The sequence below is a fragment of the Gossypium arboreum genome, chromosome 8, assembly GCF_025698485.1.
Source record: "Gossypium arboreum isolate Shixiya-1 chromosome 8, ASM2569848v2, whole genome shotgun sequence".
Classification (NCBI taxonomy): domain Eukaryota; kingdom Viridiplantae; phylum Streptophyta; class Magnoliopsida; order Malvales; family Malvaceae; genus Gossypium; species Gossypium arboreum.
Window position 1 is genome coordinate 2,484,800 of NC_069077.1, and position 70,701 is coordinate 2,555,500.

The 70,701-nt window shown below is 29.3% G+C and overlaps 10 protein-coding genes across 13 annotated transcripts in view; 6 read left to right on the forward strand and 4 right to left on the reverse strand.

Annotated features, from left to right (window-relative positions):
* Positions 1-15,671: 15,671 nt before the first annotated feature.
* Positions 15,672-19,808, forward strand: LOC108468024 (AP2-like ethylene-responsive transcription factor BBM). The gene is made up of 9 exons (XM_017768876.2): positions 15,672-16,234; positions 16,318-16,888; positions 16,971-17,053; positions 17,256-17,264; positions 17,350-17,438; positions 17,673-17,746; positions 17,890-17,940; positions 18,038-18,114; positions 18,653-19,808. The coding sequence occupies exons 1-9, from the start codon at positions 15,997-15,999 to the stop codon at positions 19,486-19,488; spliced, it is 2,028 nt and encodes a 675-aa protein (XP_017624365.1). The 5' UTR covers positions 15,672-15,996; the 3' UTR covers positions 19,489-19,808.
* Positions 19,809-21,147: 1,339 nt separating this feature from the next.
* LOC108467428 (iron-sulfur cluster assembly protein 1-like) lies at positions 21,148-23,881 on the reverse strand. Its single transcript, XM_017768032.2, has 3 exons — positions 23,493-23,881; positions 22,980-23,034; positions 21,148-21,486 (listed from the first exon to the last, which is right to left on the reverse strand). Exons 1-3 carry the CDS (start codon positions 23,788-23,790, stop codon positions 21,315-21,317), a joined length of 525 nt encoding a protein of 174 aa, XP_017623521.1. The 5' UTR covers positions 23,791-23,881; the 3' UTR covers positions 21,148-21,314.
* A 154-nt stretch (positions 23,882-24,035) lies between these two features.
* LOC108470074 (uncharacterized) lies at positions 24,036-28,575 on the forward strand. 2 transcript variants are annotated; one of them, XM_017771276.2, is made up of 3 exons: positions 24,036-24,499; positions 24,997-26,798; positions 27,287-28,575. In XM_017771276.2, the coding sequence occupies exons 1-2, from the start codon at positions 24,239-24,241 to the stop codon at positions 26,770-26,772; spliced, it is 2,037 nt and encodes a 678-aa protein (XP_017626765.1). In that variant the 5' UTR covers positions 24,036-24,238; the 3' UTR covers positions 26,773-26,798; positions 27,287-28,575. The 2 variants fall into 2 exon arrangements, with proteins under 2 accessions (XP_017626765.1, XP_017626764.1); XM_017771275.2 differs by lacking the exon at positions 27,287-28,575 and having other exon boundaries at positions 24,997-27,196.
* A 390-nt stretch (positions 28,576-28,965) lies between these two features.
* LOC108468487 (aspartic proteinase 36-like) lies at positions 28,966-36,120 on the forward strand. The gene is made up of 10 exons (XM_017769368.2): positions 28,966-29,513; positions 30,735-30,864; positions 30,956-31,203; positions 32,613-32,837; positions 33,323-33,485; positions 33,574-33,644; positions 34,193-34,283; positions 34,656-34,731; positions 34,896-34,967; positions 35,869-36,120. Exons 1-10 carry the CDS (start codon positions 29,278-29,280, stop codon positions 36,015-36,017), a joined length of 1,461 nt encoding a protein of 486 aa, XP_017624857.1. The 5' UTR covers positions 28,966-29,277; the 3' UTR covers positions 36,018-36,120.
* A 924-nt stretch (positions 36,121-37,044) lies between these two features.
* LOC108467413 (uncharacterized) lies at positions 37,045-39,920 on the forward strand. The gene is made up of 5 exons (XM_017768013.2): positions 37,045-37,474; positions 38,015-38,244; positions 38,329-38,409; positions 38,485-38,835; positions 39,667-39,920. The coding sequence occupies exons 1-5, from the start codon at positions 37,330-37,332 to the stop codon at positions 39,766-39,768; spliced, it is 909 nt and encodes a 302-aa protein (XP_017623502.1). The 5' UTR covers positions 37,045-37,329; the 3' UTR covers positions 39,769-39,920.
* Positions 39,921-43,451: 3,531 nt separating this feature from the next.
* Positions 43,452-48,651, forward strand: LOC108467412 (serine carboxypeptidase 1-like). The gene is made up of 14 exons (XM_017768012.2): positions 43,452-43,775; positions 43,883-44,019; positions 45,765-45,841; positions 45,937-46,059; positions 46,154-46,256; positions 46,670-46,707; positions 46,800-46,901; positions 47,060-47,137; positions 47,239-47,487; positions 47,559-47,624; positions 47,701-47,822; positions 47,993-48,106; positions 48,254-48,299; positions 48,454-48,651. Exons 1-14 carry the CDS (start codon positions 43,636-43,638, stop codon positions 48,535-48,537), a joined length of 1,479 nt encoding a protein of 492 aa, XP_017623501.1. The 5' UTR covers positions 43,452-43,635; the 3' UTR covers positions 48,538-48,651.
* A 949-nt stretch (positions 48,652-49,600) lies between these two features.
* Positions 49,601-53,612, reverse strand: LOC108469971 (probable protein phosphatase 2C 33). The gene is made up of 5 exons (XM_017771112.2): positions 52,399-53,612; positions 51,049-51,429; positions 50,838-50,955; positions 50,386-50,609; positions 49,601-50,303 (listed from the first exon to the last, which is right to left on the reverse strand). Exons 1-5 carry the CDS (start codon positions 52,651-52,653, stop codon positions 49,830-49,832), a joined length of 1,452 nt encoding a protein of 483 aa, XP_017626601.1. The 5' UTR covers positions 52,654-53,612; the 3' UTR covers positions 49,601-49,829.
* Positions 53,613-62,822: 9,210 nt separating this feature from the next.
* LOC108468488 (uncharacterized) overlaps positions 62,823-70,701 on the forward strand; it is a 10,500-nt gene continuing 2,621 nt past the window's right edge. The window contains exons 1-7 of one of the 2 annotated variants that reach the window (XM_017769369.2): positions 62,823-63,098; positions 63,205-63,314; positions 63,996-64,061; positions 65,248-65,330; positions 65,972-66,018; positions 66,556-66,634; positions 66,728-66,813. In XM_017769369.2, the coding sequence (XP_017624858.1) occupies positions 62,878-63,098; positions 63,205-63,314; positions 63,996-64,061; positions 65,248-65,330; positions 65,972-66,018; positions 66,556-66,634; positions 66,728-66,813 (692 nt within the window). In that variant the 5' untranslated portion in view covers positions 62,823-62,877. Of the gene's footprint in view, positions 63,099-63,204; positions 63,315-63,995; positions 64,062-65,247; positions 65,331-65,971; positions 66,019-66,555; positions 66,635-66,727; positions 66,911-70,701 lie in introns of those variants that run through there. The other variant, XM_053031830.1, reaches the window with a different exon arrangement.
* On the reverse strand, positions 67,599-68,293 carry LOC108468956 (60S ribosomal protein L26-1-like). The gene has a single exon (XM_017769826.2). It carries the CDS (start codon positions 68,212-68,214, stop codon positions 67,774-67,776), a length of 441 nt encoding a protein of 146 aa, XP_017625315.1. The 5' UTR covers positions 68,215-68,293; the 3' UTR covers positions 67,599-67,773.
* Positions 69,066-70,701, reverse strand: part of LOC108467850 (riboflavin biosynthesis protein PYRR, chloroplastic) — a 5,911-nt gene continuing 4,275 nt past the window's right edge. For both annotated transcript variants that reach the window (XM_017768660.2, XM_017768661.2), the window contains exons 7-9: positions 70,666-70,701; positions 70,466-70,591; positions 69,066-69,514 (exon numbers count right to left, since the gene is read on the reverse strand). The exon at positions 70,666-70,701 is cut by the window's right edge and continues 210 nt beyond it. In XM_017768660.2, the coding sequence (XP_017624149.1) occupies positions 69,251-69,514; positions 70,466-70,591; positions 70,666-70,701 (426 nt within the window). In that variant the 3' untranslated portion in view covers positions 69,066-69,250. The remainder of the gene's footprint in view (positions 69,515-70,465; positions 70,592-70,665) is intronic.

Below are 70,701 nucleotides of genomic sequence, written 5' to 3' on the forward strand. Positions count from 1 at the left end.
GTGTAAAAACCCTATTTTCTTTTTCCTCCTTTTTTTTTTTTTTTTTATATTTTGATTTGTTCTCTTATCCTTGTTTTCTCTATTCACGATATTGAACTTCTTAACACTTGATTCAATACATATTAGTTAAAACCATCATTACAACTAAATTAGATAGCTTTATAATGTTTGACTCTTATTGTAGTTTATATATGTACAAAAATAATAGATTTATAAGTTCAATACAAAATATAAATATATACCCGCTTAGTTATAATATAAAATCAAGTATAAAGCACAACCAATAAAAAATTCAGTCAAATCGAAAAAATTGAGCAAAATTCATACATAATATACACATAGGATAAAACTGAAGATACACATTTACAATTACAAATAACAACTCTATTTATAGTTTATTTAGATATATTAATTATAATTATAATTAGGTTTTAATTAAAAAAAGGTATATTGTGTATAATATTATTATTAAAAGAATATATTCACACAACCTATAAAACACAAACTTAGCCTTACATATACATATATATATTATATTAATGTGCATCTCCTCATTTAGATTTTCTTTTGACATCAATCTCATTATCGTTCTTATTATATCTCTTTTTTTTTATATATATATATATATAACATCTAATACTGTCCATAATCTCTTCTCAACACTTAAATAAGAGGACAATGCGCTTTAGCGCACTCGAACCCATGTCCTCCTACACTTATAACAATATAATATTAATCGAGTCTTGACTCAATCGTTCTCATTTAGAGTTTGTTAATTAGACAATTAATATATAATTTTCTTTTCCTTTTTCTAAGTTATAATAAATTACCTATAACACTACACAAGAGACAAAAAAAAGAAAAGGGTAAAAGATAAAATTTGATTATTAAAAGTTAAGAAACGAGAAAAGCATAGTCAAATCTGTCATCCCTTGGAAAGAAGAGACAATTAAAACGGCAATTTAAGATCTTATCCCTCTTTTAAACAGGAAATTAATTAATAGGTCAAATAAGGGTTCACCTAAAAAACTTAAACATGTTCCAAGAGAATTAAAGTATTAAACAATTTGTAGTTTAATTCATATATATATATATATGCACACTACATTCTTAATTGAAGGTCTCATGCAAATTTTACAACAATTATTTTATTCAACGTGAAGATTATAAATATACAATATTACTGATATTAAAACCCAAACTGTTTAATGAATTTTGAATTGATATTATTTAAATGAAATGATTTTTATTGAAATGTGGATGTAAGATAGAGTGGATGGTGAGCATGAAATGGTTATAATAATTGTTTATTTCGCCTCATCTATTTTATTATATGAAATTACTATGTTACTCTTGTATATAACTATTAGACAAGTAAAGATATAAAATGTATTCGAAAACCTATAGATTTCGTGTTTGTAAAAATTAAATTGAAGTAAAGTGAGTTGGTAGTGATTTTCAAGATTATAGGACAAATCATAAAAACTATGGAGCAGTAATGGTTTTGACAACATCCATTTCATCTCGCTCCATTGTAGGATTGAATTTGAATTTAAAATAACATAAAACCTAAACATGACATTTATGAATGATAAAACTCAATTTTGAGCACTCGACTATTTTTCTCAAAATTAACTTAATTCATATATATATATATATATATATATATATATATAAGTAAAACTTAAGAAAAGAGGATTAAAATGGTGATAAATGTCGTATTTTTTATTTTTAAAATTTTTACTCTAATTTTAGTTGTAGAATTTTAATTTCCATATATTAAATAATTTTCCAAATAATAATAATAATCTATTATTTTAATATTCTTAAAAATAGTAACATGAAACTTTGATTTGTATGAGTGGAGCCTCGATAAATAAAAAAAGAAATTTAGAAATTCAAACCCATTGGGTCTGACTATCACTGTATGTGTGGAAATTTGAACTTAGAAGACCATCTAATTTCAACAACAATTATCAACTAATTGTGCTTTCATTATTTATTTATTTTATAATATTAGTGTATATGGTCGGTCATTTTATAACGACAACAAGAGTAGAATGTCTAACCAATTTTTTCGCACTTATATCAGCCACATTAATGGTATACTTTGACCTTACTCAGCAATTATTCATGACTTATTATTTAGATATAATCTATAATCTTATCAGGGTAAAATCATGTTATGTAACCAGTTCATTAGTAATGACAACTCAGTCAAAAGATAGATATTGTTGTCACTTGTATACTATATCGATTGGTCGTTATGCAAATTAAGAAAGTCTTTAATTAGAGACATGTCTCATTTGCGGACTAAGAACTTGACACACTAGCAAAACTTGGAAGAAAACCTTTTTGGCTCTCGGAAAAAATTCTTGTGTGAACCATCAACAGTTTTCAACTCTAAATTAACCCTAAACCCTAAAATCCATACATTATGAAATTTAAATTTAAACATGATTTACATAGAATGAAGCAATGATGAATATTACATATAACCTTATTATAACATACCCACGAACCTAAAAAATACATAAGTTTGAGTATGAATTTTGAGCCTATTGCATAAACAATTTTAGTATTATTATCAAATTTAGATTTTAGCATTTATATTTTTGTCAAATTATTTTTTATTTTTTGAGTTAAATTGGTTCGATTTCAACATTTCAAAAAAATCAAATCTTTTTTTTAAATAGAAATGTTGACTAAAACATTAATATTTTAACGATGTTGACATGGCAACACGTGTAGAGTTCCATGTATGCTTCATGTTGATATAACACTATTTATTTTACATGTCACGCTAGCATATAATCTAAAAATAATAAAAACATAATATTCAAAAAATTAAAAGAAAAAAAATAGCATGAAGTATGCAATGTGGATTGTTATGCACGTCGCCATGTTTAAAAATATAACATATTAGTTAATATATTTTGGTTAAAAATAATAACAATTCAACTCTTATTTGAAAGATTAATAGTTAATTTTGTCTTTTTTTAAAGATTAAATTAAATCCAAAAAATATTAATAAAATATGTAAATATTAAACGCTAAATTTAATTTTTCTTTTTCAACTAAGCAGCTTGTATCTAACATATATGTTGAAAAACAGACTGTGTTACTAAAATAAATTTAGAATTTAATCCAATCGATTAACCCTATTTTAAATATATTATGAGGCAGTGGTTCCCAAGAGGCAAGGTCGTCCTAGGGAGGCACCATGGTTGGCCACTACCAGTGTTTCTCACCATAATTTACGTTACCGCATGCCACGTGGCTATTTTACAAGTGGGCGGCGGCTCCTCCATTTTCCCGGTCTTGTTGTCACCACGACCGGAACCCCTAATAAACCCCTATATTATAACATTATTAACCTTATAAGCTACTCTTTTTACAGCAAAATTACCTTGTTTTCTGCCTTTGATTGATATAGTTTGGATTTTTAGGAAAAAGTGTTTCGCTTTCATATTTAAATTAATTTGTAAATAAAATCATGCAAATATTAGTTTCATAGTCACTTGTTAAATTACATTATATTTAACTAAGATTTATCACTATAAAATAAATATTTTTATTCAATTTCTAAAATGAAAGATATTAAGTACCTTGAAACAAAGAAATAGAAAAATATTATCTAGAAATAAGATAGAAGAGTCGATTGAGTCTTAATTTAATTAGTATTGGTATTATTATCAATACAGAAAAAGTAAGTTTAAATACGTTAAAATACTTCATCTTTTTATTTATAGATTGAGAAGAAATTATAAATAATTTTAAGTATTATATAAAATATATATATATAATTAAAATTTATAACGAGGCTGTTAAAAAAGAAGAAGAGATAGAATAGGATAAAAGCATGTGTGTGTGGGAATAGGGGTAGGAGTAGGTAGATGGGTTAGAAAGGAAATTGCAGTGGCAGTGGCAGTGGCACTGCCATTCACTGACCGACTTTTCCTTAACAAAAATTGTTGTTTGTAGATAAATGATAATAATTGATTGATTTGTAATGTAAAAAGCATGGAGTGGTTGCGTACACTGCATGGGCTGCATGCACATTACTACATTGCCTTCACGTTCCACCATTATTCATGGGCCGCCCATCATCTATGGCCCCAACCTACAACAATAGAAAATTAAAATAATTTATTTAATTTCTAAAATTTAAAAAATTAAAATATATAATTGAAATAAATTAGTTAAAATTTAGAAAATTATAAAAGAATGTAAAAATTCATTGTATATATATAAACTATTGATAAGTTGTAATGTTTTTTTTTAAAGGGACATAAAAATATAAATTTTGAAAATTAAAATATGTAAATATATATAAATTATATTTTTTGCAAAAATAAGAATATATAATTTCTAAAAATTAAAATTATTAAAATAATAAAATCAAATCAAATAAAATTCAGTTAGCACTGGTGGGGGAGTGAGATTGATTCGATTTTTTTTAATGTTTTCATATTACTTTTGAATTTTGAATTTTGGACTTATTTTGATAAAATGAACTTAGTTTTATGGTTTTGAGACATTATTTGTTAAAATTTCAATTTTTTTCTCATAAGCATTTTTAAATTATGTTAATCAAATAAAAATAATTAATAACTCTCGCATAGTATTTTTCAAGAAATTTTCACTATTTAAAATATTTTTACGTCATAAAAATAAAACTAATTATAAATCAAATAAATATAGAAATTGATCCAGTTTTAGTAACTGTGGTTTTTAACTTGTATTTCATAAATTTAATGTTAGTCACTGGTCAATCAACATCGATCAATGATCATGTGATGTCGCATGCTAATTGTTTGGAAGTGTCACATACTGTGTTCTAGTAAGTGCCACATCTCACTTACTTTTTTTTTTAATGTTGTTGACCTAAATGGAATATAACTTTAGGTACAAATCTAAGACCCTAAAAAATTAGGTATCAATATAAAAAATAATATAAAATAAGGGCAAAATCATACTTTAAGCCAAAACTTTAAATACACATCCAAATTCAATCCACTATTTATATATTAAAAATATTTTCATATTAATATTTATATTTATGAATAAATTCGTTTATATATGTTTAAAGTTTATTTAATAAGTAATTTAAAATAAAACTAGTTTCTTGTTAGATATATAACTAGTAATATTCTTTTTATTTGTGTGATTTTAGTTATTTATTTATAATTTAAATATTAATATTTTATTTTATCATTTCATATCTAAAAATAGTATATATTTATTATTTTTTATGTTCACGAACATGTATATATGCATATTCATTTATTGTTTACGAACAACTTTATTTAACTTAAATGGATGAAAATAAACATATAATTTAAAATAACTAAAATAAAATAAATTTTTTTACCAAAACCCAAACCAACTTAAAAATAAAAAAATCAACTTATTCCATCATGAAAATGATTTTTAAATAAAATGTTAAAATATTTATTTTAAGATACTTAGAAAAATCATGGATTATTTAGACTCAAAAGATGAATAAGCTTGGCCCAATCCACATTCTAGTACATAGGTATGTCTCTAACAATGATGATGAATTTTAATAATGTAATAGGTAGTATATATTTATATAATCCTCCGTGATTCATGGTTGTTTCTTTTAATAATATTATTTTCAGGATTTAAACGTGATTTCTTTCCTTAGAAGTACAATGTGTTTACGATTATACCTAATACTTATTGATTATCTATAATCTATTTTATCTAAAATACTGATAACTCTTTTTCAATCCTTAAATTCAGTGTGTTTAAATTCACGTCATCCCGTAATAATAACAATGTCGATATTAATTGGATTATATAAACACCTTCAAACTTATCTTTTAAAATATTGTAACAATACCAATCGACTCATAACTTTTGTAAATTTTTTAAATTAGAAAAAAAGGTTAAAGTGCACGAAAGGTATATGTGTGAACTTATAAAGGAAGGTGATAATTTTGGTAACCCTAAGAAGACGGTGGTGATCCTCAGTCAAAACTAGCATCCTTCTCTCTGTCTCTTTAACCCTAGAATTTAAGGTTATAATTTTATTTAAAAATATATAAAAGGGGGGGGGGGTGAAAATTGAAGAGTCCAAAGAGAGAAAAAAATATATAAAAAAGAGAGAGGCATGCATGATTATGATGAGATTACCAAGAACATTTATGTAATAGAGTGCCGGTAGCAGAGGGCAGGGGTTTTATTTTTAAATAATAAATTTAAAAAAAGGGAAGAAGAGGCCATGTGTGTTTACCATATCTTTGATTCCTTTATTGACGGTCAAACTTGTTCTGTTTTTTTTTTGCACCCTTCGAGATCAATCTCTCTCTCCTCCTTTATGTAAATATTATCTATCTCCCCCACTTTTTAACTATTTATGTATTTATTATTACCTTCACTTCCCCATATAATAGAGGGATCAGTTTGATTTAGTCTTAATAATACAGGGACTTCCCATACATTTTAACCATTACAAATATGTAGGTATCGGGATTCAACATTCATATTTCACAATTAGACCCGAATTTGAATATTTAAAACCCAAAATTATTAGTTGAAATGATAAATCAATGATATTTAATACTATATTATTTTAGGTTCAAAATACTCATTAATAATATAATTTAATTTGTAAAATAATAATATTTTAATCATTATTTAATTAAGTTGATGTCACGTATGTTTGGTTAACTATTATCTCAATTAAGTATTTAATATAGATATATAAATATTTATAATTGATAAAAAATAAATTCAAATTTAAAATAATTAGAAAACCTCTATTATGCATTATCCGCGTTAAGATATGTGGCAAGCCAAAAAGGCACCTGAGCAGTAAGCTTGCCAACAACAATTTGGGAGGCCACCTAAATACTCACCTTTTTAGAGTGACCACTTGGGCAACAAGTGACTTACTCTTCATTAAAAACATGAAGTTGTTGGTCACTAAACATTACGTGGGTTTAATTGTTTTTTCCCATTAAGTCAGAATAAATGAAACAATCTATCTTGTCAAAGGCATCCTCATCCCATCGAAGGCATCCCTCTCACGCGCTCCGTAATGATACCTAAATGGCAAGTCCAATACGTTAACACTATCTTATATGAAACACCTGCCTATAAATACCTCCAAAAGCAATGAATAATTGATCAATCCTTCAAAAATACTAAGTCTATACTTTGCCAACACTCTTTTAGCCCTTAGCCTTTACATTCTTTTCTCCACCATTCAATAATACTAACTTTATGCTCTATCAGCACTCTTTTAACCCTTAGCTTTTACGTTCTTTTCTCCACCATTATCCATAATCTTTAACTCTTCATCTCAATTGAATGAACCGACCTCTATAGCAATTACTACTACTTTTTCTTTATTCTTTCATTATTATATCAACAACAACGAACCCTAAATAACTTTAATCACAATAGCCACCTCCTCAATGATACTAGGAATAAAATTGGGGACTTTTTAACATGTTTCTATGAATATAGGGGGAGATAAAAACTAAAAAGGGTAAACACTAAAGAGGGGGACATTAGCAATTAGGTCAAAGGTAGCCCATGCATGCCTTGGTCAAGCAAAGCCATGCAGGTTCACAAAAGAAAATTAAGTTAACCAAGTTTTGAATATATATTTACGTGATTGCAATGTATTTTGTTCTTACATTTATTCACGAATCAAGTAAATATATATTTATAAAATTTACATAAAACCCAATTAGGTTTAGTTGCAAGGGGTAAGTTGAAACTTCGGAAGATATAATATTTTAGGTTTAAATTTCTGTAATAATATTTTATAAAACTATGTTTATATTAATATTTATTTATTTTGTAACAAAAATGGGTTTTTAGTCATTCTATAATTGAATTAGTGTCCCGTCCACTTAGTACTAATTGAGTCGAAAACCTTTTTCTTTGGTACTGTACAATTAGAGGGTTTAATACTGACATTACTTTTAAAGGAAACTGTCCAAATAAAGGCCTACTACTTATTTCCTCGAAGCTTGAACTTGAGTGAATTCTATAGGTGAACTTCCTTCAACCACCATACCAATTATGAGTATTGAGTCAGAAACTTAAATAATAGTTCATAGGCTTAATATAACCTTTGGTATTTGCACATGGCACTTTTTCCTAATTTGGTATTAGACTTTTTTAATACAATTTGGTACTTGAACTTATACTTTTTTTCTGATTTGATACCGGAACTTGACACTTTTTTCTTAATTCGGTACTTAAATTTTTTTTTGTTCCAATATGGTTAATGGGTTTAACACTTTTTCCTAATATTGATACCTATTTTTTTTTATCCGATTTGGCACTTGAACTTGTCAAATGTTATATAAATTACTCAAACACGCTAACAATGTTATTTTTATGAGGTAGCAAAAATAATCAATGTATAATTGACATGTGACCAATGACATGGTATTTCTTTTTGTATTTTAGATGTTCAATTACTTTTAGTTTCATTTATTTATTACATTTTATTAATTTAAAATAATGAATTTCTTTTATTTGGTTTCATAGAAATATTATTTTTATTCAATATTAATTAGTTAAGCATAACTCAAAGTATAATTTTGTAATCTGGATTTTCTTTAATATTGATGATATTTCGTGATATAATACGAGTTTTTAGCATCATTAATGTTTTAGGATAATTTATATATCATTGAATAAGTCTAGGTACCAAATTAAACCTAAAAAAAAATTAAGTACGAAATTAAAAATATCAAATTGAGTAAAAAACAAATACTAAATTAAAGAAAAGGTTATATTAAACTTATGGGGAATGGAAATGGAGAGGAGAGAGAAGAAAGAACACAAAATAATTGGCAAAGAGTGTAAAGGGGTTTATGTGAGAGAGTTACATTTGGATCCTTCAAACATTAGATTTTCTTCTTCCAATTTGTCCCTAAAAAATAAAATAAAATAAAAAAAGAAATTTTTTTAGAATGAAATAAACTCAAAAAAAGACCCGGAAGCCTAGGGTTAATGTCCTCGGACAAGGGTGCAAACACCAAAACCCTTCTCCATCTTTTTTATTTAATAAATAAAACACTAGATTCTACAATCTCCTTTTTGTGCTTTGCTTTCTATAATTTTTGAAATTTTAATATAATAATTTAATTTCTTTTTATTGCTTAATTTTTCCACCAACAATGAATCATCTAATAATTATGAGAGTAGAGTTTTTATGTTTGGATTTTGTCTTTCTTTCTTCTTCTTTTTATTTATTATTTTTCATTCGCAAGAATCAATTTTATTGAATAATTTCATTATAAGTTCGACCATATTTTTCTTTTTTATATAATGCTTAGAATTATCTATAACTCCTCTTTAACTCATAAATAGAAGAATAATGCATTTTAGCGCTCTCAAATTCATGTCAATCACATAAAATTTAAATTTAAAAACTAACAATAAAATAAAATCAGAAAAAAAGTACACAACAAAACTTTCGTAAAAGATCCGAAAATCTCAAAAGTCAATATTTTGACAACATTCATTTTTATAATATTCATCTGTTTTCAAAATTTTCATTTTAAACCATCACACATAAAATGTTTAAGGGTCTGTTTGTTTATATATAAAATGTTTTACGGAAAATATTTTCTGCATTTTTCTGTGTTTGTTCCACAGAAAACAACTTGGTCAAAGGAAAATGACTTACAAGCCAACGGAAAATAAACCTTTTTTATATAAAAATTAACTTAAATCAAGCTTAACACTATTATAATGATAATAAATTTTATTTTATTTTTAAAATATTTAAAATATTAATATAAAATATTATATTTTTAATATTATTAAATATACATATTTAATAATTTATATTTAATCATATAATAATTTATTAATATAATTAATTATTTTAATACATTATTTAATATTTCAATTTTATTTTAATAATAAATTTTAAAATAATAATTTTTAATAATATTCTTCACTTGAAAATATTCAATACTATTATTTTAATATTAAATATTTATTACAATTATAAAATAATAAATATTTTGTAGTATAAATGTTAAAATATGTCACAAGTGTATATATTCTTCACGAATTTGCAATATAGTCTCTTTACTTTTATTTTCAAGAATTTAGTCCCTCTACTTTTTAAATTTGAAAATCAAGTCCAATTGTTAAATAAAGAAATAGTTAATATATTCAAGATAATTACGTATTTACAAAATACCGTCTCAATTCATCCTTGACATTATTAAATTTTTTGTCAATTTTGTTGATGTCACATTTTAAATAAAAAAATACTCATTTGGTAATCATGTAACTAAAACATGACGTTTAATGAACTTGAATTTAACAAAATATTTTTAATATATGCAAAAACAATGTAAAATATAAATTTATAGATATAAAATAAATTTAATTAAACAATAAAAGATAAGAAAATCTCAAATGTACGTTTGTTTCACTTTGAAAACAGCTTTTATGAAATATTTTTAAGAAATCATCAAGCAAACAAAAATATTTTATATAAATTCATCTAAACACTAGAAGATATTAACTTTTCCAGGAAAATAAGTGATTTTTGGAAGTTATTTTCAGTGAAACAAACAGACTATAAATTAACAGTTTTAATAATTGAAAAACCTTATTGATATAACCTTGATACTTTAGAATATAATTAGAATGTTTTAAAATATAATTTGTATATGTATGGTGTAATTATCTTTTCTTTTATTTTTCTATTAAAAGTAAAGAAAATAATTGTTTAAATTTAAACCCCAAACTCGATATTAACATAAACTTAAATAAGGTAAGTTATTTATTAACCATATTTTATTTAATTTTACAATTAAATTTACTGTTTTTTAAGTTGAAAAAAGCGAGAAATAGATGAATTATTGGAAAGTGAAAAGCATGCAGAGAGAGCCGTTTGATGCGGGGGGAACAGCAGTTTGATGATTAGGAGTTTGGGATAATACTAAACTAATAGTGATTGATGGATGCAATGTGAAAAAGTTATGGGATATGATTTTCAAGGGTCTACTACTCTGTTACTTATTATACTATAAATATAATTACAAATAAATAGTTACAAAAATAAAATCAAATAAATATGAAAAATAAATGGATGAAATTGTTGATTCAATCTTAGTTTAATTAGCGTAAGTATTGTTATAAATGTAGAAGGATGTAGATTGAATGTATTGAAGTGTATTATTTTTTATTTATAAATTGAGAAGATGTTATAAATAATTTTAAGCATTATCTAAAAAATTATAATTAAATTATTCAAAAAATAAAATTCACATAAGATAATTGTGCATGAGATGTATGTATTTCTTTTATGAATAATATATTAAATAATTTTAATAAATAATTCTTAACATGGAATAATAATGTTGAATAAATATTTTATAAAAAATGATAACATGGAATAAATGAATCCTATAAATGAAAAAAAAGAGGATAGGGAGCAATGGAAAGGGGGGTAGAGGAGACTGACAATGAAAAGACTAGCAGTGTGAGTGTACAACTCAGCATTGAATTAATGGGTGTGGGTTTCTTCTCCCCAGTTTGTCTCTTTTTTATTTTATACCTATTTCTATACCTACAATATATATGGTGTTGAATGTTGAAATGTAAATTTAGATGGGCGGTAAGTGCGGTACATTTAGTTTATTTTTTTATTTTATGTTATAATATTATTATAGTAAATAATTTTATTGTTGTTGTTATTTTTATTCTAATCGTAACTAAACGTATTATCTATTCAAATTTATTTTGAGTCAATTCTGACCGTAATTCGATTCTATAAAAACTTCAAATTTAAGGGTTCCTTTGAGTGTGGCGATATATTTATTTGAGATTAGTGTAAAAACATCGATGATAGTAAAATTAGACAATATAAAGATATTGTAGTGTGAGATAAAAAAAAAGAACTAAATACACCGCATTGAAAATAAATGCTCATCCAAAGAAACCCAAAATTTCTTTTCAAGATGATCTAACTTGACTCATTGATCTGTTTTAGTGTTCAAAATTTAAGTTTAAGTCTATTTTACTTGATTTATATATTTATTTTGTTATTCTAAAGCAATCTTCATACATCATTATAATGTTAATTTAGTTTTACAAAACTTTTAATAACAATTTATATTATTTATATTTGTTAATTTCAACATAATTATTTCATGTTTTATTCATGAAAAATATCATATAAGTAATATATATATATATATATATATATATATGATGTATTGTCCGTCCGTGTATAATTTCATATACTATTAATGAATGATAACACTCACATTATTATTGAATAAAACAAAAAATAATAGAGTAGTTATAAATAAGGACCAAGCTAAAGGGGTAGACCTGGCCTCTCCAAAATAAAAAAAATTGTCCCTTTGATCCTTTTAGAAACTGAAAAATTTTAAATTAACTTAATGGTAAGTTGTATTTCGACCCTTCCTAAAATTTAAAATTCAATTATGACCTCTTCAAAAATGAAAAGGTTATAGTTTAAATCTTTGAAAATTGTAAAGGACCAAGGATCAACTTGCTCTTCTTTGAAACCCTACACAACAACCCTATAGACTCCTTTTCCTTCTCCTTCCCTGACTTATCCTTCTACCTAATGTCGACTCTTCATCTATCACAAATAAACTGACACTCTCCTCCTTGTTGATTACTTGTATAACACCTATAGTAATAAGTGTAATTATATTACTAAATTGTAAGTGACACTCCTCTAGCAATTTATACACACGTGAGAATATATATATAACTCTTGATATTTCCTTATAGAGCTGGTGTGAATGTTATTATATATATATATAGATGTTTGAATATATAAAGGATGGCTAGCAGCTACAAGTTTTGTTTGAAGATTACGAAACCACATGGGTTTTCCCATAGTTTAAGACCCATGTGTTACCACTTGGAAGCCTTGCTTTATATATAAAATAACTTCAACTATCTACCAAATTCAAAGCTATCAAGATAAGCTCTTGACTTACCCTATTCTATAAATATATTCTTATTTTGCAACCTAACTTTTACTTTACCCTTTTTATTATTTTTTTGTCCCTTTGGTAAAAAATATTATTTTTTAGTACGGTATAATTAGAAGGTTAATATTTACACATGCAGTAGGAATGTACCTACATCACACTCGCATACACTACGTACATTTAAAAAGAGTTACTCAAATAAAGGTTTAACACGTACTCTCTTCAAAAACTTAAATCCGAATAAGTTTTATGAGTAAACATCCTTTGACCATCAAATTAAACACGAGAATTTCAAAACATCATTTTTATTTCTAAAGAAACATGTCAAGTGAGAAAAAAGCTACTATGTTCATACTAATGTGTGCTTAGTGTTAGTATTTGAAAGCTATTATGTTTATACTAATGTGTGTTTATAAGGTTAGTATTTGATACATAAAAAAAAATACTAATAGTATTTAATATAATATTATTATTTAAAAAACTTAAAATTTTAATTGTTTTACTATTTCCTAAAAGGCAAGTGTTACCTATTTAACTCATTTATACATGTATGAAATAATTAGATATATATTTGTTATACATCAATGATCACCAATCCGAATCTCAGGTAGGATTCAGGTCGCCTACCCGTGACCCAAATAGGTCCTACCAGACAATTGAGTGTGAGGTAAACTATGAGAGGATAGTGAGGGGAGCTCGTGGACCCAACTTTCAAAGAGAGTTCGCACGAACTAAGGGAAGGTTGCAGTCTCAGTTCACGTATACTCAAGGAGCTCGCAGAAGGGAGACCGCGTGGTTTGGCAGGTAACTCAGAGCGAAACACGTGTCCAACATACCTGAAGTCCGTTCAGAATGTTAGTCCTAAGAGTAGGTGGGTCAAGTCATGAACAGTGAGGTCATGTCGTGAACAGAAACAATATGTAAAAATACCTAAATGTTTCCATCAATAAGATCTGAGATAAAATTACTCAATAATATTTACTAACTTTTAGTATCAATGTGATTACATTGTATAGATATAAAATTATAAAAATAATTAAAACATAATACAAAATAATGTATGATATTATTAAAAAAAATATTTTGATTTTATATAAAGATTCAACACAAACCAAATAAAAAAGAGAGAGAGGATTGTTAAAAGATCATATGAAATCTCCCTTTTATAAATGATTTGGCCACCTCCTTACTTTCTTCAATTATGGTTTCTCTACATACCTCTTAAAATATATGTCTACTCCTTTCTCAACCAAAAGTAGGTCAAATGATTCATATATTCTTGTAATTTTTTATATATTATAATTGTATTTATAAAAGAATAATTTGTATTTAATACTCTGACTCAGAAATTTTATAACTTCAAAAAATAAGATGAGTTGATTTTAGTGGATTTTTAAAATTTTTAAATGATTTATGATAATTTAGTTTGTTTTGATTTGATTTTCTTTTATATTGATCGAGTATTTAATTTCTTTTAACTTATTTTGATAAAATGAGCAAGGGCGTAGTTCGAGGTTGGTAGGAGCCTGACCCCTTAAAATGAAAAATTTTCATTTAGACTTTTTAAAATTTTAAAATTTTAAATTAATAAAGGTAAAATTGCACTTTTCCCTAAAAATGATAAAGATTTGATTTAATCCTTTAAAAATTATAAAAATATAAACTATTAAAATGATAAAATTATATTTCTACTATCGTAAAATTATAATTTAATTTCAATCCTCCTAAAAAAAATTTTGACTTCACTCCTAAAAATGAGTTCTGTTTTATGACATTATTTGGTGAAGTTTTAATGTCTTTTATAAATACTTCTAAAAATTATTCTTTCAAGATGAAAAATTCAATAACTCTTATATAGTATTTAAAAATAATTATTTATATAGTATTTTAAAGTTATTTTCACTACTTCAAATACAAAATATTTACAATTTAATCATAAAAGTTAAAATAATTAAATAAAAATAGAACTCATTTTGAATTTAATAACCATATTTTTAACTTATCTTCCGTAAATAATTTAAACACCTTGAGTTCATATCGATTTTCGATTTCTTGATTTTTTTCTCAACCCTAATTAAAAGTAGTATGGACCATTGATTGAACTTTGTTAGTGAAATTTAAACACCACTTATTTGCATACATTTTTCTTATAAATATTATATTATATAAAATTTAATATATCTATGTATTCACACTTTTATAATTTTATTATTGAGAAATTATCACTTTCAAATAAAATAAAAAATCCATAAATAAATTAATTATTCTACCCTCTAAAAACACAAGTTAATTAACATAATTCTAAACTCGTTAGTGAAACTTTTTTCCTATACAATAATAATCATTTATCGTCGTTTGATTACTAGTATAATAACATTAAAAAACTTAATTATTATAAATGTATTGCTCTATTTGATTATAAAAACACCTATAAAGAAAAATGAATAAAAATATGTACAAATAATTTCTCTCTCTTTACAAAAAATAAATCACGTAAATGACTAAAATTGTCAATTAAATTAATTTATTGGTAACTCGTATAATAAAATATGTATAAAAATAATGTAATATATATTTTTAATATTTTCATACCCATTTTAATGTTTGGAGTTCGTGAATGTGAAAATAATGTATTATATTAATGTAAGTGATGAGTGAAATCAACAATCCTATGACTGCCCTCTTACATTTATGATATTATTGTTGATGAGAGAGAAGTTTAAAAGAAAAGTGCAAGTGGAGAGAGAGAGAAGGGTGTGGGTTTATATAAATCTTTCATTTTCTTTTTTTGAAAGAGATGATTTTTCTCTCCATTTTCTTGGCCTTTTCCTCTTCCTTTCTTCCTTATTTACACCTTCAAAGTTTTGCTCTCTTATAATCTTCTTTACAGTTTCAACTTTCATGCATGACCTAGTTCCACATCTCCCTTTGTTCATCATTTCACTATAAAAAGAAATCACTAAAAAATCTTTCATTTTTTGTTTTCGTTATAACTTTTGTTATGGCTTCCATGAACAACTGGTTAGCCTTTTCTTTATCACCACAAGAACCTGTTGATCATCATCATCAATCTCAAACCACAGTTTCCCGTCTCGGTTTCAACTCTGATGGTATCTCCGGTACCGATGTCTCAGGCGAATGCTTCGATCTCTCTGGAGACTCATCGGTTCCTTCTCTTAATCTACCTCCACCTTTTGGCATACTTGAAGCTTTCAATAGAAACAGCAATCAACCCCAAGGTTTGCTTTGGTGGTACTAACTAGCTTCATATAAAAAACCCTAATATTTTCCCATTTTCATTTTCATTTTATTTTTGTTGCAGATTGGAATATGAAAGGCTCAGAGCTTTCAATGGTGATGGGTGGTAGTTCATGCAATACCCAAGAACCAAAGCTTGAAAACTTCCTTGGAAACCATGGCTGTCACACCATGTACGATACAACCACCGGCCAATACCCTCTTTACACCACCACCACCGCAAGGACAACCAATGGAGGAGGTGATGAGGATAACAGTACAAACAACAACACTAACCTTACTCACGGAGCCAGTAATAGTAATACCAATAGCGGCAACTCCATAGGTTTATCCATGATCAAAACTTGGTTAAGAAACCAACCTGCACCACCACCGACACAAGTCGAGACTAAAAACAACGGTGGTGGAGGCAGCGGCGGAGGTGGTGCACCGCAGTCTTTGTCTCTTTCGATGAGCACTGGTGGCGGCGGCGGTGGAAGCGGTGGAGAGAGTTCTTCCTCTGACAACAAGAAAACACCACCACAACCACCGTCAACAGGTGTAGAAATCACCCAAACCGGCACCAATGAAGCGGTGGCAAGGAAATCTATCGACACTTTTGGCCAAAGAACTTCCATATACCGTGGTGTAACCAGGTTTTATTATCATCATTTTCCTTTTAACTTTTTCCTTGTAAAAACTTTAGGGTTCTTATTTTAAATTTCTGGGTATTTGTAGACATAGATGGACAGGTAGATATGAAGCTCATTTATGGGATAATAGTTGCAGAAGAGAAGGACAAAGTCGTAAAGGACGACAAGGTATATCGTCTTTCCATTCACTAATAATACATATTTCTTTAATTCTATCACTATATATACGCACAAAGGGCATTGGAATTTGTTTCTTCATCCATTTTCCAATAAACTAATATTATTATTACTTACTAACTCATTGATTCCATTTTTCTGCAAAATTTCACATGAAACTGATTGTTGGGGCTATCAACAACATGGTTTGCAGTTTATTTGGGTAGGTAACAAAATGGATATATAAATAAATGCTTTATATATTCCCTTTCTTGGCCTAATATTTTTTTTCATTTTTTTATTTATAGGAGGGTATGACAAAGAAGAAAAAGCAGCTAGGGCTTATGATTTAGCAGCTTTGAAGTATTGGGGTACTACTACAACAACTAATTTTCCGGTAAGTGTATATATATTACAAGCACTGTCTTGTTCTTGCTTCTTCTTCCATGCAACTGTGTCTCCAGTGCGTGCTTCAATGGTTTTCAAAATTTGATATAATATACAATGTTGTTGTGTGTTCCTAAAAGGGCATGCCCAATTCCCCATTAATAGGAAATTATGTGCCTATATTTAAGGGTCTTTGTTTACTATTAATTATTTATTATGTTCTTTTTTTCAATTTTTTTTTTAGATTAGCAACTATGAAAAAGAGTTGGAAGAGATGAAGCACATGACAAGGCAGGAGTATGTTGCTTCACTGCGAAGGTATAGCATTATATAAACAATGGCATTTGTATATATATTTGATGGAACAAAACTTATATATACAAATATTACAAATGCTATATACAAATATTACAAATGCATGAAATAATGGTACAACTTTATGTGTTTCAAATTTGTTGTAGAAAGAGTAGTGGATTTTCTCGAGGAGCTTCCATGTATAGAGGTGTTACAAGGTATATTTTTTCTTTAAGTTTCGAATTTTGGGCTTATGTTTTTATGTGATGTTAATGAATCAGATGATGAAATATCGTGTAAAACTCTTGAAAACAGGCACCATCAACATGGAAGATGGCAAGCAAGGATTGGAAGAGTCGCAGGAAATAAAGATCTTTACTTGGGAACTTTCAGTAAGTTTACTTCAAATTTCTGCATTGTTGGAGGGTTAGTCGGTTTTAGGTGGACGGCACTTTGAAAAATTTTTTTCTGATGGTATCCGGCCTTGGCTAACTGGTAGCGTACATGGCCTTCACTTGCGATTTAAGGGGCACGGGCTCAAACGTTATTAGTAGGAGGCCGTGCGTCACTACTCGATTGAACAAGGCATTTTTGCTTTGTGTACCCTACCTTTAACTGGGGCTCTCGAAAGAGTCAGAAGACACAATATTGGCCCGTTGAACGGTACTCTATTGACTTCGGATGGATGAAATCTCGAAAACCTTTCTAAAATGAGTCCCTACCCACAACTTGCTTTTTTTTAATAAGGGGAAGGGGTAGAGATTGTCTAAGAATCGAGCTCGGACTTGATGTTAACGAGACTTGATACATGTCCTTTTGCCACTCTACCTATGATTCACTTGAAATTTATGCATTTTTAATCATTCGTATCATGTGTTAAACTATTGTAGGACCGATATTTGATGATGCGTTATGTATATATGAATGTAGGTACACAAGAAGAGGCAGCAGAAGCCTATGACATTGCAGCCATAAAATTCCGAGGACTGAATGCGGTAACCAACTTCGATATGAGTCGATATGACGTCAAGAGCATACTAGAAAGCAGTCAATTACCGATCGGTGGCGCCGCCAAACGATTGAAAGACGTTGAGCAAGCGGAAATGGCTATGGATATGGTACATAGGTCGGACGGTGACAACATTAATACGCATTTACCCGACGGAATCAACACTTACGGTACATCAGGATGGCCTACCATTGCATATCAACAAGCTCAACCTTTCAGCATGCATTACCCTTACGGACAACGAATTTGGTGCAAACAAGAACAAGATTCCGACCCCGATCACGCCTTCCACGATCTCCATCAACTCCAACTAGGAAGCACCCACAATTTCTTCCAACCATCCGTGTTACACAACCTAATGGCCATGGAATCTTCCTCAATGGAACATAGCTCCGGCTCTAATACCAACTCGGTCATTTACAACAACACCGTAAGCGACGGTGCCGGGTACGGAGGATACGCTATCCCTTTAGGAACAGTCATTCCTACTGATACCAACCAAAACCAAAGCAACGATTTCGGAGACAACAGCAACAACGAAGTGAAAGCACTCGGGTACGAAAACGTGTACACATCATCGGATCCATATCATTCGAGGAACATGTACTACCTTTCACAACAATCATCATCATCAACAAGTCAAGCCTCACCATGCAACAATTGGGTGCCCACAGCAGTTCCCACCATTGCACAAAGGTCAAGCAATATGGCTGTATGCCATGGTACCCCAACATTCACAGTATGGAATGATACATAAAGTGGGATATTATATATGTATGGGCCATTTTTTTTTTGTTCTTAACTAATTGACCCTTTTTGGTTCATAGCTATTGGTTTGTTTTTAATCTAACCTTTTGCAGCATATGATAAATTTAGACTTAAATTATAGGGGTCCAAAATCTGATGTTTTTAGCAATAGCATTAATTTGCTATTGAATTTTGGGGGAAAAAAATATCAGCTTAGGTTATGATGGGGATCCTCGGATAGTTTATATAAATACCAGGCTTTGTAATTTTGAATAACATTTGTTTATCAGTTTATCTAATTATGATACCAAGAATGGCATTTTGTTCCATTTTTGTCTTCTTTTTTTCCCATTGAATCTGGTTTTGAGTTTATGATGTTTCCATTAGAGATGATATAATTTTCTATATCTCAACTTAGAAAATTTAGTTTATTTGGTAGTTGTACCAATTCGATTTATGAACTTGATAATCACATTTGTTTTTGTTTATAAACTTAAATTTTATCAAGATTTGATGACATAGCTAAATATTATTGGAACAAGATTGAATCAGGTGATAAAAAAACTTGCTTCGATTAACTTGGAAATTATTTCAAATTGATAAAAATAAAATGGACAAAATTGACAATTGAACAAGTTAAATTGGCTTTCTAAATTTTTATTTGTAATTATTAATTTGATTATTATTGATTTAACAATTAAATATGAAATTGGTTGAATTGAAAACCTATAATTTAACCCGTTCAATCAACAGTTTAATTATTAAATCAATAATCGTTACACTTTAAGATGTACTATTTCATCAATTGAAAATTTGTATAATTTTAAAATATTCAAGTGATGATATGACAGTATGATATTATGTTACACAATCAATTTTTTTTTTTATATTTTTTAAGTTCAAAAAATGAACTGAAAATATGTACAAGTGGCAAGGGCAAAAAATTATACCACTCTTTTCCATTAATTTGTTGTTATGGATCTTTACAGGCAAATAAATTAAACCATATAGAATTGAGCTTCAATTTTAGCACCCAAATTCAAGCATGAATTAATGAAATTGCCCTAATCCCTTTAAGCCCCATTTCCAAAATCTAAATGTATTTGCAAACCTGCCAGTCAGATGGATTAAATTGAAAAACCGGACACCGACTATGGTAATGGTACGAAGAAAAATGATAAAACCAGTTCATTTTAATATGAATTAATTTGACTTCATCGAATCACAATGCGTTTAGCATATTGCCCTTTTCCCTTGCTTAACTACATGCATTTTAAATTCTATCACCAAATTAGCATCTAATAAATACATTAATTTGATAATCATTTCATATTATGTTCACTGCACTCTTCTTTTGCAAATTTAAAAAAAATATATTTTAGACATCCTAACAGGTTTTGTTCAACTCAATAATCACATTGAGTATATCCAACTGAAACACTAACTTAATAAATTAAAGAATAAATCTGGACCAAACTCAACTTATAAATAAAAAGGAAAAAAGCAAAGAAAATTGGTCCAAAATATCTCAAATGCAAACTATTTCTTATCACAAAATTCTCGACTTTTTGAACAAATATGGTACACTGCCTAAACCACAAACAAGGAAAGAAGAGAAGACTAGGAACATTGAACATTACAAATTATAGTATACGCATTGGGCCAATGATTTATTCACTTACATAATTTTTCCATTGAACAAAAACATACGTTCCAAACAAGTAACATTACATGTGTCCTCATAATGTCCCCCCTGGTTTCATTTTAGTCTTACCTTACATGCTCTCTGTAAGCAAACCGTCCAGACTTTTTTACAATCGGGCATATAAACAGACATCAGGCATCAGCAGCCTTCTCGATGGGTGCATTAGCAGCATCAGCACTTGAATTGCCCTTCAACTTGGCACGTTTAAGTTCCACGTCTTTTACGGCTGCCTTTATAGCATCTTCTGCAAGCATACTGCAATGCAGCTTAACCGGTGGAAGTGATAGATGTTTCGCAATCTCCCTGGCAATGTTTATGTTAGTGAAAGAATAAAAAAAAATATATAGAATGCTCACCTTTGTAGTCCAGCTCGAGTAAATTTGATTGAAAGAAACATTTAAAAGGGAAATCTGTTTTCAATTTATGGTATTAACAGCAAACAAAGCCTCAGTTGCATACCCTACAATCTATACATGCCCGGGTACACAAAACAAGCATTCTTGGACATCACTCTTAAATTTCCTTACCTCTTTTCTTCTACAATATGTTATATTTCCTATTAATTTAATAAAATATATAGCCTTAAAACCTAGAAGGGTACAGACAGATCAGCTGGTTAACCCACGAAGCTATAAATTAGCTTATGCTCTGTTTTGGGTAATTCTATGGACTACGCTCAATTTTTTCTGGTCTTATACATAAGAAAGATCATACTTTTATACCCGTACCTAAATATGTTTCGAACAAAAGTGTTAAGACAAGGGAACGCTTAGAGAAAATAAAAAATCTAGGCAACAATAACCCATATATCTATATAATCACCTTAGAACTACTATTTGATGTTTTGAAGTTACCTATGTAAGGAATCAAAAAACAATTTACACCGTATATATTGCAATGAAAGACTAGCAATCACATCAAATATCTTCTTCTTTCCCTATAGTTAACTTGGTCAAAGTCTAGGTAAATGTCTTTTTACGTTGTTATTAAATCAAAATCTGGAAATTAATCAAAAATGCTCAGTACATCAAGTTATAGCATGGTTTGATCCTCAGAGAAACCTTATTTGAGTAAAACATCCATCTTCTATGATTTGATTACCACTATCAGACCATAATATATCATGCAACAGTATTTAAACTAAAACTTCAAACATTTGTAAATAGAGAATAAAGAACATTCTATAGTACTAAATCAACAAAGAGTTAACAAGCATAACCCAGAATTGTGTCTACAGCATCAAGTAATTATGACCATACCTTTCTAACCACAAAAAGTTCAAATTAAACGAGATCTAAGAAGAGAAAGCAGGAACAAATTAATCATGTGAGGGATTTCGATTTCATTTGCTATATATATGTTTAAATTAATTTAGGAACATGGATTTAAAATTCCTATCTATCTATTAAGGATTTCAAATTCACTTTCTTGAAACCCAAATCTATCATTCTAAGTTCCCAAACACTGCGTTAACCAGTTTCAATATCAGATAACCAAATTTCACCTATCTAATTCCAAAGATAAAATATACAAACCACATATAAACATGGAACCCGATAAGCAAATAAAGAGAAGAGAAAGGGGAAAATGGGAAAACTACAAAACATCCTTAGAAGAAACTATGTTATCCAAGCTCTTTGTTGTTTCATAAAGTAACCATGTCCCACGCATATTCAAACATGAACATGTAGGTAAGATGTTTTGGATCAATATCCAAATCTGAGTCCAAGTAAATATGAAGATATGAGTCGAATTCATAAAAATAGACTAATTCGAGACAGGGTACTCGTACTTACGTGTTTTTAATGGTAAGAACCTCGTCCATGCTTTTCCCTTTCACCCATTCAGTAGCTGCAACATGGAGAAAAAAAAAACTACATATATTAAAAACCAAGGTACTCATAGCTCCTTTCACAAAATTTGAAGGCCATTGTCATGATGTCGGAGCTACAAAATATTGCATATGATTCATAGAATAGTTTAGGCCCTTTCAATAACATTGACACACAAACACTTGGTTTTAGATTATTGCTTTCTTCATCCCTAAAATTAACTAAATGGAACAGTAATTTAACATAATCATTCTATTCAATATTATGGATAAATCGTGCATTCTCTTTATAAAAAAAGTTTTAGTTTAAGTTTTTAAAGTAATTATTTACTTCCAGTGCAAAAACGGAATTTTAGTCAATCAGTGCTTTTTTCCATGGATTTTGCACCGGAATCAAACAAAATTTCATTACCTAGCAATCGAAAATTGAAATTAGAAAAAGAAAAAGAGAAAGAAAAAGAAAAAGAAAGTGGCATACCAACAGAAGAAGACGCAATCGCCGATCCACAACCGAATGTTTTAAAGCAAGCATCAACAATCTTCCCCGATTCCTCGTCGATTTTGATTTGAAGCTTCATAACATCGCCACAAGCAGGAGCTCCGACCAAACCGGTGCCGACGTTCGGATCGTTCTTATCGAAGGAACCGACGTTACGGGGATTGTTGTAGTGGTCGATGACCTTTTCGTGGTAAAGACGTGGCAGAATCTGAACGGGCCGTGACGGGATCTCCCTTGACGTTAGCCCAAGCAACCGTTTCGACGCCAGCCTCAACATTTTCGCCGTCGATTTTCAATTTTCACTGCCAAAGAAAGAGCTTTTCTAGGTTCCGTTAGGGTTTGTGTTTTGCTTGCTTTGGATTTTGTACATGTAAAATATAGCATGTATAGGACACGTGGAGGGTATTGAGTTGGACACGTGAGATGTATCTCTCCCCCCATATTGCTGGATTGGATTGAACTTTATCATGCAACGTCATCAAAATCAAACGGATTATATTTTTTTGGTCATAAAATCTAACGGATTATAAAAATTATTCAAAAAACTATTCCACTGTAACCCTAATTTCCTCTTTTTAGTTCTCATCCCTAGCCCTAGACAGCCGCCCATCTACTCTCTAACACCGACTCAATTCAATTTAACTCAACTCAAAAATTTCTTCCCCAAATCAATAATATTCCCAATTTTTTTTAGTTAGAGGGGGGAAGGCAAAGCTCCAAAAACAATGGGTATGAAACTATTCAACGACGATGTTGGTCCCGAAAACGACGACATATCGAAGATTGAAATCAACAAAGAGTATGCTCGAAGATTCGAGCACAACAAGAAGCGGGAGGATCTACAGAGGTACGAGGAGCTCAAGAAGAAAGGTCACGTTGAAGAATCTGATGAAGAATCTTCTGATGATGATGACGACGACGACGATGAAGTAGACTTTACTGACCAAATTGCGAAAGATGAAGATTTCTTTAAAGCTCTACTTCGGGTAAGGAATTTCTTTTTGAATTTTTTTGAAGTAAGTTATTTTGAGGCTAATTAGTGTCGTTTTTTAGGGTTGTTTTTCTATTTTTGTTATGATATTGCTTTTTTATTATCATCTAGATTCGTTTTTAGGGAATAAAAGAAGCGATAACCTAACTGTACTAAAGTTTCATGCATTCGGCAGTTAGAATGTTTGTAATTTTGATAAGTCTGTGAGTTTAATCACTTAATCTGATTTGGTTTTGAATTAAATACTTGTTTTAGTAATCTGAGATCATTGTTGTTGTTGTTCTGCTAACTGTGTGAAAATTGAAATTTTTGTTAATTTATTAGTGATATTTTTATCTTGAGATTTCAATGTTTTCATGTAGGCGAGAAGCAGTGATCCAAAATTGAAGGAAAAAAGTGTTTTTTTTTTTTTTTGCTAATTGGTGTGAAAATTGAAATTTTTGTCAATTTATTAGTGATTTTTTGTCATGAAATTTCAATGTTTTCATGTAGGTGAGAAGCCGGGACCCAAAATTGAAGGAAAAAGATGTGAAGCTTTTTGAGTCTGATGATGATGATGAAAGTGGCAAATCGGACCAAGAAGAAAGCGAGCAGGGAAAAAAGAAAGATAAGAAGTCAATGTATTTAAAAGATGTGGTTGCAAAGCAGTTGATTGAAGAAGGGCCTGATTTCGATGAACAGGATGCTTCTGTTAAGACGAAGAAGAAGGTAAAGACTTATGATGAAGAACAAGAAGAGATAAAGAAGGCTCTTTTGGATGCAACTGAAGAAATTGAAAACGAAGATGATGGAGATTTCTTAAGAGTAAAGGAAAAAAAGGGTAAGGATGATGAGGGAAAAGAAGGCTTAAACCATGGTGAATTTTCTAAGAAGTTGGAAGAATATTTCGGGGAAGATGCTGAAATCGATGAGAACTCGAAGTTCTTGAAGGAGTTTTTTAAGAACAAGATGTGGATCGATAAGGAGAGGAAAGGCGGGGATCCTGAGATTGATAACGACATAGTGGATGAGGTGTTGAGGGATGAAGAGGAGATTGAGAGACAGGAGGGGTATGAGATGGAGTATAACTTTAGGCACGAGGAGAATGCGGAGGATAGAGTGATAGGGTATTCTCGGAAAGTAGAGGGGACAGTGAGGAAGAAGGAGAGCAAGAGGAAGGCGCAAAGAGAAAGGAAGGAGGAGAGAATGAGGGTTGCGGAAATGGAAAGGAAGGAGGAGTTGAAGCATTTGAAGAATCTGAAGAAAGAAGAAATTAAGGAGAGAATGAAGAAGGTTATGGAGATTGCAGGGATTAACAAAGACGATTGTCCGTTTAGTGCAAAGGATTTGGAGGAGGAGTTTGATCCTGATGAGTATGATAAGATGATGGAGGCTGTATTTGATGAGAAGTATTATGATGACGAAGATGCTGAGTTAAATAGTGATAGTGAAAGAATCGAAAAACCAGACTTCGATAAGGAGGATGAGTTGCTTGGACTTCCTAAAGGATGGGATGTGCTAGAGTCTCATGATGGTTTCTTGGCTGCAAGGGAGAGGAATAAGAACAAGTTACAGAGTAGTGGCGATAATGATTCAGGAGAGGAAGAAGAAAAAGGAGAGGATGATGTTGAAGATGAAGATGAAGATGAAGATGGAGATGAAGATGAAAATGAAAAAGAAGATGATGGTGATGGTGATGGTGATGACGAGGGCAAAGAACACGAAAGTGATGATAATGAAGAAGATGACGAGGAAAGTAAGGAAGAGGAGACTGAGGAAGGTAAGCGGAAGAGGAAGCGTAAAATGTCTGTCGTTCAGAAAGCTTTAAACGAAATGTGGGAGGAATTCTATAATTTGGACTATGAGGATACAATTGGAGACTTGAAAACAAGATTTAAATATGTCAAGATCAAACCTAATAGATTCGGGTTGAAGCCTAGTGAGCTACTAGCTTTGGATGAGAAAGAATTGAATCAATACGTTTCTTTAAAGAAGCTTGCACCATATACAGATAAGGAATGGAAGGTACCCAATAGTAAGAGGTACCAGCAGAAATTGAGGATTAAGGAACTTCTCAAGGAGAAGCAAAGACATCAAAAGGTCAGTAAGAAAAGGTCAAGAGAAACTGCCGAGCAATCAAAGGAAGATGAGAGCACAAAATTGGAGGATTCAGAGTCATCAAAACATGGCAAGAAAAAGCGTCGTCAAGCAACCAACATATCAGAGTCGAGACGCAAAGCATACGGAATGATTTCTTCTAATCCAAAAAAGAACAAACATAAGCATTGATCAAATCGATACACTTCCATGGAAAGGTAGTTTTCTTGTTAGCCGGTCATTTTCTTACACTTCCATTGAATCTGCTTATTTAGTCTTGATATTAATGAATGCATCGTGCGGTGGGCATTTGGGGATGCACGGACTGGCAAAGTGAAGGTTAGAGGTGCCTTACAGTTTTGAACTATGTAGTGCTTATTCATGAAAGTGTTATTGACCTTTTGTGATATATTTTGATCTCTCGAGTCAATTGAATCAGTTTTGGTATTTAGAATGGTTATAATGTAGCATTCTTTTTTTTGGGGGGTGGTAGCTTATTATTTTATAAAGGTTTTATGGTTCAGAAGGTTGCATGAGTTTATAAATGTAATTGCATTTAGTGACAGATCATTTTGCTGTTGTCTTTCTTGATTTATAAATGGCTTTTAACAAGCAATACATGTGACAGGATGTTGATTCAGACTTCCATACCATTAACCATGCCTTTTTTTTTTTTTCATTCAACTTTTCCCGGTAATATCGACAGCTTATTTATGGGAATCAGAAATACCATAGGGCGTGGGAGTCCTTTGTCAAATCCTTGCTTGCCCTGCGCAGGAATCATCACAGAAAGGAGCCTGACAGTCAAATGGTGCATCACTAGTCCATATAATAGCACATGACATTAGGACGAAATCACCATTTGTATCCTATAGGGAGTAGCCAGCCTTGCACAACAAAATAACATGGCAGCGTCAATACTGCCCACCCCAATGGCGGTTTTTGGGGTTACCAGCCTAAAACCGAATATGACATCGTGGTCGCGACCTAAAACAACCATGTAGGGGCCATGACTAGGGGTGAGCAATCCGTTTAGTCTGTTGGTTTAGTTGGTTTTTTTTTGGAACAAATTTAATCGAATTTAACACATTAAGACCGAACCAGCTGACTTTTCTTGATAAAACTAATTAAATTGAATTGCCGTTAATTCGGTTGGCTTTTGCAGTTAACTAACTCCAATTTTAAAAATTAAAAATTAAATATATTTGTTATTTATTATGAAAATAAATATATTTTAAATAATTAAATATGTATATATAATATAAGTTAGTTTTTTTTGGTTCGTTCGGTTTCAGGATTCAAAAACCGAAAACCAATTGAGAGAAGCAGTTAAACTGATAACGAAATTGACAAAACTGTCCAAACTGACTAAATGGAGACCGGAAAAAAAAAAGTGTCAGGTTTTTTGTTTTTTCGTTAAAATCGATTTTTGCTATCCTCTACCGATGAGTACTCCCTTTCCACCACGGAAGGTCATCCAAGCCATCAAAAGGGAGCCTCTTTGATGAAAGAGACACACCGCCCTTGCTTAACGAGGCCCCGAAGACGAAAACCTTCAGCCCCAAGGCATGCCCATGGCGACTCCAAAAAATGAACGGGGAGGATGATCGTGGCCTAACAAAATACGTGATGGGAAGCAGCAAAAAGGAAGGGGAAAAAACAAGAACAAAGGAGAGTGCCAAAAAAGAAAAGAACGAAGAGGCAAGAAGCCCTAGGAAGAAAGAGCAATTTGTGGCGGTCAACTAGGTTGCCGACCACATGAGCGGCGGAACAACTAGGCGCCTTAGGGTTGTAAAATGAGAGAGAGAAATCTCTCCATGGGAAGTACTTGCTTATCATAAAATTCAAAATTATTAAATTGAGTATAATTACTTTTGCTAGTTGCTCTAATTCATGAGTTGAGAATTAGGAGTAATTATGCAGCATCGTGATTTTCAAAACATTTGTATATTTAAGAATTTAATTATGTAATTATAATTCGTACTATCTGAAAAATTAAGATGTATAATTATTTATTATCGATAAAATCATTTAAAAATTAGATTTTATTGTAATTGTAAGAGAATATAAATTAAAAAAAAAAGAATATAAAGAAACTTATGTTATGGAATAATAATCATCTTAAAAAGATTATCTAATCTTCTAAAACAACTAACTTAAAATCAAATTCTAAATTAAACTACCTATTACTGATAAATTACTAAAAAGTAGAAAAGAAATTTTTAATTTTAATTTTAAATGTGTTTGATAATTTATTTAAATAGAGACGATTGATTAAATTAATTAGTCGATGATCTGAATTAAAATGATTGTTAAAACATTAATATTTTAAAAAAAACTTGTGGATGAACAAAATAAGAAAAACCTTTTTATAGTTTTCTACAAAAAATACAAATTGAATTATGGATATGGTGTTTACAAATAAGGCATGTAAATCGCCGTTGAAAACGCCTATTTCCCTACCATTTTCCCTCCTCCATTTTCATGGCTTTTGGCCTTTGCCTTGGCCTCCTTCTCCTCCTCTTTGTCTCTCTATCTCTTTGTCTCCCTTTTGTAAAATAAAACAACAAAAAAAACCAGAAAAATAACAAAAATTAATAAAATAATAAAATAAACCCCCGAAAATTTGAATGTATTGAGAGATAGGGAGGAGGAGCAATAACTTTTTTAAAACATTTTTTTTGGGGGGCAGTAAAAATGGATCTAAGGAGATTGGCATTGGCGGTGGTGACACTGGTGGCGGCATTGGTGGGGGAATTTGGTTGTAGTGCTTATGGGAATGTTGTCACTTTTGATGTAAAACATAAATTTGCAGGTAAACGAAATCATTTAAGGGCTATGAAAGCTCATGATATGCGTCGCCATGGCAGATTTCTCTCTACCGTTGACGTTGATGTGCCTTTAGGTGGTGATGGTCACCCTTCTGGTGCTGGGTTAGTTTTTTGTTTTTTTAATTCTTTTATGAATTATTTTCATCAAATAAATTATTATTTGTTGTTGTTTTTTAATCTTATGTTTGAGGAAACAAGAAATTCTTCTCGTGAATTTTGTTTGGCTAGATTTGGTTAAATTCTGTAGAAAGTCCTTGTAGTATGCGAATTCAGTGTATTTTGATATTGAGTAGTCCAAAGTGAGCAACTAAACACTATTAATATTTGTAGGCAATTGTACATATAATAACAAATTAAGCCTATGTAAGGATTGAGTCTAAATTTATTATTATACAAATTAAAATTACGTATAATTGACAGAAAATATTTATTGTTAGTCTATAGTTGCTCACAACTTTTTTAGAAAACAATTTACTAAAAAAGAGGTGTTTTTACCAATTTGGTTTGGCTAGATTTGGTTAAATTGTGTAAAAGGTCATTGTATTATGCGACTTTGGTGTATTTAATCACTTTTTCTCAGTAATTTTCTAAAACATACAATAATGTGACAACACTTTAGCATTTTAGTAAAAATACTGATTAAAATCATTTGATTAAAAAATATCTCTAGATTGAAATACACATTTCGAAGAAATAGAGATTAAAAATATTGAATTTTAGTAGGACTAAACCCATAAAAAACCATAGTACATGGACCTTTTGTTAGGAATTTGACCACTAGATTTTGATGTTTGGTTAATAGTAATTGGGTTAATAATGTCCAAATTACTAAAAAGAAGGCATTTTTTCTCACTTATTTTCAATATTTAGTAAAAGTATTATGGATGTCCTACTAGTAATCAGATTGTATTTTATTGTCTTTACTAGAAAAATAGACAATTTAGTTATTCTATATTAGTTCAAAGAGCACATTGGTCCATTTTGTTAATAATCTCATCTATTTGTACTGTTAAAAATTGACGTGGTTGACGAAATTACCAAACAGTGATATGTAACATGCCACTTGTACATTATGCTGATGTATAGGGATCAATTTTGAACAGTAAAAATGAATTAAATTTTTAACAAAACAGCTGATTTACTATTTGATTTAACATATAAACTAATTATATATTTTTAGGAGTACTTTTACCTTCATATTTCTATTTTCATCTTTATGCATTAGAAAATTCAGCTGTTTAAATTATATGGTGACTATTATTTTTAAGTTTAATTGCTTAATTTATTCCCATTGCCTTAAAAACTTAACTCTTCTTCTTTCAGGCTTTATTTTGCAAAACTTAAAATCGGTAACCCATTAGAAGAATACCATGTACAAGTTGATACAGGAAGTGACATTCTATGGGTTAATTGTGTTGGTTGTGACAAATGTCCAGAAAAAAGTGATCTTGGTGTATGTTCCCTTTTTAATAATTTCATATATATTAATCTCTTTTTAAACTATGATGAAGAGTTTAATTATTTAATATTTTTTTTAATTGCAGATATCATTAAAACAATATGACCACAAGAAATCATCCACTTCAAGTTTGGTTTATTGTAACAATGAATTTTGTGCTGCTGCACATGACGGTAAACTCAAAGATTGTAAGCCTGATCTTCAATGTGAATACTATGTTACTTACGGTGACGGGACCTCAAATGGTGGATACTTTGTAAAAGATACCATAGAACTTCAGCAAGTGACTGGTAACCTTCAAACTTCACCCACAAACGGGAGTATAGTATTCGGGTTAGTTCATGAACATGCTACTTATAATAATGGGTGAAGCTAAGAATTTTGTGGATGAAGACTTTTGCTCACCCTTTGTTTGGTATATTCGTATAATGGGTAAAGATATTATGAAAGTTTTTATATTAGAAGTCAGATCACATTTTGTTTGCTTTATTAAAAAATAGATAAATTAGTTTATGTACATTAGATTAAAGAGAAAATTATTCTTTTATGTTAAAAATTTCATTCATTTGTATTGCTAAAAAAATAGGGAAATTTTTAACAAAATTACTAGTTTACTCTTTGATCTACTATACTATTTTGCTCATTTTTTTAATATAAAGAGCAAAATACAATTTGAATTCTAATCTGAGGTCCTCTACGTTACTTTTACCGTATATAATAATACTTAGTTTATTAAAAAACTAAAATGTTCATGAATTCATTTGAAAATGACCATTTATTTGTACCTAAGAATATATATGTATATATATATATATGTTTCTAATCCATTTCCTATTCTCAATTAGGTGCAAATAGATGGGTGGTTCTACTTTGGTGCTCTTGGTTAATGTTTTTGTTTGCATTGGCATAGTTTTTGAGGTTAAAATATATATTTCCTGGTAAATGTAATGTTAAAAGGGTAAAATATTTTGGTGGGTTGATAAATCAAACTAAAAAATTTAAATAAAAAGTCTTTTTTAACTTTTAAAACTCAACACGTGGATGAAATGATTTTATTGTTATCTTCATATATTTGGATTTGTTGATACAAGGTTCAGATTTTAAGGTTTGATGACTATTCACTTTTGAAAAATAAAGAATTATAGAGCTGAGTGATCTCGAGAGTATAGTAAAAAAAGAGGGAGAGAAGATTTGTTCTCAAAAGTCCCCAAAGTGGGGTTCTCTTGCGGAGGAAAATGTGGGAGAGAGTTTCAACAGTGGGTAAAAGTGTATATAAAGGAGTCTTTGGTAGAATTACGTAATGATGTCTTATTAAGTATAGGATTGCTACAGGGTAACTTTGATATGATCAAGGGTGACGGGAGGGGCAGACAGGAGTCTTCATCCTCTTAAAATTAGAAATTTATAATTTTATCTTTTGAAATGTATAAAATTATAAATTAGTAATAATTTAGTCTTTTAAAAATTATAAATATATTAGTTAATATAATAGTAAAATTACATTTTAACTCTTATCAAAATTTATAACTTAATCTTAACCTCTCAAAAACTTTTATAGATTCACCTCTAGATATGATAGGAATAGATTATTTACGAATAACAAAACTCAAATTATTTACATTTCAATTTCATCCCTAGATATGATAGGAATTGGAACATATTTTGATGCACTATAGTTTTTTTTTTTTGTTAATAATGTAATTTAGAGTTTTAAGTACCTTTTTCATTTTTTTTTCAATTAGGTGCGGGTCTAAACGAGCTGGTGACACAACTACATCAAGTGAATCAGTTGATGGAATCATTGGATTTGGACAAGCAAATTCATCCATGATTTCACAACTAGCTCAAAACGGAGTAGTGAAAAATAAATTCGCACATTGTTTGGATAATGTGGACGGAGGTGGAATCTTTGCAATTGGTGAAGTGGTAGGACCTCAAATGAATAAAACTAAAATGATTGCAGGACAGTAAGTCATCTATTTTTACATTTCTTACTTCTTTTTTCAGTACCTATGGTTCCAATATAAATTAATCACTTATCAATTTATCTTTGAATTTGGTTTTATTATATAAAAAATTTTACTTAGGACTTTAGGCTCCAAGATGGTCAAATTTTATACAAAGTCCTTAAATTATGTGTTTTTGAAGGATTTAGTCCTTACTATAATTTGACCGGTTTTAGTTCTTATACTTTTAGTTCATATGATGTCAAACTTTTTCTTATTTAAATGTGAAAAAAAATTCCCAATTATAAAAAGAAAAGAAAAGAAAAGAAAGTATATATTTCATGCCATCATATATTTTATAAAATAGTCCCTCTACTTTTTATATTTCAAAACTCGGTCCAATTATTAATTTATTTTTGTTAAATTATTCTTATTATTATGAAGTGTGAATTCATAGTCTATAAATTGATAAATATACTCTCTTTTTTTTATGAACAATCTTATAGGTCACATTACAAAATTACACTAAAGGAAGTACATATTGGAGATACCACAGTTAAGCTTGAAACAAGCTTTTTTGGTAGTATTGATGAAAATGCAGCAATCATTGATAGTGGCACAACCTTAGCCTATCTTCCAACCACAATTCACGAACAAGTTATTAAAAAGGTTTGTATCAATTACCCCCCTTATATTTACTTGGATTTTCACATTAATCCTTTACTGATTACATTGTATGTTCTTTTTTGTTAATTAGATTACCTCCGGAAAGTCATTGGAAATGGAAAAAATAGAGGGCCAATTTTCTTGTTTTAAGTATGACAAAAAGTAAGACACTACTATTATACTCTCTTCTATATATATACACAATCATATATACATGAATGAACCTTAAAATAAAGAATAGAGCGACAGTTAATTCCTTAACTTGGTAATTATTTTCAATTTAATTTTTAAATCTTTATTTTTATTCATATTAATCCTGAAATTTAGTACTTTTCTCAGTTGTAGTCAATGTGCTAACAATGAACTCTGATACCGTGTCACATCTTCACCTAAAAATTATTAATTTTTTTATAAACGAACTAAGTTGTAAAATGATATAATCTCATAGTGCTTCGTCATCACAAGGGACCAAAATTAGAAAAAGTCACCAAGTTCCAATACTAATATGAACCCAAAAAAATTAACGAACTAAATTGAAAAAAGTTACTAAATTCAGGGACTAAATATTATTTTTTCTCTAACTTGTTTAATATCAGGTTTGATTTTTTTATATAATTTTATCTCTAAATAAATAAAAGGTATTACTGTTGTAACAGTTTATTGTTTACTAATAATTTCCATTTTTTGCTTCATTTCTTGTGTTGTTGCAGTGTTGATGATGAATTTCCAGTGATAAAGTTCCTTTTTAAAGATTCTCTTGTTCTAACAGTTTATCCACATGATTACCTATTCAGATTTCGTGTAAGTACAAAAAGTTTATTTAATTGTATGATCCAAAAGCATGATTATTGTTATTATTATTTGGCAACCAATTGTTAGATTTTTTTTGTGGGTTTTAGATAATTTATTTGATTTTTGTGTCTGGGAATTTTACACATTAATTATCAATGTTATTTAAGTTGGATTGATTGAACAAGAAGTCAGTTTAGTATTAATTCGATAAGAAGTAAAAGAATTAGTTGATTTACAAATCGATATGAACAGTTGAATCGGGTTGAATTGATTTTTATAATTTCTTTAATAATTTATGTCTTTTAAACCAGTTGGATTGATTGTTCGACCATCAATCCGTTTTAAAAAATATTAATTAACATATTCATGTGCTTTCTTTAGGATGATATGCGGTGTATCGGTTGGCAAGATGGTGGGTCTAAATCTACTAATGAAGAGGAGATGATTCTTTTAGGAGGTATGTTTTAATTTACTATTATAAATATTATTTTTAATTTGAATAATTAATATAATTAAAATTTTCGTTTTACATACCAAACTCGAAATTTAAATTTTCAAATCAAAATTATGATTACCAAAATAGTTTATGTTATAATTTATTTGAATTTCTTGAAAATGCAGATTTGGTGCTTTCTAATAAGTTGGTCATATATGATATTGAAAACCAGACCATTGGATGGACTGAATATAATTGTGAGTATCCTCTTTTAAACGACTTTTGTTGATTTCTTCAATTATTTTTGTTTATTTTTACATTACGTAATATTATCACAACGAGATCTGAATCGAAAATTGTAAATTCAATTAATGATATGTTATAAAAATAATTAAAATTGTTTTAAATCAATAAAACTAAAAATCCAGCAGAGAAAAACTGGTTAAATATAATTGATTTTAAAATTTCAAACTTTTACCTTTTTATTAATTATTATTAATTTGTTTTTGAAAAAGTTGAGTGGAGATTAACTTATGAAGAAGTCTTTAAAGTGTCATTTTTCTGGAGTTAATAGATCCTTCAATTGATAAGTAATGTCTTCAAATTGAGACATAATTTTGTCTTTCAACTCTGACATAAGTTCACACCGAAAGTGAAATTCACTAAGCAAGAGTGCCTTGTTAGATTGACGCATGGATCACTTATCAAAAGTAGGGTTTAAATCTTTGTTCTTTATATAACATCTAATGAAGTGTATGCTAATATTACCCTTAGATGCCATATAAGCAAGAGTTTAAACACTAGTAAGCACACAACACGAACATCTCCTTGATAGGTGACCCATATATAATGAACTATTTGATTCAAGAAGTCACTCTTGCTCCGTAAACCCCACTTCTAATTTGGGCTCTTGACAGAATTAAGAGACAAAACCTTAACTTAACTCAGGAATAGGACCAACCTATTAAGAGAATCGTCAGCTCTGAATGTACAACACTTTAAAAGCATCTCTTCCAGGAATTGACCTCCCTCAACAAAAATGATTAAACCGAAAACTAAAAGTTCAACTTTGGCCCAATTCAGCTATTCTTATAACATTTACATTATGTTTGAGACTATTAATAAGATGGTAACAAGTTATATTTTGGTGAATGATAGGCACTTCAAGTGTTAAAGTGAAGAATGGAAACACAGAGTATAGTGTTGGATATCATGTTGTTAGTTCAGCATCAAGTTTTACCATTGGAGGAATTCTAGCATTTCTGTTCATACTTTATTCCTTTACTTCCCTTTTCTATATAGCTTAGATTAATTATACAAAACATTATTCTGTTCCAATTTCTGTATTATTATAAATATCAATTATTAGCATATCTTAATTAAAGATATGCTTACTTTATTGCTATAAAATTGCCTTCCAAATACTTAATTTCCTTATGGTGATATAACATAAAAAAAAAGGAAATTATTTGAATTTGAGAAGAATTATATTTGTTCTTACCTGTTTAACCATGCTACCATATTAATCAAATTAATGGAATTCAAATTATTTGATGGAAAAATATAAAAATATTTTAATTATATATTTTTTAAAAAATTGATAGACAAACATCTAAAATCATTTGATTTTATTTTTCTTTTGACCATTATGCTTACTCATATTTCATTCCTATTAATTATTAATTGAATAAAAAATCCTTATTGAATTATATTTTGTATGATAGCAATTTTAATAGTTTGGTATCTTAAATGAAAATTTTAAATGATTTAATAATTATTTTTAACTTTTAAAGTTAAATGATCAAAATATAAATTTACTGATAATTTAATTATGTTGGAAGTAAATTTGTCCATAGGTGGGCTATCCAACCATCTTAAAAGTGAAAGAGTTTAGATAAAAATATAGTCCTAAAAAATGAGTTTGAATAAAAAATAAAGTCCGTTTTCCACATGTAAGAGTTTTTAGCCAATGCCCAAATTTGCCAAAAAAAATGTTGTTGTTTTGCTACTGTTTTCCTGTCATTTTACTATTTTGTTGTTGTTGTTATTATTTAGATATTATATTTATTTGTTAAGTTGCACCTATTTTAATATTATTTAAGTATAATTTTAAAATTTATTTTAATTTGTTAAAAATATTTAATTTAATATTTTGATGTATTATATATTTTTTAATTTTTTTATATAAAAATAAAATAAAATAAAATTAATATAAATCAAGCCTAACTCGAGTTTAACCTCTATAATTTATATTGGGTTTTGATAAAAATTTAACCTCCACTCAATCTATAAAGCGGGTTTATAATTTTGTTAAGAACCGACCAACGTACGGGTATACTTGGAAGTAGCATGTCCAATTAATATAACTAGAAAATAAAGAATGGGGAAGTAGCATTGGCTGGCAGGTCCCATGGTAAGAGCAACGACGACCACAATGAAACAAGTAGACGTGTCTGAACTCAAAACGACAGACAATTTTCATCGCACCTTATCCGCAGATTAAAAAAAAAAAACTGAAAAAAATCACAAAATCGAAAAAAAAAAAAAAGGGAATCGAAAAAAATATTGAATCCCCCGAAGCCACTCATTCTTGAAACAGAATGAGAAAAAGACACAGATATGAGTTCTGCTTCCCTTTCCTCCTCTCTCCCGCCCACCGCCTCTGCCTCCGCCGGTTCCCGCCGCAATCCCCACCTCCGGATTCCCAAAACCCTTTTCACTTTTCACCATCCTCATCATCATCACCACCCTTTTCTACTCAGAGGTCTGTGTTTTATTTATTTATTTTAATCTAGAATCCACTTTGTTCTGCGGTCTTCTTCGATTATTTTATATTACTCGGATTTTTCATGAAATATGTATGTTTTACTGCTTATATTAGTATTACTGTATACTCCGAGTCTAAAACAATGTTTAGTCTTACTTTTCTTTTTTGAAAGGGTTAATATACCATCTGGTACTAAGTTTATCTTCAATGTTCAACTTGGCACCTGAATTTGGATTCAATGTTCAATTTGGTACCCAGAACAAACGGCATCATTTGCCCCGATGAATTTTTGACAGTGTGCTGTAGCAAAAAGAACATAGATACTTAATTGGGACAAAGAAAAATGCTTAGGTATGAAATTGAACATTGAAGCCAAACTCAAGTACTTAATTTGGATAAAGAAAAAAACATAAGTATCAAATTGAAAAAACTGAGGTACCAAATTGAGACAAAAAAAAATTAGTTGTCAAATTGAACAATTCAAGGTGTTTTATGTAGTACAAAAAACATGAATTGATTATTTCCAATGTCTTGCAGTTACAAATGAAACTAGCAGGACTGAAGTGTCTACTACTGATCCTATCAATGAGAGATTGGAAAGTGATAAGATTGTTGATGGGATGGACTTTGGCGAGCTTTGCAACGAGTTCGAATGCATTAGTAGTCCCTTAGTCGAATCAACAGCAAGACAACTCGTACGTGACATCCTAGAGCTCCGAGAAGGGAACCGTGCACTCGGAACATACGCTGTTTCTGTCAAATACAAGGTTCTTTAAAGTTCGGTTTTGTTCTCCTTGTCGTGTTCAAACATTTACGTTTCATCGAATACTAATGACACCGTTGTAATGCAGGATCCAGTACGAAGTTTCACTGGCCGTGAGAAGTATAAGAGACCACTTTGGATAACCGGTGCTTTAGAAAATCCAACTGTGGTACGTAAACTTTTATGTGTCCTAACGTGCTATCGGTTTTCAATTACTGATATTTTGTTGCTCATATTACTACAGAGAGTGCAAGAAATGGTGATGCTATCGACGAGCGTACTCAACATCAAATGGACAATACAAGGAAAACCGAAGTCTTTCGTTGCTGGCATAGGCGGTGATTTGATAATTAGAGTTAATTCGCAGTTCACTTTGAACCAAATTAGTGGGCAGGTGATTGAACATGAAGAGCTGTGGGATTTATCATCTTCATCAATCATTGCTCAGGCATTTTTTTGGACATCCCGTCGTCTCTTTGCCACCATCGAAGCGGCAAAGGACTTAGGCGATGGAGCCAAGGACTTGTCGACTCGTTTTTCAACTAAGCAAGAGAATACGGAGGTTTACCCGGACCCCTCCGGTGACCCATCTAAGGTGAGTTAAGTTATTGCAGTAAAATGCAACCTCCTTTCACCACCTATGTAGAAGGGTGAGTGTCAGATTTTGAGAATCATAGTGTCACTCTTATGAATGAAACGTATCATACAAAGGTGTCGGGCATGAGTACTTTATGGAAATGAAGAGTCGAAATAACATCGGCAGTTGACTCGATCCTCATTGTTTGGCCTCAACAGCCTCATGAGGCTTGATTGAGCAGCTACCTCGATGAGTTTTAACCTACATTTATACGGACTCTTCATTCTTTTTAAAGTACCTATGCTCGACAACTATGTCGGACACATATCATACATGAATTATAGGATATGTTTCTCCAAATATCCGAAAATACGTAAAATTTTGAACTTACCCTTCTCAGACACATAATCATACTCGACACTTTTGACTGCGAAGTTTTATTCAATGTAGTCTAAATTAGACCGGACTGGCTGGTTGGACCTTGACCAATACACCAGCCCGAACAAAGGGATTAGACTGGTTTTAGAGCAAACTACTTAGAACTGGGGGTTCAACAGCTACCGGTGAACCGGTTGAATCAATAAAAAACCATTTGAACCGGTTTTCTTACATAACCCAAACTAATGACCCCACTCGAAAAAAGTCCAACCAGCCCAACCCAATTCCTTAGAACCAACTGCTCTAACCCATCCAAATACTTAAAAGATAATTGATTTTTCAACTGATCAGATCAAAAACCGATGGTATGATGTGTTGGATCATCGATTCAATTTCAAAAATACTTGAACATGTAGTGATGAAGATGTTGTATTTGTGTCTTACATAATTTGTGTGATAATGTGTGAGCAGTTCTTTCAAAGGGACGATGGATTCCAAAGAGATGTATACCAAATTGCATTGTTTCTGGCAGTCCTCTACTTTGTTGTACAGTTCTTAAGGACAACCCTTTAATACCCAAAATAATTTCTTCATTATATATATTTTCATACTTATAATTATTGTAAATTTGTAATTATATACACCAATACTCAGAATTTTTTTTTTTTTTTTTAAATGTATATTCGGAAAAACCCTTATAAAAAATTTTAAGCATATTCTTAGTATTTCTTTGTGTGGACAAAATTTAGGAAAATGAAATATTTTTTGTGAAATTCAATGATTATTTAGACTTTTACCTTTGAAATGTGTATTTTAAGGTCAATATGTTTTAGTTTCACATAACATTTGTTTTTAAATGTGTATTATACTTTAGCCATTTTTACATTGAATAAGGTTTTTTTTTTACATCTAAAAAATATTTAATATTTATCTACCCATACAAAAAAAGTAGGGCCAATAGGTTAAAAGGGTCACGTCAAATTAGAGATAAAATGATAAATTTAGTCCTAAAAATTTAGCAAAATTGTTCTTTTGTTGATGGAAAATTTGAATAGACTTTTAGAGTTGACAATTTTCACAGTAGTACACGTTTACTTTAAATTTTTTAATTAAAATTAATTTAAAAATCAAGAAAAAAGTTCAAAAAAATCTGCATCATCAATTATGTATGGCTCCTAAATTCTTCAAATATTTATTTTAGTCCTTAGAATAAATATTTAAAAATACGGTAAATTATGTTTGGCCTCTTTTGACTTTCTTTTTAATTTGGCTACAATATTTGTAAATAAGACATTTTTTTCTTAGGAATGACAAAACTCGAACTATTCGATAGATTTCAAACTCACTTACTTCGAAAAGAACGACTTTTTATTTTTAAAAAATGAATACGAATGAGGGCAAGATAAAACTTTTTTTTTCTTTAAAGGTATTAAGTAATTATGGCAATTATCTAATAACGTTTTAAGTAATTTTAAAGCCAAAATGGTACGTAACTAACCATATAGACCGATATGGTAAAATACCGATAACCATGATAAATTTAAAAAGAAAAAAAAATCATTTGTAGTAATATTTAAAAATTCAAAACAGACTTCTTTAAAAAAAATCCAATAAAAACTAATATAAATTACACCGCAAGTCACTCTAAAATAGGTTGTTTCTATTTTGGTCACTTTAATTTTTCTTTTGTCAATATAGTCACTATAATTAAGATAATTACTTGAATTGGTCATTGTCGTTAAAAATTTCGTTAGTCCACTAATGGATTGCTGATGTGATATTTTTTTACTTTTGACTAATAATTAAAATAATTGTTCGAATTGGTCACTGCTGTTAAAAACTCCGTTTATCTACTAACAGATTGCTAACGTGACATTTTTTTTTTACTTTTGATTAAAGTTGGGGATCTCTTTATAATTAGTCCAAAACATTTTTTTTTTGTTTATTTGCAACGTAAAAATAAAGTTTGTAAGTTCTCTTATTTCTTCTTGTTTGTTTCTTTGGAAAAGTAAAAAGAGAAAAAATGAGAATAGTTTTGACTCTTTTAAAACAACCCAACCCCAAACTCAACCTCAACTTGACATCCTCGTCACCATTTCTCTTGTCTTGTTCTAGCCTTGTTGTTTGCCATGGGGTTCTTTTTACCCATTGGTAATAAGCTCGTATTGCAAAATCAATTTTTCAGGAAATCAAGCAAGCATTATCAATCCAATAATATTTACACAATCAAATATTTCAGCAAAAGCTACACCAAAATCAACAATTTTACTATAATTAAAAAAAAAAATTCTACCCATTGGCGACAGAGAAAATAGCATTAAAATCAGAGATTTTGACATTTAAGACGTGATTGCCTCCATAGAAGAAGAACTTAAACTAAATGATTCAGATGATCTCCAACCACATTCTCAACTTTTTTTTATAATTTAAAAATTAAAAGAAAATGACAGAGTTGAAGATAAATTGATAGAGTTTTTTTTTTTGGTTAAAATATTAATCAAAGAAAAATTTGAAGTTTTAATATTTTAATTTTTGTTTCTTGCGTGTTTAATACTAATACGACTAACAATGGTCTCGTTTACTAGATATTGTTCATGAGAGTGGAGTTGGATTGTTTTAAAAGAGTCAAAATTATCCTCATTTTTCTTTATTACTTTTGTTAGGAAACAAACAGAAGAAGGAAAAAGAGAAAACTTACAAACTTTAGTCTTTTGTTGCAAATAAACAAAAAAAAAAAAAGTGTTTTGAGCTAATTACATAGAAGTCCTTAACTTTAATCAAAATTAAAAAAATAATCTGTTAATGAATTAATAAATTTTTTATAACAATGACTAACTCGAATACTTATCTTAATTAAATTGAGTAAATTAAAATAAAAATAAAACGGCCAAAATAAAAATGAGAATATTTTAAAATTACCTACAAAATAATTTACCTTAAAAAGTATTGAAAGGAAAAAAAAAAAAAAATCCAAAGAAGAAAACAAAAGAAGAACCCACCTTGAAATTCACGTCCCCCACTGTACACTCATCATTAGCCTTTCATTGCCTCTTCATTATTTTACCCACTGCTATTTCTGATTCTCTTTTTGTCCTTTTTTTGAAACATTTTATTTAAACCTACAATTAAATCTATTTTAAGGACTTTGTGACTTTTTATTTAGAATTTTAAAATTTTAAAATGGGTTAATTCACTAAACATTCTTAATTTACAATGTTTATTTTAAATTGGTCTTTAAATTTTAAAATATTTTAATTACATCCTTAAATATATTATATTAATTAAGTAATTTCATTATTCAAACCGTTAATATAATTATTAAATGACAAGCAAAATTCATGTTACATAATTTAAAATGAAAACTTTAAAGAAAATAATAAAAATAAAAAAATTCAAAAAAACTTGAACAACTGTTTCTATAAAATTTTCACAATATTTATTTTTCTTTAAAATTTTCATTTTAAATTATGTCACATGAGATCTTATGTACATTTAACGGTTAAATTAAATATTTTAATAACAAAAGATCTTATTGATATAACATTGGTATTTTAATGATGTAATTGTAATGTTTAAAAGTTTTAAGGACTGATTTAAAATAAGAATCATAATATAGGGTTGTTTGATACAACCTATAAAATTTAATTATTTTTATTAATTTAAGAAAATAAAATTTAAAGTCAATTCATAGTCTAAAAGCTATAAAGACTTGGGACAAATTCAACCTTTTTTAATACACGATGTTTGTATATAAACAAAGTGACAAATTTCTAATTTTATTTATTCTAAAAAAATATGTAACGTTATTTTATATAAAAGATAAAATTACTCTTAAAAAAGATAAATTTTTCATAAATTTCCGATTAAGGTGACACCAACTCAATAAAACACTTAAATATAATAATAGATATCTAATTTAATTATAATAATTAATTAATATAAAATAAAATTTAAAATATGTTAAATTTACTCACTGAAATATCTTTAAAAATTAAATATATTATTTTTTTAAATTTTAATTAAATTGAAAGAGCATTATACTTATCGAACTTACAACAACAACGATACAACAACGATACAAATCGATTTAATACTCAATCTACAGTTTTATTAAATCCAAAATTTAAAAGATTGTTATTTTATTTTATTTTATTTTAATCCTCTATTGTCTCAACTGCCAATCTTTACTTTTTGCATTTTTATGTTTACCAATTTCTTGACTTTTCCCATTTTAATATAATAATAAATTAAAAGCTCCTTTTTGTACCCATCATTGAATTCATTTTCTTCCATTTTCTTCTTCTTTCTATTTTTTTTAAATTTAATTTTCCCTATCAAAATCAATCCCCATAATTTCTCTCTTTTCTCTTTACATTTTCTAGTGTATATAAGAAGTTTTTATGTTCACATAGCTGTCTATAGCACAAAGGCCTAGTAGCCATGGATAATACCATGTATTCTTTCATTTCATTTTGCATGTTATTGCTTTTTAGTACATTCATTGAAGCGGCTCCAAATGATTCTCTTATAACTCACCTACCTGGTTTCAATGGTGATTTTCCATCCAAACACTATTCTGGGTAACTTTTTTCCCCCTTCTTTTCATCTCTTATTTACTGTTTTACAGCGGTTAATCACCGACGGCGAGAATTAAAATCGTAAAATAATGATCGTAAGGTGTTTGTAGATATGTGAGTATAGGGAAGAAGAATCTCTTCTATTACTTTGTAGTTTCAGAAAGAAACCCAGGGAAGGATCCAGTTGTGTTGTGGCTAAATGGTGGACCAGGTTGTTCTAGCTTTGATGGATTTGTTTATGAACATGGTACTTTCCTTTAGCCCCCACTCTTTTTTTTTTTTAAAATTATTTTTCGATTCGATTCTTTTTAAATGTATTGAATTTACTAAATACGTATCAATTTATTCTTCATACATGTATGAATATTGCGAAAGACCATAATTAAGTATTCTTTCGAGAGTAAAGACCAACCATAAATATGTTACATTTTTCGATTGTTAATACTATAAACTTTTTTATTAAATTAAGATTGATTATTTTATATCAAAATGTTAAATTTAATAATAAAAAATTAAATATGTTAACAATTAAATCTAAATTCTAAAATTTAACATTTTTAAAAAATTAAATTTACGAAAAACATAATTTAACAAATACATAATTTTGGAATAATTTAAAGAAATAAAAACATTTCAAAAACATCATTTTCTTATCTTAACCCCTAAAAATATAGGAATCATTTTCATAAATGGGAAAAATACAAGGGCTGACTTGACAATATTTATATTTATATACTAAACTTTCTTTTAATGTAGATATTTTGTAATAAAGACAAAATTATAATTCTCAGATATTTCATGAGATAATTTGTACCATTAATATGTGGTACTGGTCTTTGTTACAATTAGCTAAGTCTTCTTTTTTTTTCTTTTTCCTTTTCTTTTTCTTTTTTAAATCTAATTATTGCATAAATTAAGGCGAGAAAAATAATATATATATATATTGAAAGAAAAATAAATAGCCACAAATTTATATATAGATAAGCAGATGTGTGTGGTTTTAGTTCACAGTGATGCAAAATTGATTGCTTTCGATCTGTCGTAAAATAATTACTATAATTTTATCAAATTAGGACAGCTAGTTTTTTGCTGTTCTTTTATATGTATAGAAAGCTATGTATCATAAGCCATTAATTCCTCAATTTCTAAAAAAAAAATATATGAACCCATCAATCAAGCTGTATCATCCGGCAGCCGAGATACGGGTGTTGAATATGAATATATGTATTTATTATAAAAATATTTTAATTAGATATCAAAATATTTGAATTGATTTTCGAGCGAATTATTTGGAATTGATGAAAAACGAAAAATTAAGATAAAATAATTGAAAGTTGAAATAGTTTTTATTATTTATTTAATTATTATTGGACTCGTGGATTTGTACGAAAATGAGTTAAATTATTAATATTAACACATCTGTGGCATGCATCACACCCTACTAAATAAAGGGTATATGTTAGATAAACTATAAATATTGTTTTTTGTATAATATGATTAGAGAGTTAATATTCAAATATACTAGTAAGGACAAACTTGTATGATTAAAAAGAATTTGCTCAAGGTTTAGCTCTTTTTAAAAATAGGCTTTATTTTTGCGCAAACGAGCCTTCGGGTTTGGGTAGGTGACCTGACCCATGATCAGTTTTATTCATACCATACATGCATACACTAAGTTCAAAAAGAGTTATCTAAATAAAGACTTATCACTTATTCTCTAAAGGCTTAAACTTAGATAAGTTTTATAAGTAAACATTTTTTACTATCAGATCAATCACGAAACTTCATATAAACTACAAGTTAATAGAGTTGGTAAATATCACATGTATATACGATTTTTTTTTAAGGACAATAACAAGGTTCGAATATATATCGAAAAAAAAAGTGAAAGTTCCAAATAACTTCTTTATTGGTTTAATATGTGTGATTTTTCTAAATTTACTATAATAATTTTCTTCCATACTCATAAAAAAGAGGATAATTTCATTGCAGGTCCTTTTAATTTTCAAGAGGGAAGCCCCAAAGGAAGCCTTCCCACATTACATCTCAATCCGTATAGTTGGTCTAAGGTTCAATCACTACATGGCACACCCCCTTTAAACCAAAGAACTAAATCTTAGTATTTGTAATCTTTTGTTAATTATATTTTTACCATTTTTTTCAGGTCTCAAATATTATTTACCTAGATTCACCGGCCGGTGTCGGATTCTCTTATTCTTGGAATATAAGCGAGTATATAACCGGAGACCATAAAACCGCAACCGATACACATGCCTTCCTCCTCAAGGTACTTAAATCCGATTTTATCATCCTGCCGCAACCGTTATTTGAATCCTTAACATATAGTGATTAATTATCGAGGAATTAAATTTTTCGTACAGTGGTTTGGTCTCTATCCGGAGTTTGTTAGCAATCCGTTCTATATTGCCGGAGAGTCTTATGCCGGAATCTATGTGCCCACTCTTTCTTCCGAAGTGGTGAAAGGTAATCTCCTTTTTGTTGATAGTCAAGGGTGGAACATCAATGGACTCTAAACTGACCTTGGTCCCTCCAAAATTTTGGAAAATTTTCATTAAACCTTTCAAAATTTTTGAAATTTTTAATTAGCTCCCCTAAAAATTTTTAGAAATTCTAAGTAAACCTTCCAAAAATTTTAATTAGACCCTCCAACGTTTTTAAAAATTCTCATTAATCCTCTCAAAATTTTAACTAAACCGTCCAAATTTTAATTAAATCCATATTTTTTTTTTTTTGAAAATTTTAGTTAGACTCCTGCAAATATTATATGCACTTTATGCCACTAGGGATAGTCCATGTAAGGCATTATTAAGCCTTAGTCCATGTAAGGCATTATTAAACCTTGATTAGTATGATAATAATTTACCTTGTGGTTTTAGGGATCAAAGTTGGTGCAAAGCCCACAATAAATTTCAAGGTATATATTGCAATAATTCTATTAAATTACAACTTTTTTTTAACCAAAAAAAAACCTTTAAAATTGAGGAATTTGTAAATGCATATATGTAGGGTTACATGGTGGGAAATGGGGTGTGTGACCCTGTTTTTGATGGCAATGCTCTAGTCCCCTTTACACATGGGATGGCCCTTATTTCAGATGATATTTTTCAGGTACCAAAATTATATTTGATATACCGAAAATATATAATTCTATTATCTATTTTATATTCAAGTTAATTTTTTTTTATTATCGATTAATATTATGATGAATAATATGAGTTTATTGCGAATAATTTAACACTGATACGATGCATAATAACTATTTGCAGGGAGTTGAATCTAGTTGTGGGAAAAATTATTCAAACCCTTCTAAGATTTGTGACGAAAATATAAAAAAAGTTTACGAGGTTATGAATATATGCCAATTTTAAGTTGTATTTGTTTTTTCAAAAGTTTACTATCAAATGATGTCACGTCGTTGAAAATTTAAGTATGCAACACTTTTCAGGCAATTTCCGACCTAAACATTTATGACATCCTTGAACCTTGCTACCATGATCCTACTTCACAACTAGGCTCAAAAGGAAACAAAAGCTTGCCAGTTAGCTTCCAACAATTAGGGGCTACAGCGAAGCCTCTTCCTGTGAGGACTCGGATGTTCGGTCGTGCTTGGCCGTTTCGAGCACCGGTTAAGGATGGTATCGTCCCTTTATGGCCTGAACTAGCACAAACGAACAGCCGCGATGTCCCCTGTTTCGTAAGTTATATCATTGGATTAATTAGTTATTATTTATGACATATAGTGATACGTTCTTTTCGTATTTGTAGAATGATGAAGTTGCGACGCTATGGTTGAATGATGCAAAAGTTAGGCAAGCTATTCATGCCCAACCGGTAAGCTATCAGGAATTTAAATTACGGTCGTAATGTAAAATGACAATCTTAAATTTGCAAATTCGAGTTATTACAGGAAAATGTATCCGGGACTTGGGAGTTATGTACCGATAGAATAAGCTATAACCATGATGCTGGGAGTATGATTCCATACCATAAAACCCTAACACTCCAAGGTTATCGAGCACTTATTTACAGGTATTTCACTATTAAACCATATCCGGTTTTGCCCACTTTAGTTCTTTAACTATCATTTTTTCCTTGGATATCAATAATTTTTTTAAAATGATAGTTTAGGTACCAAAATGAAGAAGAGAGTATAATTCAAGGGCCCAATAGTGCATTAACCCTTTAAGTTTTAATCGCAGTGGAGACCATGATATGTGTGTGCCATACACTGGAACCCAAGCCTGGACCAGGTCACTCGGATATAAGACTATTATCCCATGGAGATCATGGATGTCTAATGGCCAAGTCTCTGGGTAATTTCTCTTTTAATCTATATTTATACATATATAGCTTTTTAGTCCCTTGATAAAATGGTACAATTTCCTTTTTAATCCCTTGATAAAATTAATATTTGTATTCACCAAGAAGCTAAACAGTGTATATTGTTTTATGTCCTGCAGGTACTTGCAAGGATATGACCATGACATTACCTTTCTAACCATCAAGGTTCGGAAATATTTTACTCAGATATTATTAAAAATGATTGTATGAATTAACTGAATTTAAATTTATAACTCGAATGAATAGAACGATTTAGGGTCTTATTGTAAATTTTTTTTGGAAAAATGAGATCTGAAATGAAGGGTGTTTAAATGTGCAGGGAGCAGGGCATACAGTTCCGGAATACAAACCAATGGAAGCATTAGACTTTTATAGCCGATGGTTGGATCATAAACCAATATGAGGATGAAATTGAAGAAAAGATAGCACTTCTTTGTCAATCTCCAAATATACCCTTTTCTTTTCCCCCATTTTTCTAATTAAAATCAATGAAATAATATCATTGGGGTTTTTTTTACTTTTTACTCTCTGGTTTAATCAAGTTAATTTAGAACACAATTTTTAATTAGGAGCTTAAGGTAATTTGGTAATTTGGTCAATTTTCAAACTTTAACTTCAATTGTTAAAACAAATATGTAAAAATATAAGACCCATATTTTAACCAAATTAAGATTATTTGAGTAAGAGTTTGATCCTTTGTCTTGGTTAGCTTTTATATAACAATTAGTATAATTTCCATGCTTCACATTAGTTAATTATTTTGAGTTAAATTATGGTATAAAATTTAAAAGATACTATATCTTCTAAGTTTAAATTCGTTGATGTGACATTTTAAAGAAAGAAAAAAACCTAACCTACATTAACTAATGGTATTATAAAAACAATTAAAAACTAAATTAAGTTAAATTAAAATACAAATATTAAATCTCAAATTTAAGTGTAACATAAGGACCAAAACTGAAAATTGATAATTATTATAGAATCTCAAAAGATAGAGAGATTAGAATTGAAAACTAACCATCCTCTTATAGTTTCAAAAATTAAAAAGAAAATCCTCTTATAGTTTCAAAAATTAAAAAGAAAACAATATAATGGACAGGTGTCATATACAATAACACTACAAAAGCTAAAAAAGTTTAAATAAAAATTCAGTCCTCTACTTTTATTTATGGAATTTCATTTTTTTAACTTTTAAAATTTCAAAACTTAAGTCTATAGTAAATTTATTGTTGTAACATTTTTAAATAAAAAAAAACTCGCTTTAAAAACATGTAATTAAAAAATGACTTTGTAGTTAACTTGAATTTAACAAATAAAATTAATTAACATGTTCATAGTTTAATCTGAATTTTAAAATCTGAAAGGTAAAATGACTAAATTCCATTAAATAAAAGGGACTTGTGGCAGATTTAAACCCTCAAAAAAAAAAGCAAAAAACAAAAGAACAGGATGGAATATCATCTCAATTTAAACCCTAAAGAAGCTTTCATTGTCAACAAATTTATTACCAGCATATGAAGTTACCAACAAATCACACATGAACCTTGAAATGATAAAAATAATAAAAATTAAAGGAAAAAAATAAAATATAAGATAGAGCTGGATTTACAAAAATTTCCAATTCTACCCACACTAAAATGCATGGAAAAGAAAAGTTACAAAAATTTTAATCCAAGGGAAAAGCAAGGTACCTTTTTACTTCCCAGCCTTCTCCTCCTTTTCCGGAATAAACCTCGGGAGATTAACGAGCGTATTGACACGAGACACCCCTTCGAGGGCAGACCAATTTATTCCTATGTCCAAATTCATATCCTCCAGCTTCGAGGGATCTTCATTCCCTTCTAGGGATGTTTCTTCTTCTGTTCTGGTGGTCCCGGACTGGTTGAGAGGGGTCAATACATCGAGATTATTGTTTTCCTCAATGTCATTGTCGAGTTCGTCCTTTGAAGTTGGCTGCACTTCGGTATTGCCGTTAGAAGCGGTCGACAAATGGTTCGAATTAGAATCGAGGAAGAGGCAAACAACAGCACAATCATCGACTTTTGAAGTTGGGTATTTATATCTCCAAGCTCGGATTGCTACCTCAACTAATGCTCGAGCCGCAGAGGAACGAGCTGGGGCAGATGCTATAATCTCTACTGCTTCTTCATTTGAAAGGACATCCCATATCTGCAAAATATTGAAGTGAACCGTTAGAAATCAAGACACGGACCGAATGACATTTGATATCTTGAATAAGAATTCTCGTTACCCCATCTGTAGCCAAGACAACAAATTCGTCATTTTCCGTTAAGTGCCGATAAGTTATTTCGGGCACCGAGATCAGGCCAAAATCCTTTAGGCAAAAATCTCCGAAAGCCCGAGCCATGGCAAGGCCAGGTGAATCATTGTTTGGTAGCCAAACTCGGGTAACCTCAGGTTCATCATGAAGAGCAAATACACGACCTTTACATCTCCGAATCCTCTCTGCTTCAGCTGTAAAGAGGTAAAAAAAAAAAAGTATTCAGCACGAGCTCAACATTACACGTTATAACAAGATGCGTTGGCATGAGAAATGCTATGGAGAGCATGACACAAATTCTATTACACGTGCGGATCCACAAAAGTTCCAAAAAGAGAATCGCTATCAGTTTTATATAATACGAAACACGAATGCAGTTGATAATAGCGTGCACTTACATATAACTAACTCGAAAAACATACCAGGAAGATTCGGTTTGAGATCGACAGTTAACTGAACTGCAGTAAGCATATTGTTTTTGTCCCTCGTACCCAACACAGCTCTGGAGTCCCCAACATTTCCAATGACAAGATATGGACCCTATACAAAAAGCCAAGACAATTATGATTTAACTAAAAAACACATCGTAACATGATTTTCCGAATAAAGCTTTTAAAAGTTGCAGCTCTATACCTGTTTGACTAAAGTTACAGCCGTTGTCCCACTGCAGAAGCTATCAATACTTGGGTGCACCCTAAGTTCCCTGTCCATCGCTTTGAAAGCCTTAAGAAAAGACTCTTTAAGCGTCTCGAAGATATCGGGGTGCTTTTCTGATTCCAGAAAATCTATGGAAGGCCTAGATTCCTTGTCGACCGATAAAAGAGACATATCTTCAGAGGTCATGCTTCCTAAACCGAAGTCTCTAAAAACATCCTCACTGGATACATTAGCTTCCCAATGAGCACTCAGCTTTACCGGCAGATGGTCTCTCACCCTCTTTGCTACCAAATGACCGTATGGACCGTGCCCGTCAAAAATACCACAGAATACCGTATCTGTTCTCGAACCGAAATTCTGGGAAACAACAGCCATTGATAAATGAGAAACGGAACATTATAATGGTAAATTTATACCTTGTAGCCCCTTCAAAATATAAAAATTACAAGTTAGTATATTGATAAATTTGCATTCATCTCTGCCCCTCTTAAGGCAATTTCTAGCTTCACCCTTGGTTCTTCCTCTCTCTCACACGAGATTTCCATCACTAAAATAAAGATAAAAGTGTCGCAAAACCAACAAAGAACCTAAAAGGCACATAAACAAATTAAAAGAAAAAAGGGGAATCATAAATTAACATTAAAAGATATCAACAATTTTATATTATAACACCAAGAAGAAGTATAAAGATCAATTGCTTGCTTTCAAAGCCATACAAGAAAACATCACACATAAAGTCAAATATTTATCAAATGGCCATTGTTTTGATAGAAACAAGTTAAATATTAAAAAAATACCAACAAGTTATATTATAAGATATATAATTGCTTGCTTCCAAAGCTATATACAAGAGGAAACATCATACACAAAGCCAACCATATATCAAAATGACCATTGCTTGATAGAAACAAAGATTTTTAATTAAAAAAAAAAAACAAGTTAAAACATTAAAGGATACCAACAAATTATATTACAACATCATGGGGCTAGCAAGCAGTTCATTCATATAAGAACAATTATAAGATAAAATTGCTTGATTTCAACGCTATATATACAAGTAATCATCATACATAACCATATATACCAAATGATCATTGCTAAATAAGATTTTTAATGCAGAAAAACCAAGTTAAAACATTAAAAGATACCAACACCATGGGGCTGGCAAGTAGTTCATTCATACAAGAAGAGATATAAGATAAAATTGATTGATTTTAAAGCTATATAGATAAGGAAACATCATACATAAAACCAACCATATAAATCAAATGTTCATTGCTAAACAAGATCTTAATGCAAAAATGAGATTAAAACACTGAGCTATACCTCCCAAACAATCATGGCATCTTGGTTGGTTCCTTTCTTGCCCTGTTGAGTAAAGAGTGAAGCAACATCAGTGGACCCATTCAAGAAAAACCTCCCTGGAATCCTATGCAACGCTTCGTCCTTACGGTATTCGAAGGAAGAGCCTCGAGAACCGAGTCTCTTCCTCGAGTTCCTCTTCTTCATGTTCGCCAAATGTGGAGATAAAGGCGAACCAGGGAGAGGGCTCCTGCTTTCAGCAGAAAAGCAGGACCCCATTCTGAGGGCCCTGATAATGCTTAATATGCAATCCAGACCAGCCACACAGTAATAACCCCTGTTTCTTTTGATGGATCCGTCACTAATTGTTCAAACAGACACCCCCTTTTCTTATTTTTCTAGCTAATGTTCAATTTCTATTACATTCTTCTTCTTTTCTTCAATTCAATGATTGATAGTATACCTTGAATTTGTTCTTTAAACACCTTAAAATTCTAAATCTTAAAGCAAACCCTATTGAAATCGCAGCTAAATATACATACCCTTTTTTGAGAGTTTTTTTTTTTTTTTTTTGCCCTTCAAATCACTAAAATAATGATCTTATACTACAATTTCCAGATACCCTTTTTCTTGTTTCAATCTAAATGACCACATCAATTAACAAATTCAATCTCATAAAGTGGTTTTTTAAAAAAAAATCTCAGAATCGGCCAAAAGATAAAAAGAAACAAATAAAGATTGATGACTGAAAAACTTTATAATTTGCAAAAAAGGAGAAAAAAAAAAAAGGAATCTTAAATTTGGGTTTTTTTTTTCCTATCTTAATCAGAAAACAAATAATTTAAAACAAAAAAAAAACTCATAAATTTGTCAATTTACTAGTCATTAGAAAAGAATTGAGAAAGGTGCTGATAATTTCCACCGTAAACTACCCAAAAGAGATCAAACCTTTTTTCCCAGAAAATCAACAGAAAAGCTAATCAAAATCCATGGACAAAGATCAGCTAAAAAAAAACCCAAAAAAAAGGGGCTAAGACAAAGAATGGGAAAGGAAAAGAAGAGAGAAAAAGAAGGGGGAGTGAAAAAGGGTAGAGAGCGAAATTTGGGGTTTTAGAGAGAGAAAGAAGAACATGGCATTGAAAGGGGAACAGCAAAGAAAGAACAAGGCAAAGGCAGCAGGTACTAATCACAGAGAAATAACCGCAACTACCAACAAAACTTGTCCCCAATACTTCTTTAAATGTAAAAAATTAAATAAGGAAAACTTATCTAATCCATTGATTTCTATTTTTTAAAATAATAATAATTTAATTTTTAAAATATAAAAATAAATATAATTATATCGGAGTAATGATAAATTTAACCCTGATATTTACATTTTACATCAATTTGCCCCTTATTCTGTTTTTAAGCTAAATTTCGTACTCAACCTTTAAATAAGAGTTAAATTTAACCATCAATATTTTAAAAGAGTCAATTAATATTTTTAACAAAAATACCAACTAAAATATTAATTTTTAAACATGACGATCTGCATGGCAATCCACGTATATTTTATACTATATTTTTAAAATTTTTAATGAACTTTTATATTTTTATATTTTTAATATTTTATAATATTCAAGTTATTTATTAATGTGACATATAAAATAAATAATTTCTTGTTAGCATAAAATACACATGGATTACTACACGGGTTACAACACGACATCATTAAAAGATTAACATTTTATTCAATATTTCTATTTTTATAGATGATTTGATTTTTTAAGTTAATAACTAAATTTAGCTAAAAATAATATTTAAATTGACAAAAATATAAATGTTAAGGATTAAATTTGGAATTATGCTTAATTAATATTTATTTATTTATTTTAAATACTTTACATTTTATTTTAATTTTTATTTTAATTTTAGATCTGATTTAAAATTAAAGTGCAATTGGTAACGCTATTATATAATTTCTATTAAATTTAAATATGTATTATCAACTAGGCTTTGGTATTTTAAAGCTAGAATTTTGAATATTATAATGTAACATATTGAAATTTAAAGGAAATTAGTTAATAGAATTATCAATCACATTTTAGTTTTCAAATTCGATAAGTAAAATAATTAAATTTTAAAAATAAAAGTAACATGATTAAATTTTAAAAGTTTAAAGAATATAAGGATTAAGGGTATAATTTAAAATTTTATTTTATTAGTAAAATAAAAATTTTCCAATTGTTCCCACATCTAAAATATAATTAAAACAAACTATATAATAATTTAATTTTCACAAATGAGATTAATATAATATAAAAAACTTAACAAAGTCAAAAGTTATAAAAAATTCCAAAATTTTATTTTTAATATTAATAACTCTAAAATTATATGAAATATTAAAATATGATATAATATAAAATTACAGAGTATTTGAAGGTTTTCTTTTCAAACTTTAATGTATTTTTAACTTTTTATTTTTTTTCAATATATATATTATATCCAAATTTAATATAATGTTTGAATTTTTCCCAAAATTTTAGAAAACGTGTTTTTTTTCAAAATTTTTAATATTTTAGCATATTTATTATTTTTGTTTATAAAAATTAACATGTTTTAACTTTTAAAATATTTTTCTGGCATAATAGTTAAAATCTATATAAATGACCACAACAATTATATAAATAATAAATATTTTAATTTATTCATTTTAATATATCTTTTCTATGTTTTTATTTTGACCAGTTCTTTTAAATTTTATATTTCTAGTATTAAATTAAACTTAATCTATAATTTTATTAATATATACAATCAACCCGTCACGTACATCATATAAGAAAGAAAGTAGTTTGAATGATATTGTTTTTCATTAATTAAATAAATTAAAAATATATTTACTTAAAATGTAATAATAAATCAATTTGATTAATTATATTGCAAAAGAAAATAAATCATAAAATAAAAAGATCAAAATATCTTTATGATCTCTCTTAATTTTAATATTGAGGAAATTGATCCTCTCAAAAGAAAATCGAGCAATTTAATCCCTATCAGTTTCGAAAGTGAGTAATTAAGGATTATTAATCACGATATTTAATGTTTATGACACATAATTTTAATTGGTACAATAACAAATTTAACCCTTAAATTATTTTATCTTATTTTTGAATTCTTTATATTTTTTTAAATTATGTATTTTCTATATATTTTATTTGAGTTTGATATTTCAAATGTAAATAGTATATCCATAAATTATTAAAAATTTAGTTGAGAAAAGATGGCTTTCATTTAATAAAAAGAGTACATTCATAAATTGACCAAATAGAGAAAAAAAAAAGGAAAGAAAATAAGAAAATACATACCATAAAACGGAACGTTGACGGAAAATAAAGAAAAGCAAATCAAATACTCTCTCTACCAAAGCCCCTAAACAGAAACCAAAAAGTCTCCTTGTCTAGAAAATTAATCAGTGAGCCATCACCATAGGAGAAACAAAACGCGAAGCAGAACAACCAGTTTCTGAGAACTAATCCGGTGGATCCACCCACCACCTGTCGACAGCAACAGTAAATTCCACCACCGAAGGGACCTCCTTCACCCAGGGTTGATCTTGTTATTTTTTAAATGCAAATAAAAATATATTAAACGTAATTTATTAATTATGTTCAAACATATCATGTTATGATTATTAGACTATTTTGATTGTATTAAATGTATGATGGCTTCACATGTTCACAAAAAAAAAAACACTAATTCTGAATTTATTGCACTTAGGATTAAAGGATAAAAGTGCTAATATTCGAATTAATATTTGGATTTATTGTCTTCTTGTGAGACGTAATTTGGAATTTTGGACAAGTGGGAACATTATTTGGGACACTATCTTTTTTTAAGTAAATTGAAAACAACAATTTGCTTTTTATTTTATTTTTTTATATGAGATCTTTTTGGGGATTTCATTTTTAAAAATAGATAAATAATGGGAAAGGACAAATTTATTTAGGGGCAATTTGAGATTTGTAGATGGTCATTTTCCACTTCTGTCCAAACTTTTTATTTCCTATATTTAATTATAAAATAGATTAAATTCTATTATCACTTATTTTCTTAGTTTTTATATTTTAATTTCATCAAATTTACTTCTTGTATTTTTAAATTTTAAAATTTCAATCATAACCTAAAATGTAACAGTTAAATCTAATTAATTAAATTCTGTTATTAATTTTGTATTATGTATAAACTGATTTTTTTAAAATAATATGCAAAATAGTAATTTAATACGACATTACACATATGTTTAAATTTTAAAAATAGCATAACTTAACAAATTTATCAACTACCGCTTAGTAAATACTACAATTTTAAAATAAAAAACATAAAGAGATTAAAAATAACTGCATCAAAATATAAAAACTAATAGTAAAATTTAACCTATAAAATATAATCAAAATTTACAAATGAAAAGACTTAAACCGAATGAATATGGATAGAAAATTTAAACATGGTTTACACAAAATAAAATTTAAAAATTCTCAATATTCCCAAAAACGATAACCATGCAACTAAACCAAAACATCATCGACATATTAAAATTATTATACTATTTTTAAGTATTTGACCGAGTTTGTATGAATCATCAAATGGGTTTCAATTTAATTAAAAATTATCAAAACCTATTCTTTTATAAAGTAACAAACATCATTACTTAATTTTTTTTATCTTTTATATTTTTATATAAAATTTAAATAAGACCGCAATTTGAACTTTAAGCATCATAATAATTCTTAATGTCTCGATTTTATCATCTCAATTAAAACTTAATTTATTTTTAATTATTTTTATTAAATTTTTTTCTAAAAAATCTTTCTTTGAAAACAACTTATTTGCCAATTTACATGTGGTTAGCATTTTTACAATAAATAAAGAAAAAAGTAGAGGATTGATTTGACCCAAATAGTTGAAAGCTAAGCTCTTTCACCAACTTCAATAAATTAAGTAGTTAGAGTTTAACATCATATTCATTTTACCAAAAATTTAGAAGATCTTTTTTGTTATTTATTTTTAAATTCAACTCACATGTTGCATGCGTGACATAAAAAAAAAAAAAATTCCTAACTGCTTTGCTAAGGTGGTGAATGTGAATGGAGGGTATTGTTAAAAGTGACATTAAAGGGCTGGACCAGGCGCTGGTCAAGTCTGAATGCGATGGAGACGAATATCATCACAAATTCTGTCTCATATATCTTTCCAACATTGCATGAGTTTTTATTCAGTGTGACAAAATGTTTTTATGTAAAAGATTATGTGGTCGAACTTTGTCATCTATGAAGTTACACTTCATCAATAATTTTTTATATTATAATGTGTCTTAAATCGGTATTAAATAGTTAAATTTTTAACGTGTTATGATTGCTCGCCAATATTAATTTATATTAATGTGTACTGATTCATATCGATTGATATAAAATTTTTTTATTTTGATTTTTTATAATTACATTTAAAATAAAATATAATAGCTTAATTAAGTTATTAAACTTAATCAATAATTTTATATTTTATATTTGCATATAATAAATATATTTATATGTGTATATGTATATATGAAAAATATTTAAAAATATTAATAAACTTGAAATAATACATCGAAACACACCAATTTCAATATCTACCGATATCTTGCATATTTAGTAGTGGTAAAGATTATATATTATCAATATATATGGAATAACTACTCAAGAAATCCTTATATTATAGAGTTGAGAGCAATTTAATCCCTCTTCAAATTAATGATGCAATTAACTCATTATATTATAAGTTTACGTTTTGGTCACTCAACTTCAAAAAGTTACAAAATGGTCATTGAATTATTTGAAACTTTCCATTTAAGTCACTAGGTTGTTAGAATTATTGTTGTATGGTCTTCATTGTTTTTTCCTTCGATCTCCAACGCTGACTGTCATATCAACTTGGATATAATTAATGAGTGGTCTTCTACTCGTCGATGAGCATTGCACCACCAAACCAACCCTCAAATCGTCACTCGAAGCTCGTTAGCCTGACTTAAAAAGAAACTTAACAGCTTAGTGACTTAAATAAAAACTCTCGAATATAGTTTTGTGACTTAAATAAAAAACTTTCAAATAGTTTAATAACTATTTTATAAAATTTTGAAACTTAACGATCAAAACATAAACTTACTAATAATTTAATGACCTTATGTATAGTTTACCTATATTCTAATCAACTTTTATTTTCATGTAATATTAAGAATTTTATTTCCACAAAATTTCAACTTTTCTTCTATTGAAATTTCAAAAAAAAATAGTTTATTTTTTAAAACTACCTATAACCCTTTCTCAACCTTTAAATAAAATGATAATACGCTTCAACAAACTCAAACCCACGATCTTTTATATCGACAATAATACCATTAATACCAATCAATTAAAATTCAATTAATTTAATTTATTTTACTAATCTCTATGTTTCTCCATGTTCATCACTTAATGTAATATGATGGACCTACAAGTTAGATGATATATATTTTATTTATATTTACATTTTGATAATGGATTGGATAAGCTTCCATTAATTTAATATAAAAAGGCACATTAATTAATTATGGAAATGCCGAAAGATTTTGAAATAAATATAAATGGATAATGTATAATAGAGAAGCTTAATGGTAACACAATAATGTTCTTCAATTATTTAATATATTCTTTTAGCCGAAAAGTAATATTATATTACCTTTTGACTCCATCACAATTTTATATTATATTTATAAAGGCTATCCAAAAAACTTCATATTATTTATATTAGAGCTGCAACTTAAAATTATTATTTTTATTAAAATTAATTACAAGATGTCAAAGACGAGGTATCGTAGCACACCACATATAATTATTTTATTATTCTGTTGGTTATACCAATTTTTACAATGGAAATGAATAAATTTTTAATAGGAAATACTAATTTATTCTTTAATCTAATGTGTAAGAATTAATCTGTTCATTTCTTTTAGTGGAACGAGCAAAATGCGATTCAACTCCTAGTGCAAGGTCCTCCATGATACTTTTACCATTATGTTGTAATTAATGAAATCCACACTTACTGATCGAAATTTGAGAGTTTAAATAAAATATTTGATCTGAAAAATAAAATTAGGAAAAAAAAACCCTATTTAAAATGTAAGTAAACTTGTGCTCTAATATTTAAAGTTCGAGCTTGATCCAACCAAATCTAGATAACTATGTGTGATATTGATACCATGTATGAATCTGACTTTATCTAATTAATAACACTTTTATTGGTTTTAACCGGTCATTCTTTAGTTAGAGGTTTTTTTTTAAAATAATAAAATCTAATTATTATAAAGCTTTTATTTAAGATTTAAAACAAAAACAAAATTTATTAACTCTTTGTTACTATATTTATTTTTCTTAAATTTTACATTTTAAATTATATCGCATAAGATCTAACATGTCATTTAATGGTTGAATTAGGTATTTTAATAACGAAATGACCTAATTAACATAATTAGAATGATTTGATATTTAAAGACTAATTTAAAACGAGCACCGTAGTTTAGAGATGTTATATGGTCTTTTTATTCTTCTTCTTCTTCTTATTATTATTATGGATAATAATTCATATTTTCTCATTTTAATAAAATTTCGGATAAAATTATATAAGTACTAGTCTTTCAATAAGTATATGGTAATCATACATATAAGAGTAAAATCGATGATCTTTTGTTTTGGTAAATATATAAAGCTTAGATAATATATTTAAGATAACATCCACAACTAATTTATCCTATCTGTAATCAATAACGATTGCTGAAGATCATTCTCTAAAAATTCTTATACATACCTTAATGGTTTATCAAAAGAATCAATTTGTCATTATCGCCATCATCTATCTTTACGATGCTTTGATAAAAAAAAAAAGAAAAAGAAAATTCAATGTAAAATATTATTTTGACAGGCATTCCATCATTGTCCTAAAACTTGTCAACCTCAATCGTGGTCCGGTTACATATCATTAAATGAACGGCATCTAATCGTAATGGAAAGTCCACAACTAAGCATCCACTTTATAAATGTTTCACATGACATCCAAATTCTTTTGAAATGACCCTTTTTGTCGTCTACCAAAGCATAGAAAAATTATAATTGTTATAGTAGTCCTCAATTTGAATTTTTCAAGTTCGTAATAAAGTGTCTTGTTTGATATTTAATAATTAATTATATAGTTTTATCATATTATTATCATCGTGATTTTGAAATGATTAACGAATAATCAATTGAAGTGGTCACTATGGTTCATATTGCAACAGATTTATAACTTGTAGTATTTGAAGTTGGTAATTTTCGAAATAAAATCGTTAAGTATTGAATAATGTTTGATATTGTGGAAATATACATGTTCAACTATGAAGATCAATTTATTCAAAGCAACTTATCTTGAAATTGAATTGGATCGGATCAAGTAAACGAATCACTTGGATTGTGGAGTTTGGATCGAGATACTATTGGCATTATTTATCTTTATTAATATATTGTATTTTGATATTTTAATCGTTGTTTAATAGGGATTGGATTGTATTTAATCTTTAATATGTTAGTAAGTCTTGAACTTTTATATATTTGAGAGACTTGTATAGGTTTTGTAGTTGAGTATCTAGAGCACTCATCATAGTGGAACTTATTTCGTGAGTGCATTTGAAAGAGTGAACACGTTTCGTTTATTGCGTAAGTTCTTAGGAGAAGAACTTAGAGGTGAGTAATCTATGTCTTTAGATATAAAAGGGTGCTATACAAGAGTGTGAAAGAACTAGGTTTACTTTGGTATTTCTTTTATCCATTTTTGTCATTGAACTTGATAGTTAGATCTATTTTGGTCTCTAAATTTAGATTCTGTTAAGATTTGATTATGTGATTAGTGTTACTGGAACATGACCAAATCAAACGGATTGAGAATTGATTGGCATAATGGTCTGAACAAAGGGGTTGAAGCATTTGACCCAAACTTTATTGAAATTGGTAAAAATTGAAAATTAAGAGTTGAATAGCTTGAAATGGCTTAATAATCTTTTTTAGAATTTCAATTATTTTTTTAATTATTGTTGATCCAGCGTTCGAACCAATCCAACGGGAATAGGCGGTTTTGACTTGTTCAACCACCAATTTAATCATTAAAACAATAAATGCGAGACTCTAATTATACCACATCATCACTTGAAATCTATATAATTTTTTTAATTTTCAAGTGATAATTTGCCACAATCTCAAAGTCATACATCACCAAACTTTTATATTTTTAAAGTTCAGATATCAAAATGGACCTAGTCGTCAAGTTCAAGTGCCAAAGTAGAAAAAAATACAAGTACAAAAATAAACCTAGTTGCTAAGTTTGGAGGCCAAAAATTATATCATCCCTTTTTTAAAGGGTTAATATACTATTCGGTACTTGAACTTGATTTCAATATTCAATTTGGTGGTACATGAGTTTGACTTCAATATTCATTTTGGTACCTGAGTTTTTTCAACTTGATACTTATATTTTTATTTGTCTTAGTTAAGTACTTGATTTTGATTTTAATGTTCAATTTGATACCTAAGCTTTTTCTTTTGTCCCAATTACGTACTTGCATTTTTTTTACTAGAGCATATGTGTCAAACATTCACTGGCTCATATGATTCCATTTGGTCTAGGTATCAAATTAAACAATGAAACCAAACTCAAGTGCCAAATAAAATATTATCCAATTTAAAATAATATTAGAGGGACTAAATTTCAAATACGTGAAAAGTACATAGACTTGGAGCATATTTTAACCAATTTAAAATGTTTTGCGAAAATGGAGCCGGGTGAAAGGTAGTTTATGTTTATATAAATTTTGAGCGAAATATTCTCAAATTATAATTTTTATTCTACTTATTTTAAAGTTTCAAATTATTCTAATTACATCTCTAAATTATTGGGATTATATCAATTAGGTCTTTCTATTACTAAAATTATTAATTCAACTGTTAAATGACACGTAAGATCTTATGCAACATACTTTAAAATGAAATTAAAAATGAATATGGTAAAATAGATGTTTTAAAACCTTAGTTTAAAAGTTTTTACAAATTTTTATCATTCATTTTTGTTCTCGATTTTCTTTATTTTTAAAAGTTATTTGACACCATTTTTTTAATTTTCATTTTAAATTTAGTTACATAAGATTTGACATATCATTTAACAATAAAACTTACAGTTTTAATAACGAAAGGGCTCGATTGATAAAACATTGAAAGTTTGGGAATGTCCTTAGAAATTTTTAAAATCTAAAGACCAATTTAAAATGAAGACCATAATTTGGGGATGTTTAGTGAAATTAGCTCTCACTTTTCATTTCAAATTACTTACGTGGCATAATTTTAGTGGACACTCTAAGTGAGGTTTATAAATTTCCTAATATTTTTTAAAAAATAAAAATAAACGCCCATAATAAGCAGGGAGTTAGGAATGGCGGGAATTTGTGGTCCAAATCCGATTCTACATCTCCACCGCACCACCACTCAATCACCGTTAAATTTACACAGAGTCCACGGCGGAGCACGGTGGTGTTGCTGCTCAGTTTCACCGGAAAATGAAAATAAAACTAGAACGCCGCCGCTTTTAAGACTGGCAGTGAGTGGTGTTACTGAGTTGCTTAGGCTCTTTTCTTCTTCTGCCCAAGGCAACAGGTAATTTAACTTTTATCCCCCCCCCTTCTTTCTTTTGAAAGGCAAAACAAAATTAGAGGTTAAAAATGATCTGATAATTTTGTTTACCATCTTGATTTTCTTGAAGAGCTGATTACCAATTGAAGACTGAGGATAGAGATGAAAATTCAGCCTCCGATATTGATGATGTTTTAAGAATCCTTAAAGCTGATTATGAGAATGCTTACTTTGTTACAGGTATACTTTTGATTAATTTTTCTTTATTTTGCTAATTTTGCTGCGAATTTTAAATGATCTTTCAAGTTTTTTTTTTTTGGGGGGGGGGTGATTTTCGTGATTTCTTTCTCGAAAGATGTTTTATATTGTTGATTTTCTTTAGTTATTAAAAATATGTGTATCTAAATAGACTTCTTACTGTTCTTCCGTCCTTGAACAGTCACTATCCATAGGCAAATGGTAATAGGAAAATAGCAAAAGCCTAAGATAGCCATTGCTATGTTTTCTACCTTTCATGCTGTAAGGTAAAATTACCTTTGCACTAAATATTTAATTTTGCTCCCTTTACTCAAAAAAATAAATAAATTAGTTCTTGTAACTTAGATAAAAAGTAAACTAATTATTTTATTAAAAATTACATCTATTTCTATGTCTACACGAGGTAGCATGGCACACCATGTATAACAAGCTGATTTTTCATCAGTCATGCTAGTTTTTAACAGTAAAAATTATGAAATTTTTAACAAAAATAATCAGTTTGCTCTTCAATTTAAAGTACAGACTTAATTTGCCCATTTTTTTAGAAAAAGAGGCAAAATGCAATTTGACTCCAAGCACGAGGCTTTCATGGTACTTTTACCAATTTTGTAGCTACTTAAAATAATCTATTTGAAAATGGTGTATTTTATACTTACTGTTCAGGAAATTTCAGTTCTGCAATCTATGCTGAAGATTGTCTCTTTGAAGATCCTACTATTCGATTCCGAGGTTAGATGAATCAAAGTTGTATGTCATAAATGGGGATTTATATTGCCGTGTCTAGCATGTTGGAATGTTTATTAATGTCTTTTTTGACACTCAATTGGAAATGTATGCAAACTTTTGTGCAGTGGACTAGAACTCTAATAAAAACGGAAGTTTCCCCTTCAGATGCAACATATGCTGTTAGAGCGTTTGAAAATGGAACAATAAGGCTTTTAAGACATGCTTTAATGTCACTTTCTTTAAGATTTTAATTGCTTTTGGTATAGCATTTAATAGGTGTGCTAAGGAGTTATCAACGCAAAAAAACCTTTGAGATATACTGAAATCCAATGATTGAATACGTTTTGTTTTGATGGAATAAATCCATTGAGCATTGAGTTCTGCGTAGCTAAGCTATCAAACTTCTGTAGAGAACTGTTAGAAAACTTGTGGTGCAAGAAAGAAAAATTGAGAGAAATAAGATATAGTCTTGGAGCGTGATTCATTGCTGTTAAGGCTTTAATTTTGTCTTTAGAATACAAGTTTTAAAACAACAAAAACAGAATAGTGAAAATAACATTATTGTGTTTTATATAGGCACATTGTGTTTTTTAATCACTCAATACATAACTTATGGCACAAGTTACATTTTTCCATAACATAGCAACTTTCTAGAAAATCTATTTTTCTTCATTATGAGTCCTTATACTAACATTGAAAACTACTAACAAGAATTTCTACAACAATATATTACATGAGAATCTTAGAAATGCTTTTGAAGATGGAGAATTAAAACGAAAAGGTTTCACTACCTTTTTCTTGTGAAAACTATTTATTGGGATACTATATGTTTGTTTGTACTGACTAGCTTGTCTAAATGAACCCGTTTGCTTAAAACAGATGAGTAGCTTTAGTTTTGATAGAACTATTTGTTCCAACATATCTCCAACAATTAAGGACGTTTACTTCTGTATATATGAAAAATAGAACATATATCAGCATGAAATCAGTTTATTGTCATTTCTTGTAGTTTAATCTGCTTGGAGTACAATTGGTAATTGATATACCTAGATAATGCTACTTGTCATCTCACTCTCATGTGCATGCATGATGCTTTTACAGTTTAATATTTGATTCTTCTATCAATCATGGTAAAATACCTTCGACTGTCTCAAATTTAAATAACATTTATGGTCTATGGTAAATTCAGGTAAGGAGCTGTATTCTCGCAATTTGAAATTGCTTGTTCCTTTCTTTGACAGCCCTTCAATTAGATTACAAAAGATTGAGAAGGTAGATCATTCTTTACTATTTGGAACCGACTTAACTGAATATACACACACATACACACATATAAATTCTATTTATATAAAAGATCATTTGCAGTTAGCTCATTTTCAAGCAAGAGCCATTTTTTTATCCAGTGGTAGAGATACTATGTGGTCTAGTTCTGATTATCTCATATGGATCATTAGAAGCTCACACCACGAAAAGACCAGCTAGACGAGAACCGCCTTGTTTCAAGGCCTTCATAGAGCCAACCTTTTTTCCTTAATGCTTAGGCAGAGCCTTTATCGATCTCATGGCTTGAATAGAAAGCAACAGAGGTGGTTAAGCTTGGGTTCAAAGGCGTACATTTACATTTAAAACCCAAGATTCACACACTAGCTAAACCACCTGCACTATTTCCAACTTATCTAGTGGATATCAAGGAGACCTAAGCACATAATACATCCTTATAAGTCTTCATTACTCCAGACAGAAGGATTCTACCTTGAATATATTTTAGAACCCTAGTATTTAAAATGTCTCTTCAAGAAGGCATTGAATTGTGCTTTTATTCTCTCAGCTACTTATAAATTTGCATTATTGGGTTGCTTCCTTTGATCCTCCCAATGTTTTCCTTTGACAAGGTATACGCTTTCTATTTGCAGGGTGCCAACATGGAAACAGATTTTGTAGCGGCAACTTGGAGATTAAGGTGCTTCACTTTCATATCCTATCTGGTTTTGCTGCAATTCATAGTATCCCAATGTGTCTGAATCACTCTAGGAAACCGATGCCTACGAATAAGACTATGACAGAGCTGGTGGTTGAAGCGGTTAAACCATTGGGTTTTAATTTGTCTACCCTGATTAAATAAATTATTAAAAATTTATAAAAATGTAAAAAATTATTAAATAAAAATAATTCAACTACCAATTGAATTGATTCTAAGAGATTTACTTAAAAATCGATTCAACTCCTTCATCCGAACCGATATACCAGTCAATTTTCGGTTCATCTATATTATATCTAAATCGCTTATTACAAAAGTAGATATTGTTTAGAGATAACTGAATCCATGCTAAACTTTTTTTTTTGGTTAATATCTATGTCACTTGGACTCCACGTTTATATCGAATATGACTATGTTTCAAAAATGACCCTTTTTTCTAAGTTCTTTTATTTAAATATGTTGGATATCTGCTGAGCATTATTATGTCACTTTTGAGCTAATATGTATCTTTATTTGCAGAACCTACCTGAAGCTTCCATGGAGGCCTCTTATTTCAGTTAATGGAAGCACCATCTATGAATTGGATGAGAAGCTTAAAGTAAGATAAAAAAGCTTTTATTTTTTTGTCAATGGCATTATTTAATTATTTAAATGATTATTTGTGTATAACTAAGTTGAACTTTAATTTCAGATTGTACGGCATGCTGAGAGTTGGGATGTGACAGCACTGGAAGCAATTGGTCAGATATTCACCCCTAGTATTGGAAGGCCAAATGAGTAAGCATTACATATGCTATTTGACTATATTTTAAATTACAGTTGAACATCTTTTTGATTACATCTATTAAAGTTGTTTGATCCGCAAGTTAGGTTACCTACTTTAATCAATTTTCGTTACTTCAAGTTTGTGAAAAATTAATAAATGATTAGATATAATGATAAAATATATTATATTACTAAAAAATATGTAAGTTAGTTATTATACATTAGACTAAAGGATACATTAATCATTTGTACTATTAAAATTAATTTAACTAATAAAATAACTAAATAATGACATGTGATATATCATGTTGAAATGAACATTCATAATACTTTTACTATGAAAACTCGTATTTTAACTCTTAAATAAAATTTGACTCTTATTTAATCATTTTGAAATGTTTAACCCTTATTGGAATAAAGCAAGTTTAACCTTAATTTGTACCATTTAGCCAAATTATTTCAACTTAGTTCGAAATACAAAGTAATTGATCTTGCAATTAATAGTATAATCAAGTCAAACCAAACCTAAATAGTAACAAATTTGAGAGCTAAAGCTCAACACAAAATTCAAGGCTAGATATTGGATTTCAACTCGATAGAATATCAATTTCTAAACTCTGAGTTCAACTCAAAACTTAATGAAGCTCCTCAAAATTAAACTTATTAAGTTTATTTATTAATTTTCATACTCAAACTTGAATAGAAACTCGATTAAATCTGTTCATAATTAAAACTTTTTCTAAATAACAAGGATAAAAATATAATTTTATACTATAAACCTAAACACGACTCAATAATTATCGAATCAAATTCAGTTTTTCTTTAGAATTAAACTCAAATAAGGAAAAAAAAAACAAATCGCAAAAACAGTAGCACAAAATTTATAACATAATAAGATTAAGCCATCCAAAAGTTGAAAAAAGTTGAAATTTGCAAAACATAAAAAAGAACCTTTTTTTTTTTTGTTATGAATCAATCAATACTCTGCATAATATCCTCAGCACTAAACTTAGTACCTTTATCCTTATCGGCGGCGACCCTTCCTTTGGCTTTCCGGTCCAACAAACTCTTCCGGTCCTTATCGAGTCTCAGCTTCGTAATCACCACTTTCGAAGGGTTGACCCCAACATTGACGGTTGACCCATTGACCTTCTCCCGAGTGATTCGCTCGATGTGGATCAACCATTTGCGACGGTATACTTGAACCACTTTCCCTTCCCGGCCTTTGTATGTTCCACGTACGACTTGGACCTCGTCGTCCTTGCGAACCGGCATGGACCGGACGTTGTACTTGGACCGCAGCTCCGATGTCAGTGGAGCACTCATTAGGAGTCGGCGGACGCTTGACGGCGCCGTGAAATGGGCCTTACGGTTCTTGCGCCGTGAAGAGGAGACGCTAGGGTTGTACTTCATTTTGTTTTAGGGTTTTCCGCTTTGGCTCTTCACTGAAGCTGCTAGAGGGTAGAAATGAAATTAATTAGGGTTAATTTATATAGATTTTAATTTGTTAAGGGAGCCATATTAATTAGTTTTAGGTTAATTGGCAATTTTTGTTCTTGTTTTCGTATTAGGGTAAATTTTTTTATGTCAAAATTAATTCTCAAACTTAGCATTTGTTCTCGCATTGACAATTATTTTTTTCTCCAAATTAATCCATAACATTTCTTTAAAAATGTGAGACAAAAAATTTAAGTCTCAATGTGGATTTTATGGACTAATTTGAAAAAAAAATCAAATTTAAATGTGAAAATAATTGTCTAGTTTAAGCCTTAAAATTAGATTAATTATCAAGTTTAAAATTAATCTGGATTAAAAAAAATCCAAGAAAATGATTGCAAAGTTTAGGCTCGAATAATGCATCAACTCTTTAGGTACTTTTAGATTTATTTTGGACCTAAATCGCATTATGTAATAGATTTGTTTAATTTTTTTTATTTAAGTCCGGATATATTTTTATGATCAATTCAATTATGTTTTGCATTAATTTGAATGTAATTATAGTTATTGAATATGTATTTTTATGATTATAATTGTACTTAATTTCCTTAAAAATCTACCCTTTATTATTTTCTCATCTAATGCCTACCTCTTTTTGCTACTTTGACAAATTTGGTCCAATTTTCTAAAAGGCATATTGACAAATTGGAGGTACTCTAATTCTTAATCTACTTTTGTTTTCTATTGTGCTATATTTAAACTTGTACACCAGTTAAATTATACATAATGATTAAACTAATGGTCAATTTAAAAGGGATCAAATTGAATAAGTTCAAAACCGAATGCATTTTCTGATAGAATAAGAAAACAAAATTCCAACCGAAAACAATACTATGATAATTTTAACTCAAAACTTAACCTAAACTTTCTTTGTATAATATAAATTGTTACAATACAGATCAAATGTGGGTCTATGCAGGATCAATTTCATTTATTTTCATTTTTATGTACATCATAAAGCTATGCAGGTGTTTTCACTTGCAGCAGATGATTCACCAAGAAACTCTGACCTCAACTTCATCAGCAGCCTGCCAAGATAATTCAGGCCTTCACCATCCCGCCCACCACCCCAGAAAAGGTCATGAGGCGAAGCTTCAACTAGGACTGACCCGGCAGTCGATAGCAACATGGAATTCAAGTGAGGATATATCGAGAACTTGCATTTTAGTGCCCTATACATAACATCAATCTTCACACTTTCCCAATCAGATCTCACCTGCATCATTTAGCTCCGTCAGGGAAAACTGTAATCTCCAAGGCTACGTTACTCAGACTCGGGTGTGTGTGTCGTAGATGCGTCCAATATGGGTACGGTCAGATTTCTCTAATCTTTTTCATGTATTTAGAAGATCCTAGGAGGCTCTATCCTCATGTCCATGTGTTGGACACGAGTGTTAGACATGGGTTCTTCAACAGAAAGGAAGTAACATAACACAGAGGTGGTCAGCCAGACAAATTTGCAACCTTGACCAAACTGGCTTTATTCAAGAAAAATGGAGCACAATAAACTACTTGATATAATAGATAGAAGATAGATCCTAGACCTTTAAAAGAGTTGGAGACAAATATACATCCAATACAGGTACAGTCAGATTTCTCCAATTTTTTTCATGTATTTGGAGGATCCTTGAAGGTCATGTCCGTGTGTCGGACACGAGTGTTGGGACATGAGTAGTTCAACAGAAATGAAGTAACATAATTCAGAGGTGGTCAGAGTCTGACAGATAGGCAACCTTGACACAACTGGCCTTAATAAACTATTTGATATGATAGAAGATGGATCCTAGACTTCCTAGAAGTGTTAAAAGTGGAATAACTTGTAATTTTCAGAATTTTGCAGCTCCGAAAATAACAGTGTATCGTTCTATGCCAAAACCAATTTCTAGGACTCTTAATGGTTGCTAATCGATTAAAAACCATAACCACTAGATGTCCATAATTGAATGCTATATAGAATGAATAGCAGATTTGGTCATCCCTGTATAGACCAATCCAAACCACCCCAAACGGAGCACACATGTTGGAGCTTACTAATTTCCTCCAAAACCGGGCATACAACAATAAACTAGAAACTATAGGCATTCTTGTAACATTTAGAATGAGTTTTTAAGCAATAATAGCAACCTTAAGGACTAGAAGAATGTTCGAATTTTTCAGTTAAGCATACCAGATGAGGGTGTCGCCGCTGTGTTAGCCTTCCCATTCGTGCTGCTTCCTCTGGACTTTTTGCTGATTTTATTTTGTCTATGCAATCCTGTGCTAGAGGATTGATGACTCCGATGAACTTGTTTGCCTAAAAGCACAAGAGAGCTTTAATGAATGTAAACGTGGTTAGGTGTAATGGAGCTTCCAAATAATGGGCAATACCTGGTAATAATGCTCTACGCTAAACCAAGTGACATA

Bases quoted from the DNA above. Each gene is read 5' to 3' on its own strand.
- LOC108467428 (XM_017768032.2), bottom strand. From the start codon at position 23,790: ATGTTGAGGCTGGCGTCGAAACGGTTGCTTGGGCTAACGTCAAGGGAG. The intron at 23,035-23,492 runs GTATGCCACTTT...TCCATGTTGCAG, and splicing joins GATTGCGTCTTCTTCTGTTG to CTACTGAATGGGTGAAAGGG. The intron at 21,487-22,979 runs GTAAGTACGAGT...AAACATTGCCAG, and splicing joins GTTCTTACCATTAAAAACAC to GGAGATTGCGAAACATCTAT.
- LOC108468956 (XM_017769826.2), bottom strand. From the start codon at position 68,214: ATGAAGTACAACCCTAGCGTCTCCTCTTCACGGCGCAAGAACCGTAAG.
- LOC108467412 (XM_017768012.2), top strand. From the start codon at position 43,636: ATGGATAATACCATGTATTCTTTCATTTCATTTTGCATGTTATTGCTT. The intron at 47,138-47,238 runs GTTATGAATATA...AACACTTTTCAG, and splicing joins ATATAAAAAAAGTTTACGAG to GCAATTTCCGACCTAAACAT. The intron at 47,625-47,700 runs GTAAGCTATCAG...GAGTTATTACAG, and splicing joins AAGCTATTCATGCCCAACCG to GAAAATGTATCCGGGACTTG.
- LOC108468487 (XM_017769368.2), top strand. From the start codon at position 29,278: ATGGATCTAAGGAGATTGGCATTGGCGGTGGTGACACTGGTGGCGGCA. The intron at 29,514-30,734 runs GTTAGTTTTTTG...TTCTTCTTTCAG, and splicing joins GGTCACCCTTCTGGTGCTGG to GCTTTATTTTGCAAAACTTA. The intron at 31,204-32,612 runs GTTAGTTCATGA...TTTTTCAATTAG, and splicing joins AACGGGAGTATAGTATTCGG to GTGCGGGTCTAAACGAGCTG.
- LOC108470074 (XM_017771276.2), top strand. From the start codon at position 24,239: ATGGGTATGAAACTATTCAACGACGATGTTGGTCCCGAAAACGACGAC. The intron at 24,500-24,996 runs GTAAGGAATTTC...GTTTTCATGTAG, and splicing joins TCTTTAAAGCTCTACTTCGG to GTGAGAAGCCGGGACCCAAA.
- LOC108469971 (XM_017771112.2), bottom strand. From the start codon at position 52,653: ATGGGGTCCTGCTTTTCTGCTGAAAGCAGGAGCCCTCTCCCTGGTTCG. The intron at 51,430-52,398 runs GTATAGCTCAGT...GTTGTTTCCCAG, and splicing joins ATGCCATGATTGTTTGGGAG to AATTTCGGTTCGAGAACAGA. The intron at 50,610-50,837 runs GTATGTTTTTCG...ACCTCTTTACAG, and splicing joins TCTCAAACCGAATCTTCCTG to CTGAAGCAGAGAGGATTCGG.
- LOC108468024 (XM_017768876.2), top strand. From the start codon at position 15,997: ATGGCTTCCATGAACAACTGGTTAGCCTTTTCTTTATCACCACAAGAA. The intron at 16,889-16,970 runs GTTTTATTATCA...GGGTATTTGTAG, and splicing joins ATATACCGTGGTGTAACCAG to ACATAGATGGACAGGTAGAT. The intron at 18,115-18,652 runs GTAAGTTTACTT...ATATGAATGTAG, and splicing joins TCTTTACTTGGGAACTTTCA to GTACACAAGAAGAGGCAGCA.
- LOC108467413 (XM_017768013.2), top strand. From the start codon at position 37,330: ATGAGTTCTGCTTCCCTTTCCTCCTCTCTCCCGCCCACCGCCTCTGCC. The intron at 38,245-38,328 runs GTTCTTTAAAGT...GTTGTAATGCAG, and splicing joins CTGTTTCTGTCAAATACAAG to GATCCAGTACGAAGTTTCAC. The intron at 38,410-38,484 runs GTACGTAAACTT...ATATTACTACAG, and splicing joins CTTTAGAAAATCCAACTGTG to AGAGTGCAAGAAATGGTGAT.